Source organism: Triturus cristatus, chromosome 8, assembly GCF_964204655.1.
Source record: "Triturus cristatus chromosome 8, aTriCri1.1, whole genome shotgun sequence".
Classification (NCBI taxonomy): Eukaryota; Metazoa; Chordata; class Amphibia; order Caudata; family Salamandridae; genus Triturus; species Triturus cristatus.
Window position 1 is genome coordinate 51,256,751 of NC_140591.1, and position 72,089 is coordinate 51,328,839.

The 72,089-nt window shown below is 45.9% G+C and overlaps 1 protein-coding gene across 4 annotated transcripts; it reads left to right on the top strand.

Moving 5' to 3' along the window:
• Nucleotides 1–4,035: 4,035 nt before the first annotated feature.
• Nucleotides 4,036–54,757, top strand: LOC146800043 (uncharacterized). 4 transcript variants are annotated; one of them, XM_085620948.1, is made up of 8 exons: nucleotides 4,036–4,329; nucleotides 17,583–17,709; nucleotides 18,258–18,368; nucleotides 19,310–19,606; nucleotides 26,043–26,153; nucleotides 26,828–26,932; nucleotides 33,277–33,387; nucleotides 52,014–54,757. In XM_085620948.1, exons 1-8 carry the CDS (start codon nucleotides 4,306–4,308, stop codon nucleotides 52,646–52,648), a joined length of 1,521 nt encoding a protein of 506 aa, XP_085477074.1. In that variant the 5' UTR covers nucleotides 4,036–4,305; the 3' UTR covers nucleotides 52,649–54,757. The 4 variants fall into 4 exon arrangements, with proteins under 4 accessions (XP_085477074.1, XP_085477075.1, XP_085477076.1 ...); XM_085620947.1 differs by having other exon boundaries at nucleotides 4,050–4,329; nucleotides 52,011–54,757; XM_085620949.1 differs by lacking the exon at nucleotides 26,043–26,153 and having other exon boundaries at nucleotides 52,011–54,757.
• The last annotated feature ends 17,332 nt before the right edge of the window (nucleotides 54,758–72,089 follow it).

Here is a 72,089-nt window from a genome sequence, read left to right on the forward strand (position 1 = left end):
CAGGGCTTATTATAGGTTACCGGACCACTGGTATGGCAATGCTACCTAGGCCTGGTCTTCCCAAAAATATTTCATATAGGAAGGGGAGAGGACGGTTTGCACGAAATAGATAGACAACTAACACGTAGAAGGTGGGAGAGTTGGTCAGATATTATAGGGGATATTTTTGGAGCACTAATACCAGTAGTTGGAATATCTCTGAATGCCCATAAAATTAGAAAATTATCCACAGTTGTAGATCGCTTATCAACAAGCACAGCTGAAGGGTTCCTAATGGTAAATACCGATGGTTGCCATGAGAGCTATGATTATGCAAAATCGACTTGCCCTTGATATTATATTGGCCAAAGAGGGAGGAGTCTGCGAAATGCTAAAGGTACAACATTGCTGTACTTACATTCCTGCCGAAAGTCAAAATCTAAAGAAATATATTAAGAATATAACTGATTTGCATGAAGAAATTGTTCCACTGGAGGTTGAAAGTGTTTGGGAGAAACTTGGTAAAAGTTTTTTTTCCATTAAGAATTTAATAACAAAATTAGGTAGTTCTTTTGTGGGTAAAATACTGATACTAGTGACTTGTGTGATAATATTAGTACTGATATTAAGGCTAGGATGTATGTGTATAAAAAGACGAAAATTACAAAACAAGATAAAAGGAGAAGTTAAGTAAAGAAAAAGAAATAAGAGAAAGAGAAATAGAAGATATAGAACTAGAACAATTGAAAGAAAACATGTGTAAGAAAACAAGAGAAGATCAGATGGGAAATACTAGGATGTAATCTAACAAATGCAAGGGAATGGAGTAACCAATTCTGTAGAATGTTTTTGAACTTTAATGATTAGTGGTGATGTTAAAAATCACCAAAGGGGGGATTGATGGAGCAGGTAAAACAAAATGTTGTATACCTCCTCTATTTTGCATGAAATTAATTATTTAACCATATTAAGTATTAACTCGTACTAACTAGTGTGGAGTGGAACGACTAATCAACTTTTGCACCTTGATAAACACGAGATACATGTGGGACTAAAATGCTAATCGCATGGCAAAATAATTAAAATTATTAACTGTGGTACGCAAATTAACTTTAGAACGTGGTGAAATAGAGAACTGCATGATTCATATTGCTTTTGTGATGATTTGTGCTTCCAGTGCTGCAGAATAGTGAGTATTATTGCTTTGAATGTTGCTACAAGCTAGGAAATACTAATATATACTGGGATTAGTGCGGGATTAAACATTAGAATCTTCATTTTTATATTCTAATTACTGTTATGTCTGTTTTTGCTTAAGTTGGCATTCGGGCCTACTAGGCCACAGTACTGAAAATGGAGCTCTGAGGATGCCGCCCTCATGTGAGCACGATGACTACTGCACAGAATCGGATGGCTCTGGAGATCTCCAGGTGATCTTAACTCCTGTACCAGCATGTCCCTTGTCAAGGATAGGAGCATGTAGGACTGCCAAGGGATGAACGGTGTGAACTACCAGGGGGACAAAGGCATGTTTTACTTCAGAACTTTCGCCTGTGAAAAGAAGAAGACAGGACACATTTTATACTTTGCTATGCCAAGTCTCATGGAAAACCGTGGGACATGTGAAAATTGTGAAAAATTGCAAATTGAACTGACCAATCCGAACAGTTTCTGCCTCAAAAATTGTTGTATATTGATCTGAAGTAAGCGGGAAAAGGGTATAAAGACCCTCGTGCGTGCGAGGGGGTGGTTCACTGGGATGATCGTCGATGGCGTTGGATCTATGTTAAGCTGATGAAGATTTCCATGGTGTGCCTTGGGTTTCTTTAATCAGGAAGGTTATTTCATCCAAATAGTTTGATTATTTGCTGTGAGTCGGACAGCTCATCTCGGAGATTGTGATAGTGACTTTGGATATTGCATGCCTGTGACCGGAGGGTCACCAACATTGAGATTTGGTAAATATAATGAAAGGCAAAATCTATGCTTATGCGCTAAAGATTTGATGTCTCCTTGAAATAAATTGAATTATGTTTTATTCTATATTGCCTGAATGCTAAATTAATATTAGCTAAACAAGATTTGGATTAATAAGAAATGAGTTTGTGGTTCTTCAATTAGGTAGTGAGAATTAATCAAAGGTTTCTTAGGCTTTAATTCTGTTTTAGCAAGTTCTAAATCACCATCAACCAGTCCAACTAATTGGTCTGTCGACCAAGTGGTGGAGTGCCTTGATGTTAAAGTCAGAATTCTATAGGTGCTAATGTATATTATTTAAAGACATTTACTCCTGACAGGTAATAAGGTACCCCCCATGTCCAGCGCTTTTTCTTTTGTGTACAGATTCGAGTGAGACGAATGAGTGTTGGTGTTATGGGCCCCACCAATGAATGAATGTATGGATGAGTTAGAGTGATGACGAGTCTGTGACATAGGGAGAATATGTAAATTTGCCCTTTCCGCTGGATCACATGTTTGGAGGTGCACACGCCAGTTCCTAGGCATACCTGAAGAGGAACCCCACATCCGGAGGCTCCGATTTCATTAATGATTATTCGTGAAACCAGCAATTTAACTTGAATTGAGCCCTTCTATCTGCATCGCAACGAATCTAACCCTGAAAAATAGAAAGTGACATCTGGTTATTCACAGACATCACTGAACTTCCTTTCCTTGCCTGTCCAAGCGACGCATCATTTTCTACTTTTGTCCATCAAACTTACAGTACATCTTTATTGAAATCCCAAGAGGACTTTGCTCTCTATATTCCACTATGTATTACCAGCGTTCCATCGTCATGTGCTTCTGAGATCACTTTTGATATATCGCACTGCCTTTATTGACTGTTCATAATTATAGGTCTCCTATCCATATTAAAAATTCATCAATTGTCCTTATTGTGGCCCTCTTCCTGACGAAGGCACTTTGGGTGTGCCGAAACGCGCGTAGAACTCCACCAGTCATTTGAATTTGTGCCACTCCATTCTCAATTGACAGTGTTCTTTATATATTGTGTTGATTTACCACTCATTGACAATGTGTTACCCTTTCAACAATGTTTTTATTTCATTTGTTGGTATGGTTGTGAGTTCGTTTTGATGGATATGAAAGTGAATGAATGATTTTCAATCTTTTCCATTGTCTAAAAATGTAATAAATGCTAATTTTTGATACATTTATCGTTGTTCTTTGGTTCTTTCTGAGAATTATCATATATGTAAGAGCATTAATTATGGTCTACATTTTGGTTGCCTTAAATCTGTACATTTATTCACGCCAGAGGTTTGTTACATAAGAGGTAGGAATACAGAACATAGTGTGTTGTGGAACAGTGTAAACATAAAGGAAAGACTGGCATAACAGACAACGAAATATATTATGCGTAGAAGAATAACCCTTTACACAGATGCTTTAAATATGTGACAAGAACGGGGACAGATGTCTATTACTTGCAGGGGTTCCAAAATCATCTTAACCTCCTCATGTCTAAAAACATGGGACCACCGGTTCGCGTGTAAATTGCTGTACTGTCCATGCAAAGGCCGTGATATATTTTTATTATAAAACACCAAAAAGACTAGGCTGGGACTTGGTGTTACAACCAGAGCTTCCAGATTAGCCAGCTCGGAGAACCAGTGTAACGTAACCAGTGCTCATGTAAAGCGCTCCAATACCTTCGGGTCGAGTTCGCGCTATAGAAATCTGCAAAAAAAACAGGTTCGAGTCTCGGCTTTTGACCAACATATTTTATTTCAACGTCGACTTAATTTCCTGTAATTAGAGGCAAATCACTCGATCTCCCTGTGCCTAAACAAATGTGTAGCGTAACCAGTCCGATACCTCCGGGTCGAGTTCGCGCTAGATCAAAACTGCAGGAAAAAAACACACAGAAGACGGTGCTGAGGACCAAGTTTCAATTTAGGCATACTTGGAGCTGTCTGTTGTCTGCGCATGCGTTGAAGATAAGAATCTCTTCTCTGCGCGAGCGCTGGGAGATAAGTATCTCCAGTCTCTGCGCATGCGCTTGATATTCGATCTCCTTTTCTGCGCATGTCCAGTTGCAGCCGATCGAACAGTGAGCGTCTGCGCTTCTTACCTGGTCTGTTTCTGGGCGCTGTTTACATGTAGGCGCTTTGTGTGCACGGATTTGTATCCCGTTATCCAGGGAGGAGCCATGTACTGAATTTTGACTTCTCTTCCGTACTGGAGTATTTACCGAGAGGATCGAGGAGGCCCGGACAGCTGTCTATTACACACCATCCTCGGTCCAGCTAGAGTCCAGGCTGCGTTTTGACCTCTGAGTTTACACGGCGGAGCAGGAGCGAAATGTTCAACCAAGGATCGGAAAAAGTGAGTACTGTGTACATGCTCCGCTGTTTTTCCTTGAAGAATATCGAGATATAAAATATTTTGTTTTAAAATCCTACAATATTGCATACAATAACGTGATTGTCCAGTGATGACGGTGCCGTGACAGGACCAGTTCCTCCTGCCAAACCCCCGATTGTGACAGTTCTGTTCTGCTTGTCCGCAGCCCGCTACCCTCTTCTGACTTAGGTTTGCGCCGCTCTGCTCATTTTCTGAATTCTGTTCATTTTTCCTGTTCTGCTCGTTTCTGCCTCTTACTTTTGCATCTTTCTGCTGGTTTCCAAAGCTTAAAGACAGACATGTGCACGGCTCTACCCCTACAAGGCTATGATCCTACGTTACATAATTACGTAACGACAGACGCAAGCAATAGGGGTTTAGGCGCAGTTCTCACCCAGAAGGACTCCAAAGGGGTCGAGTATACAGTTGCTTTTGCCTCACGCTCACTGACCCAAGCAGAGGAAAAATTCTCTGTAATTGAACGGGAAGCACTAGCTTGTGTGTGGGCACTGGAGCACTTCAGGCAATACATTTGGAGCAGAATGGTAAATTTGTGCACTGACCATAAGCCTTTAACTAAAGTACTCACCACAAAGGGTTTATACACTGCTTCGCCAAGATTGGCCAGAATGTCAGTACACCTATTTGATGTTGTGTACAAAGTACAATATGTTCCTGGTGTGAAAAATGATGTGGTGGCGGACTATCTAAGTAGGATGCCCGTTAACACTAAAGAAATCGCACACAACGAAAATGAAGACTTTGTGTATAGCGAATGTCCTAGAACAAAACAGCGGAATTAATAAAGATGAGTGGTTCAATGAACAGTAATCTGTCAAGTCTTGAAAAAAATCAATGAAGGATGGTCAACTAAAAACAAACTACCGAAACACCTCAAGCACTTCTGGGAAGTCAAGGATGAATTGTGCATGGATGCTGATAAGACACAGGTGGCGTTTAGACCGCCTTTGCAACCCATACCCTGTCCCTCAATGCCATGGGAGAGAATAGGTATTGACATCATGGGACCAGTGTCTGAGGACCTTGAGCAATGGTATTTAGTTGTAATCAAAGATCACTTCACCAAATAGCCTGAAGTTAAAATTACTAACAAACCGGATGCACAAAGTATAGTAAAATTTATGGATGAAACTTTTGCGCGGGAAGGCCTTCCAAAACAAATTATAAGCGACAATGGTGCTTAGTTCACGTCTGATTTGTTTAAAAGCTACATTCTCAGACATAACTTCAAACATAAGACAACGTCAGTCTACCATCCCGCAGGAAATGGCGCTGTCGAAAGATTTAACAGGGTTTTAAAGGGCACCATCAAGCTTGCAATCAATAGTAACCTCAACTGGAAGCAAGACATTTTCAGAACGGTGTGGGCGTACAGAATGACACCTTGTGAAACGACGGGACATAGTCCTTTTGAACTAATGCGGGGTAGGACACCGCTTTCTAGAGATAATGTTGGCTGGATTGAAGCAGCAAAAAGGGTACATTGGTCCACAAGACATGTCAAGGAGAAACTTACACAATTCCAACTCAAATCTAAGGAAAACTACGACAACAAACATGGATGTCAATATGTGGAACTCAAGGTAGGAGACATGGTCAAAGTAAGGAGAAGTGGGCATGTTGGCAAGACACAGAACAGGTACACCACTCCCTTGTTAGTGCAAAATGTGTTTTGCAATTCAGCACTCCTGAGTGATGGTAGAGTATGGCACTTCTCCGCTCTTTCAGCGTACAAAAATACTAGGAAGGGAAAGGAAGACTCCGAACAAACAGTTTCCATGGAGAACCCCCCTCCTACTACCAAAAGCAAAAGGGCGTCCATTTACTTTTCAGACTGTGAGTCCGACTACGAGCTCCCTACATCATCGACACCGTCTGTGAACAGCCAATCAAGATCCATCTTTACGCCTGCTACAGGAACTAACGATCAACCAAGCACTACGAGAACCAGGCACATGTTGCCACCTACGCCGTCAAGTGAAACTTCACCGCAAATTAGCAGGAGCCGGGCTGGAAGGTTGTTGGGTCCACCGGTCAAACTAAAAGACTATGTATGTGAGTGATTATCTCAGTGTCTTGGGATGAACTCTTACTAACTTTATTTGGTTACTGTGTTCTTATTCGCAAAGGGGGAAGAAGTGTTACGTTTTACATATGTCCATCTTGGGACACCGTTCATGCTACGCGTTCAAGTGTCCCTGCGTGGACACCATGCCCCCAGTGAGGTCACCAGCTGTTGACTGTCCGATGACAGTTAACAGCTGATCGTCGAACTGACATGACGTTCTTAGCTCCAGCTTCTGTAGGAGCATGTGTTGGCGTATGTGATTAAAAGAACTTATTGAAGCTACTTCGAGTCGGAGTTCTTAACACTTTGTTTTGTCTCTTTCTGCCCGATATTTTTCCATCTTTCTGCCCTTCATTTTTAGGTCTCGCTGAGCCAGCGCATGCGCTGCTCTGCGAGAAATTTAGTATTGGGGTTTTCAAAGTGCTGCCACAGACTTTTGGTGGCCTAGCGCTCGCGTTCATGCGAGCAGCCGCCATCTGCCTCCCTTCCAGAGTGATCACTTTCACTTTTTCGTGCTGCTGCGCGTGCGAGCGCATCACTAGCATGTTATATATTTTTTTTTTACATTACTACAAGCTTCCCGCGTCGCGCGTCCAATGCTTGTTCGTTCTGTGTTCAGCGCTTATGGAGACCCAAGCTTTCACAATCTCCTATCTATCATAGAAGAAAGACACACTGACAGCCTTACATCAGTCTCAATACCAAAACTCTTCAGGAAGCGAAGAAGTGGGCATATATCCCCGGGGGCACCAAAGAGATCATTCTTAAGTATGACGTGGCCTCACAGCTTTTATTTTAGAATGGACCACAAATGCCGCCTTCTTCTCCAGCCTATTACCAAACTCCTCACTTTGATGAGGGCTCTAGTACAGCCTATGAAAGCCCGCCTTTTCTTGCAGCCTATCAATACTTACTTCCGCTGTGGTGAGGTCTTCCTAGCCTCTCAAAGCTCTCCTGTCTGTAGTTCCTGTTATTCCACTCTGGAAGATGTCTGCTCGTCTTGCATTTCCTTTGCTGCTCTGTGTGTCCGCCGTCCTATTGCGGACACACAGAGCAGCCTCCGAGACTCAGCGCCACAAAAAGGACATCCAAGACTACAATGATGCAAACATGGCGCGGTTGCTTGAGGAGTGGGAGGTGAGCGGGGAGAAGAAGAAGAAATTAAAGGTGTTCTGGGTAGATGAGAACACATGTGGATCTAGGGATCCCGGGGATGCACGGCGCCCCAGACTAGAAGTACTTGGAGAGCTTTAATTATTGGATCACAGTCACAGATTGTATAGTAATGACAGAGGCTCCACAATCAACGGACGAAAAGGCTACGCTTTTAAATAGAAGTTAATGTAGCGTTTTGCGGATTTCCCCAACGCCAGGAACTTTTAAGCATAAGTATTTGAGCCCTGCCCTCTCGGTCCTGTGAACAGCAAACCATTTACGGAGTCACATGTATCAAGACTGGCCTTTGCTCAGCTAGAATCCAGGGCGAAACCCAGCTTGTCGCCTCCTCTTCTTCACCACCTTACAATTAAAAATATTTCTCCACTCGCACCCTCTGCATGTTTTGTTTTTGAGGGTGATCCTGTTAAATCAAAATATTTACTGCCCGAGTTGGGAAATTAACACGTTCTGGTACTCCAGAACAGTGTTTAAACACTATTAGTAGTAGCAAATGCTCCATGGCCTGAATGGAGTGTTCTCCATGCGCTCCTCTGCGTGTCAGCAGGTTCGCACATGCTAAACGCAGACCCTAAACTATACAATCCATGAGCCCCAGAAGCGATTCTGCTGAGTCAGTGCTATTCTGATTCACCATGTTACAAATTATTTACCAAGGGCCTTTTGTCCAGTGAATGTATAACTGCTGTACATTGCAAGTTGATCACCTGAGTCAGCTGCATCACAGCATGTCAGAATTCTGTGACTACTAGAGTGAGGTGCAGTTTTCTCAAGATTTAAGACTGTTAGCATAATTATTACCTCTCAAGGGGGAAATAATGTCTTTGACCAAATGATGAAATTGCAAGAAATGATGTCACACCAAGCTCCGAAGTTGCGGCATATAAAGGTTTTCTTTACTGTGGTACTCCTAATTTTATTTTGTTTCCTTAAACAAGAAACTTCTTTACAATTTTCAGAATGCAATGGAAAAAAACTGAACAAGGGGGTGTTTTCATACACGACACGTAACTGTTTTACATCACTGCATGGTGTGAGCCAAATATAAGTAAAACATTGTGGCCATGACAAAAAGTGAATATGCAATAGCTCTTTTTAGGTCGCCCCCCCCCACTGGAAGGCGAAAGCCTCTTGTAGCCCATACCCAAAACTTACAGTTGGCTTGAAGCCCACCAGCTGCTTACCATTGGTAGATTTTATTGTAATTTTAATTTGCATGCTTCTTATTCAATGGCTTATCTTTCTCTTCTTGTGTTTGTATCTCCCCTGTATATCTTGTTTACCATCCTTTTGATTGGCTGACTTGTATCCTTCCTTCTCACGTTAAGGGAACTACTTTTTTTCTTTAAACACTCCACAAGGTGCTGTGTTTTCTGCATGTCTCCATATGCTGAGTTTTCAGCATCTCTCCATATGCAGTTTCCTCCTCACTAATTTGCCAGCACCACTCGTGCACAGTGATGCTTTCTCCTCCCTACACCTCCTGTCTGTTTCTGTCCTTGTCCATTGCACCTGCCTCACCGTAGCCCCTTTTCCAGTGCTTCTTTCCGACCCTCTCCTTTGCTTCCCTGTCCTTCATGTTGCCAGGCCGCATCTCTTTTAAACAAGCATTGGCATAGCCAATAGGTCTTGCCTTTGGGACCTTATAAGTGTTTAGTTATGCAACAGTTGATGTTGTTGCACCAAGGATATTGTGCTGGATAACTAAACACTTATAAGGTCCCAAAGGCAAGACCTATTGGCTATGCCAATGCTTGTTTTCTCCTTCTGTCTGTTATTGTTCCTCTTTCTGTTTGTTTCTTCACTCCTCCTATTGTGACCACCTTTCCCCGGGACCTGCTTAATGGAGGCCGCAGCAGGACCACATTGAGCGGGTCCTCCTGCCAGTTCCCCCTGCGACAGTCCTCCTGTTCAGCTTGCCTGCAGTCCGCTACCCTCTGCTGCCTTGGATTTGCATCTCCTCTGCTCGTTTTCTGCCTTTGCATTTTTCTCTATCTGCTAATTTCTGCCTGTTATTTCGTCCCCTTTCTGCTCGTTTTAGAACTATCTTTTTCATCTTACTGCTCATTTCTGACCTTTTACTTTCCCACTTTCAGCTCCTTTCCTACCTCTTCCCACCGTTTCTCTTCTCCCGCCTCCCAGCGCCCCACCCTCCTCCTAGGACCTACTTAATGGGGGCCACAGCAGGACCACATTGAGAAGGTCCTCGCACCAGCTCCCCCTGCGACAGTTTTGCCTGTCCAGCTTGCCTGCAGCCTGCTACCCTCTGCTGCATTAGGTTTATGCCTCCTCTGCTCGTTTTCTGGAGTCTTTATGCTCACTATCTGCTCGTTTTTCTGCCCACGTCTGCGCTCAATTTTTGCCTCTCACTGCTTGTTCTGATCTTTTATTTTGCCTCTTTTTGCTTGTTTCTGACCTTTACTTTGCCTCTTTCTGCATGTTATTTTTCCTCTTTCTGTCTATTTCTGACCATTATTTTTTCTCCTTCTGCTTTATTATGAGCTGGCTCTTCAACAAAGACGTTGCATCCACAGCTTTCAGATACCCCTATGAGTCAGTGTTGCGCTATACAAATGCTGATTGATTGTTGATGGAAACTTAATGAGCTGTGTGCGGTTGCCTTACATGTGATGTGAATAACTTCCAACCATTGTGCACAGAGGACATTGCAAGATACAGATAGAGTTGTCACCTGGCCAGCATTTTACCTGATTTGCTTGTTAGCTCACCCAACACAAGGACCAGAAATCTCCCAGATGTTTTCATAACTGCACTTATTGTCTGCCGTGACACTTAAGGCTTCTTATTAAACCTCCCAGTGACACTGTGCATGAGATCAAATATCCATTATGCAGGTTAACCACAATTCTAGTTCTTAGAAAGCACTTGGACTCGTGAGAAGAGTTATGCCACACACCTCATCTTTGTCCAGAGAAGGCCCCATATTGTTTTGGGAAAAAGGGGGTGGTGATGGACAGAGTTTCTGAATGATGCAGAATACTCTTACCAAGTCAAGAGATCATGGTTTTGATCCATCACCGTTTTTTAGCTCACTGCACCATCCCAGCTCAGAACCTGGCTACATGCAAATTAGTCTGTACCTGTCCCAGTGCATGATGGGAACAGGGCAAACCAAACTACCAAGCCAATTCTTATACTGGGAAGGAAACAAGCTTCCGGGGACCGGTTTCTGGCATCACAGCCTTCGTCGGCCCGGCTTGCCTGAATCCTGATGGTGCAATGAGCAAGGGACTCACGTCTGAGCATACCCTCCCACACTGAGTGTGGATAAAATCGATTTAGGAAAAAGGGGGTGGTGATGGACAGAGTTTCTGAATGATGCAGAATACTCTTACCAAGTCAAGAGATCATGGTTTTGATCCATCACCGTTTTTTAGCTCACTGCACCATCCCAGCTCAGAACCTGGCTACATGCAAATTAGTCTGTACCTGTCCCAGTGCATGATGGGAACAGGGCAAACCAAACTACCAAGCCAATTCTTATACTGGGAAGGAAACAAGCTTCCGGGGACCGGTTTCTGGCATCACAGCCTTCGTCGGCCCGGCTTGCCTGAATCCTGATGGTGCAATGAGCAAGGGACTCACGTCTGAGCATACCCTCCCACACTGAGTGTGGATAAAATCGATTTAGGAAAAAGGGGGTGGTGATGGACAGAGTTTCTGAATGATGCAGAATACTCTTACCAAGTCAAGAGATCATGGTTTTGATCCATCACCGTTTTTTAGCTCACTGCACCATCCCAGCTCAGAACCTGGCTACATGCAAATTAGTCTGTACCTGTCCCAGTGCATGATGGGAACAGGGCAAACCAAACTACCAAGCCAATTCTTATACTGGGACGGAAACAAGCTTCCGGGGACCGGTTTCTGGCATCACAGCCTTCGTCGGCCCGGCTTGCCTGAATCCTGATGGTGCAATGAGCAAGGGACTCACGTCTGAGCATACCCTCCCACACTGAGTGTGGATAAAATCGATTTAGGAAAAAGGGGGTGGTGATGGACAGAGTTTCTGAATGATGCAGAATACTCTTACCAAGTCAAGAGATCATGGTTTTGATCCATCACCGTTTTTTAGCTCACTGCACCATCCCAGCTCAGAACCTGGCTACATGCAAATTAGTCTGTACCTGTCCCAGTGCATGATGGGAACAGGGCAAACCAAACTACCAAGCCAATTCTTATACTGGGAAGGAAACAAGCTTCCGGGGACCGGTTTCTGGCATCACAGCCTTCGTCGGCCCGGCTTGCCTGAATCCTGATGGTGCAATGAGCAAGGGACTCACGTCTGAGCATACCCTCCCACACTGAGTGTGGATAAAATCGATTTAGGAAAAAGGGGGTGGTGATGGACAGAGTTTCTGAATGATGCAGAATACTCTTACCAAGTCAAGAGATCATGGTTTTGATCCATCACCGTTTTTTAGCTCACTGCACCATCCCAGCTCAGAACCTGGCTACATGCAAATTAGTCTGTACCTGTCCCAGTGCATGATGGGAACAGGGCAAACCAAACTACCAAGCCAATTCTTATACTGGGAAGGAAACAAGCTTCCGGGGACCGGTTTCTGGCATCACAGCCTTCGTCGGCCCGGCTTGCCTGAATCCTGATGGTGCAATGAGCAAGGGACTCACGTCTGAGCATACCCTCCCACACTGAGTGTGGATAAAATCGATTTAGGAAAAAGGGGGTGGTTATGGACAGAGTTTCTGAATGATGCAGAATACTCTTACCAAGTCAAGAGATCATGGTTTTGATCCATCACCGTTTTTTAGCTCACTGCACCATCCCAGCTCAGAACCTGGCTACATGCAAATTAGTCTGTACCTGTCCCAGTGCATGATGGGAACAGGGCAAACCAAACTACCAAGCCAATTCTTATACTGGGAAGGAAACAAGCTTCCGGGGACCGGTTTCTGGCATCACAGCCTTCGTCGGCCCGGCTTGCATATGGCCATGTCTGAACTGGGGTGGCAGAGTGGGCTAAGAACGGTGATGGATCAAACCCAGATCTGTTGACTGGGTGTGAGTGTTTGATTGGTTCTGATGCTCCGTCCATCACCACCCCCTTTTGTACCCCATATTGTTTTGCCCAGGGCCTTTTTAAAATATTGCATAGATTGCTGCCTCAGTATTAGATTGCATACAAGGCTTTAAGTGGGATGAAAAAAGGAGTGTGGCCTAAGAAGTGCAACTAGGAATCCTTTTCTGGAGGCATGGCCTATGTAAATAAGAGCATGGCTAAAAACATGTAAACTAAAATCCTGTGCCTCCCATAGCTTTTACTCAACAATGATTTTGGTGCTTCTGTGTTAAATGTTTGTTAATGCAGCCAGGTGTATAGCAACAATGGACATAAGCCTAAAGCTAGCCAGAACTATTGGCTTTGCCAATGCGTATTAGCTGAATAAGGTTAATGAGTAACAATGACTTTGATCAGAATTAAACATAACTGAGGTCTGTGTAAGGAGTATTGTTCTTCCGAGTCCCACACATGTGCGTTTTTCCCTTCACATCTCTTTCCTCTAGAGTCACTTTTTAAGACACTTACACCCTTTCTCTTCCCACATCTTTCTGGAATCCTCCATCTGCATATGTCACACTCACGTCATTCCTCTTCGGCACCTCCTTTCCACTCTGTCCTTTATACCCTTACTTGCATCTCCTTCACTTCACCATTGTCCTGCACATCCCCACTCACCTGTAAGCACTGCCTTTTCCTTTATTTTCACCCTGTCATTATTTTGACAAATGTGCACCTTTTTCACACACTTTCACATACTATTACTGGAGGTGAGCAAACCAACAAACTAACAGGGAGAGCTGTGTCAAAGGTCTGGCTTGGCTCTAAGGGCCTGTGCATGAGCTGAGCCTTGAACATAGCATCTAAATCCATGCAACAAACATTTTAAAATGAGTCTCTTCAAAAATAAAAAGGTACATCTGTAACATGCAGAATCACTTAACCTTAATACATTACATTGTTTTTGCCCAGTGCACAACCTGCACTTGCATATTGGAAGATGCCACAGCAGCAGGCACTACTTATTCACGTAACACTTTAACTTTATTACTATGAAAGACTCATCACTCAAAGATGGCTGCTTCATTTACTGCAGCTTGATGTCTTTTCTTTCTTTGATCCCATTAGTTTCGATAGGCGGCTGGCTTTTCGAGATAGACTGCACGGGCTACTGTTTGACAGAGAGGGACATCTAATATGTTATGTGTATTTTTAGAGCACACAACTCATCCTGGAGAGCTGCTCACCGTGACTCCACTCGCTATTTGGGGGGGCGTGATGTGGGGCTGGGCCTGCATGCCTGTTACCGGCGCCACATATTTCTTTGGTGCATTGCTTGGACCCAATCTGGACTTTGTGAGGGTGCGAGGGCCCGCGGGACTCTGAGACAACCATCCAGCACATCATTGGGGACCCTGGCCGCTGCAGGAGCAGCACTTCTCCAGGCGGTGAGACCGGAGGCCTTCAGGAGGGTGACCTAAAGGGAGCCACATTTGGTACTAGAGGCCCGCCCCCAGAAGACCTAGACAGGGCAGGAGGTCCCCCTGGTGAAATGAGTTGCGGAGGCCCCGGAGGAAGTAAGATGGGCCCTCAATCCCTCAATTGCTGCTGCGGATAAGACTGCTCGTGCCCAAGGCTATCAGCTCCTACTTTGCGTGGGTGAGGTAGGTCCCGGGATAATCACATGTGGGTGCCCCTTCGTGGTCCTTTTGCTTCATCAAAAATATTCCGTGTCGCCAAGCGTTTTGGTCTCCCATAGACAGATGAGATAGGGGGTGTACCAATCGCAGGCATTGCGTTCCTTATGCCACCTCACTCAACACAGAAGGCACCCACGGTGACTACTGCAAACTCTCTTAGGAGGTTGACTCTCTGCTCCGTAGAGGCTTCCCTCTCTTATTAACTGGGCAAGATATTGGCTGCTACTGTGGAATCCAGGAATGCTTTTGAGGCCAAATTTGACTCATTTACTAACTATATGGCGATCCTTGGGGAGAATAAACAGAAAATGACGGATATACAAAAATACTCAAGCCACTGCTGAACTGAGGCTGTGTACCCAACACATTGGAGAGCAAACACAATCAATTCTGAAATGGCTATGTATTGATGAGAGTAAGCTAGACGATGCGGAAGGCCACTTTCATCGCAATAAGGTGCGAATTGTAGGCCTACCGGAGGGGGGCAACCTGGTCACTTTCCTGGAGCACTGGATTAAATGTGATGTCGCGCTTGATGTTCTCTTCCTGCATTTTGTGCTTGAACAGACGCATATGTTCACAGCTCGGCGCTCGCCCCCCCACCCAGGTGCCCCATCCTGACTAATGATTGCCAGGCTATTGAATTATCGTGACCGCAATATGATCCTCATAGCACCACAACAAAAAGGCACTATCCATCTTGCAAAGGTGATGTTTTTCCCTGATTACACACTCCCTGTCCAAAATCAAAGGGCATTATTTACACAGTTGAAGAAGAAACTATGTGAACTGGGACTTAACTACACCTTAATATTTCCTGCTAACTACACACTTTGGACGGCCTGCGTACCCGTTTCTTCACGTAATCAGAGGTGGCATGGGATTGGGTAGAGGCTTTTGACAAACAAGCTCATGGCCTTACCTGATCTCCGATTTATTGAATGCCGTCCTTGACCCGTCCCAATCCGGATTTCGAAGCAACCACCGCACAGATGCCGCCTTCCTTGCCGCCACAGACGACATCCACACCCTCCTGGACCAAGGCCACTCCGCAGCCCTCATCCTACTCAACCTATCAGCGGCCTTCGACACCGTCTCCCACCGCACACTAGTCGCCAGACTACACGGCGCAGGCATACAAGGAACAACCCTGGACTGGATCTGATCATTCCTCACCGGAAGAGGCCAAAGGATCAGGCTCCCACCCTTCCTCTCCGACCCCATGAAAATCACATGCGGAGTCCCACATGGTTCTTCCCTGAGCCCCACCCTCAACATCTACATGGCCCCCCTCGCAGCCATCGTCCGACAACACGGCCTCAACATCGTATCCTACGCCGACGACACCCAGCTCATCCTCTCCCTCACCAAAGATCCCACCACTGCCAAACTCAACTTCCAGAAAGGAATGCAAGACGTCGCAGTCTGGATGACCAACAGCTGCCTGAAGCTCAACGCCCAGAAGACAGTAGTCCTTGTCCTAGGTACCACCCCTTCTGCATTGGTCAGCATATGGTGGCCGACCACCCTCGGAAGCCCATCTACCCCCTCATACCATGCCAAGAACCTCTGCATCGTACTCGACTCATCACTCACCATGAAACGACAGATAAACGCCGTCACCTCCAGCTGCTTCAACACCCTCCACATCCTCTGCAAGACCTTCAAGTTGATCCCCTCCCTGAGTCAAGGAAGACAGTCACCCAGGCATCCATCACCAGCAGATTGGACTATGGAAACGCACTCTACGCCGGCATCAACAAGTCCCTACTCCGCAAACTCCAGACAATGCAGAACACCGCCGCCAGACTCGTCTCGGCATCCCCCGACTTGAACATATCAGCCAACACCTACGAAGTCTCCACTGACTCCCAGTGGAGAAAAGAGTCACTTTCAAAATCCTCACTCACGCCTACAAATGCCTACAAAGCAACGGACCCAAATACCTCAACGACAGAATCAACTTCCACGTACCCAAGAGAAACCTCCGATCTTCCAACCTCGCACTGGCCGAAACCCCGCGCATACACAGAGCCAGAGCAGGCAGAAGATCCCTCTCTCACATTGCAGCCAAGACCTGGAACGAGCTACCGGCAGACATCAGACTCGCCCCCTCCCTGAACACCTTCAGGAAGACCCTCAAGAACTTGCTCTTGGGCTAAACAGATCTGCAACATACACTGCTTGCCAGAGAGGAGAGGGCGGGCTTACGAAAACACCTTAATGCTCAGGCCTGGGATATGCTCCTAGAGCAATTCAAAGACTTCGCCGAGGAGGGTCCCCTGACATACATAGCTATACACTACATACTAACATCTTGATTCTGTAAACATGATGGGAAGATTGGGACACCATAGGGGGGGGCAACTCAGTTCTGTTATGGTTTCGTAGGGTTGGGACACAGGTGCATCTTCGTCCAAGACTATAACTCGGACAGCCGTTTGACGGAGGGGACGTTGGGTATGTTGTATTTTTTTGTGTCCCTGATCTCTGTTCTACCTAAGGGATCAACCCTCCAAAAAAAACAATGTACATTGCAACTTTGAATTCTCCCTAATCCTATGATGTTCAGGAACTATGAAGCATGTTGCTATTACTCCTAAAGTGTGTATACTCCATATCGTGAATATTACCTCAATAAAAACAGTTAAAAAACACAATAGATAGATAGGTGTAGAGAGTATCTCCACTAAGCCCAGGTAGCGAACTCCACTCTGCCTGCTGAGTTTGCAGAGTTTTGCCAACTCTGTGCTCCTTTGGGAGCGCAGAGTTCAGGCAAAAACTCTGACTCCGCGGCATAGCAGAGTTGGCCCCTGCACCCACGCCCACGCCCAAAAAGTCAACAGGAAATTATAATCACTTACCTGCTCTGGCGCCTCTGGCTGCCCTCCTTGCAGTGGTCTCTCCTCCTCGCCAGTCGCAAACCCCTACTTTGTATGTCTTAGTAGGACTGCTTGCGCGTGCGCAGTCCTCGTAAAACGTACACCGTGGGGTTTGCGACCAGCGAGGAGGAGACCACGGTGAGGAAGAGGGCAGCCCGGAGACGCCAGAGCAGGTAAGTGATTGTTTTCTTTTTTTAAATTAGGGTGGAGCGGAGTTCCACAGAGTTTTTTTCCAACTCCGTGGAAATCTGTGTAGTGGCACTCCGCCCAGGGTTAATATCCACTTTGTCGATTGCGCAGTTTCTGAATCCGATATAAATGTTTGTCATTCCATTTCTTCTTCCAGGCGCTGCTTACTTTCCAGGATGTTGTGTCCTGTTTCTCACAGGTGGAGCGGGAACTTTTACACAAATGGCAGAAGGATCTTTATGCAAATGTGATGAAAGAAATCCACCAAATCTTCCTGTTGCTCGGTAATGTACAATGACATTTGTGCAGTACATAACTAACTAGACTGGAGGCTGGTTTAGGGTTGTAATAATAGGTGGTACATATTTTTATATTTAGTACACATTTTCTTTCCAGTAATTGCGTTTCTTACGTTGCATTTCTTTTTTTATGTACAAGAGCATACAACCTGTGAACTGAATGACTTTCTCCATCTCAGGGTAGCACAAGAAAGCAAAATGCCACCAACCTTGTATATGACATGACTTCAGACTTCGCTTTGTGTAGCAACTTCTGAATTCTCGTGCCAGCTGATGGTTGCAGCTAATTGTCTTTCTCTTGTTAATATGGTATAATATTCTAGCAATAAAGATGTGTTTGCCAATGACTTCTTTTTCAGTTCGCGCTCAGCGTACACAATTGTGGTGATGACTACTATTGCACAGGAAGTCCAGTTGCTCTTCATTACACTAACCCTGCGCTCTGTAAACCCCTATGTGTACACTCCTTTTCTCTTTGCTAAGGACCCAAGGAGCTTTCGATAACTTATACATTCCCTTTTGTTTTTAATTAGGCCCTGTGATTGCAAACTCTGTCTTTTCATTAAAATCCAAAGAAAAGGAAGGTCTGTGCCCTCCGGACGATGAAGACCCTGATAGAAGCAACAATGACAGCCTTTCCCAAAGTGAGTGAGAATGGTTCAAGTGTTGCATGAGTTAATTGACAAGAACTTGTGAATTGATCCTTGTTCAAGGACCCAAGAACGCATGTGCACAAGGACAGACATGCACCGTCCTTGGAAATACAAAATGCATTCGGAATTTTCACCCTCTGTTTTTACTTCATAATCTGATATTTTCGGATTTTTCGAACCCAGACTAAGTTGGATGTGATTAGAGATGGATTGTGGAGATGTAAGACATCCAACCAGGAGATGTGCTGATTAAGACTTCTGGATCATTGGCGGGTGGCGTTACATTTGTACTGGATTCTTCAAAGCTTTATGGTACTGAGGAGTGAGTGACGGAGGCTGCATGAGTCACTAGTGAGGAATTAATCAGGTTTGACTATTTTAGGAAGATTTGCTTGTTTGTAAATGACTTGCAGAGCATGGAGGTATTCTTCAGATTTTCTCTCCTCCGTGCACTTGAGCAGTTTTATGTACCTCACGGAACACAAGGCAGAGGACATTCCTTCATTTCCAGAGGGTCCACCGCCCGGCACTGCACATAACAGAATGATCGTTGCGACCCCTTGTGTTCTAGTAATGTGCATCCTCTGCAGTGGAAACTGGTGTGTGTGTCTGACTAAGTGTGTGTGTCTGAGTGTGTGTGTGCATGTGTGTGTATATACACGGATTTATTATCTTCTTAAGAAGAGTAACATTATACATACTAAACAATGAATCACATAGAATTGCGCCTCTGCATTTTATAAAATGTCTGGAAATCTGTACTTTGCCCAAATGTATAATTATAAGCAAGTTGAACATTCAGTTTTGCATAAAACCAAGAATTTCCTTCAATTCCATAGTTTGGATGGGACCTATACGCTCACCATGCAAATAAAATCTTAGTGAGATTGCATAATGTGATATTCAAATTAAGAAGCTTCTGCTTTTTATAGGTGCTACAATTCCCATATTGGACGTGTGTACCGCAAGCACAGAGGTTGTCCCGCGAATGAAGGATCCTCTGAAGACAGGCCGAATGGAGAGTCCTAAATTGCTCTGCACAGAGAGGTGGGGGAATCCTGATCTGCTCAGCAGAGGCAGAATTGAGAGCCCTGATCGTCTTGACGCAGACAGAAGACCGAGGCATGATCCACTTGGTACAGACAGAAAGGAGTGCCCTTATCCACTCGAAACCGTCAGAAGGAAAAGTCATGATATGCTCAGCACAAGTCAAATGAACTGGTGTAAAGGTGACGTTTTTTATATTCACTGTAACAAATGATTCCCAAGATGCTAAGAGTAAAAAATAGATATTTGCTTTTATAGTTGAGGATGAACGGTCTGAACTCGGCCAAATAAACAGCAAGAGCAGTGAAGCTTCATGTTACGTTTACAAGCCTTTCCAGCATCCTCTGGGCGAACTGAAGCACTAAAATACAGCTGACATGCGTTTCCCTGAGCAACCTTTGTACATTGCCTTAGACTAAGGGCCTGATTTAGATCTTGACGGACGGGTTACTCCATCGCAACTGTGACGGATATCCAGTCCGCCGAAATAGAAATCCCATCATATCCGACGGGATTTGTATGTCGGCGGACGGGATATCCGTCACTGGTGTGACCGAGTAACCCGTCCGCCATGATCTAAATCTGGCCCTAAGACAAGTTCCTGTTGTTGCAGTCTCAGTCAGTGCAGATCTTCGGGAGAGCACACTCACAATGTTCTTGAAGTTCAGTGATGTAAGACTTCCACTCACAAACTCCTCAAGAGGCTGTCCAGTTTCAGGCCGCATGAAGAAAACGGCTGCTAAGCACACTCCATCGCTCTTGGCAAATAACAGGCTCCTTCATCCCCACAGCCTCGGGCATTGCACTCGGACAGAAAGCGAGTCTTCGGTTCCCGCACTATCAGCATGATTACCATGCCATAGTTTCAATAAATCATTTATAAGTTGAGGATGCTGTGTTGAATATTTTGGACACAGGAGGTTCTGGAGATCTGTTGCTTCTTGCATTAGAATTAAACACAAAACTTTATGATATGAAGCTTTTAAAGTGGCTGGTATAATGTGTGCAATTTAGAACCCCATTCCTGTTTCCAATACTGATGGAAAGCATCCATGGCTGCCAACTCCGGGTCCGGTCGCCAACTGAAGTACCTATAGATTTAATGGTCCGTGTACGATGCAAAGGGGTCCACCATGAATGGGCCCCATCTGTCGCGGATCGCCTGAAACACCAATGGGTGCAGACGCCAGAGGCTCGCATCTTGCAGGGGACGTGCACGCCAATCGGCTACTTGATTGGCGGCCCCAGGGAGATGTTCCGCCCACCGAGACCTGATTCTTGAGGCAGAAATCACAGAAGTTTCTAACCAGATCTGAGAGGTTCTTGGGTCAGGTATCCCCTAGATGATTTATGTTGCTCACTGCCGCTACATTGTCCATCTTGAGAAGGACACAGCATTGTGCTCGGTCCTTGGTCCAACACCAGAACTGAGAACAATCCTGCCAGGAGTTCAAGGCAATTGATATGCATGGATTTTTCTTGAGAGAACCATCTTCCTCCTGTGGAGAAATCCCCACATCTCCCCTCCCATCCCGTGCCACTGGCATCGGACTCTACGACCAGATCCAGAAGGGAGCCGAATATCGCTTGACCATTCCATGCCTCCATATGAGCCAGCCAATAATGAATCTCCTCCCGAGTTTCCTCTGATAAAGGGACCATTTGGGAATATGTGAGTCCACTCCTGAGTTGAAAGGCTTTTAGTCGTTGGCAGGCGAAGATGGCCTGGATGGAGGACGGTAGAAGCCCCTCCACTCTAGCTACCCGGCATAGGGCGGTGGGTGGTTTGGCTGCTAAACAGTGCAGCTTGTGCTTCATCGTGGTCATTTTCCTCAAGGGAGGCTAAGGGTGTCTCAGACTGAATCCACCTAGAAGCCCAGGAACACTAGAGACAGAGAGGGCGTCCTAATAGACTTCTGTTGGTTTATGATGAAACCCGAGATACTCCAATAGAGAGACTGCCATCTGTAGGTGCACCAAGAGATTCTGAGGGCAGTGGTCTATCAGGAGAATGTCGTTCATGTAGATGATGAGGCAGATGCCCCACGGTCTTGAGGAATTCTACCACCGGGCGCATTACTTTGGTAAAGCACCATGGGAGGTACGCAGACCAAAGGGGAGCATGGTCAACTCAAACGTATCCTCCCGCCATTGGAACTGGAGTAATCGACAGCAGGGAGAAAAAATCGGGATGGTTAGGTAGACGTCCTTGAGGTCGAGATGCGCCATCCAGTTGAAGGAGGTCCCTTAAAAGATAGATACCCTCCATCTTTAACCACTCATTGAATTGTTTTAGATAGATTACTGGCCTTTGCCCTCCATCTCTCTTGTCCACTACAAAGAGCTTGCTTAAAAAGGCCCTTGGATGAGCGGATGTCCGCACTATCGAGCCCTTGTGGAGTAACTCGGCTACCTCTAGATTCACTAGCTCGGGGTGGGCAGAGAAGACCAATGGGACAAGGGGTTTCTCTTGGGTAGGGAAACCCTAGAATTTTATGTGGAAGCCCTGTACAGTTAGAAGGACACAAGCATGGGAGGAAAGGGCCTCCTAATTGTGAATGAAATCCTGGAGTCTGCCCCCCAAGTGTTGCTGAGGAAAAGAATGTTCGCTCACCTTGAGTGGATCCTTGGTTGCCATCGCCTTGGTGTCCGCCTCTCGAACCCAGGTAGCTTCTGGTGGGGTAAAAGTTTCCAAAATTGGAAGCATCTTGGTATTGTCCCCTCCTATTTCTGTATCCTCTGTTGGATGCTCGGTGTTAAACGTGGCCGCCCGAACGCCCCCTGCTTCGGCCAGCCCCAGTGAAAACAGGGGGGAAAAATGCATTTTTATAGATGCCTGGGTTTTGTCCAGTGAAGCAAAAGTTTGTACAAATGGATCTAACTCCTGGATAAATGGGTCACCAAACGTCCCCACTTGAGTAATGGGACCAGCCTCTGATATGGCAAGGTCCCCAATGTTGGGGTCAGCCTCTCCATGGAGATAGTTCAGTTTGCATTCCCCAGGAAGATAATGGCTTGCTGGCCCCAACCGGGCAGAACCTCTGGGGAAGTCAGAGTCCCAGACGCTCTGACGTCCTCTGCAATATCCAGAATACTGTTGAAGGGGCCTGAGATAACCAAGAGCTTGTCATGGCAAGCTCACCAGGACCGATGGATCCCCTTCTTAGGAATGTGCATGTATTTCCCCAGGAAGGTAGCCATACGCTCGCCAATCTCAGGGGTCGGTGCTAGTTTGTCACCCAGACACTGGCGGAGGCTCTGTTTGTCTAGCGACTTACAAAGCTGCCCGTGACATAGGTTGCGACTTTGTCCACAGGGGTCCACTGAGAGGAGCAGGGGGTGCATGAGATGCTCTGGGTCTAACATGTCAGAGGTCCCCTGGGGGTGTCATCAAATGGCGTGTCTGGATGGAGGTGACGGGGTGAGGGATAACATGACGATGCCCCCTCTCTTGCTCCGCATCGGAGCCGTAGTGTGATTCTGACCCTGGTGGGGAAGTGGGAGGACGGGAAGGGGGGAAAATCCCAGCGGGTTGGGTGCCCGAAGGCCAGAGTTCTGGGGGGTCCAGATGCAATGGTCCAGAGTGGTTCATAAAGGCCTGCATCAGACTAGCAAAAGCATCTAGCTCAACGCCTACCTCAGGTTCCCTCTTGCATTTGGAGAGCGGTGCAGGCGAATCAGTCGTTCCCAGAAGTTAGATCGATATAAGCCCCAGATTGTCTTCCCCTCCTTCCCTCCCTGGGATAGATTTAAAGCAGCGCTCTGTGTTCTGCAGAAGTGTCCTCACCAGGGGATGGGGGAGCACCGCCTGTGTAACCGCTTTCATAATAGAGGCGTCCATGACCTCGGCAAAGTGGTCTATGGGGAGGTAGATCGCGCTTTCCTCCACTAGGTATGTCTCTTCGACATCTCTCATGGTGAAATGGGAAGGTACTGAGGGTATCTCAAATGTCATTGATCTTCTTGATTCTGGTGAATAATTACACAGTCGTGATTAGAATTAAGAAAAGAGGAAGTACCTGCAGTGCTTGGAAAGTTTTTAACATCCCCTGGGGTCAGTTTAGCCTTGGGAAAGGGCTCTTTCTCCTCTTTGATGCTGTCTGCCATCATCACTATGGTGAGCTCTTGTTCTGTATTCATCGAAATATCAAATAGTGATTTCACTTCACTATTTGATATCATATATATACATACATACATACATACATACATACTAGGGTAACCAGCCAGGTATAAAGGAGGTGGGGGTCTCCTAGCTCAACAATGAAAGCCCAGGGGGCTAAAGACAGGGTACTAGGCCCTGAAGGACAACACACACCCACTGTACTTCACAGGGACTTGCCTGAGCTGGTATCCACTTGTCTGCTTAAAGTAACACGCTAAGCGCTGTCAAAAAACGAGTACACTGTACTTCACAGGGACTTACCTGAGCTGGTACTCACTTGTCTGCTTAAAGTAACACGCTAAGCGCTGTCAAAAAACGAGTACACTGTACTTCACAGGGACTTACCTGAGCTGGTACTCACTTGTCTGCTTAAAGTAACACGCTAAGCGCTGTCAAAAAACGAGTACAGACCCCGCTGGGAGTCGTCTTGCTTATGGGGCCGAAAGGCAGAGAAAATGAATACCTGGCCGGCCCGCTGCGTTCAGATTCCAGTGATGGAAATTAGTGCACCGGCACAGGGCAATGAAACGCACTGAGCAGGCTGAAATGCTGTTCCCTCTAGTGGTTGGCGAACCAGACCGCATGGGTCCCAGGCCTCGTAGTGCCTTTGGCACAAACATCAGCTGTGGAGGAGCAACAAGTGTTCCTGTGGCTGCGCTGCAAAGAAAGCAGCAGTAACGGTATAAAAAAAAAACAGCACAAATAATGCAATATAATAGCACAAACGGCGAATGACTGAGCCAAGAGGCTAGAGGCACTTAACTCAGCTGCTGGAGCAGTGAAAAAAGAGGAAGTGGTGACATTGAGGAAGGACTGTTGAGGGGTCCTGGCTTAACTAACTGGACATTGTCTGTGGTTGAACTGTTGACTTTTTTACTAAGGGTTATGGGAAATCTAGTCTTTTGTTGTTTGTCTAATTGAATGCTGTAAATAAAGTGAAGAAAGTGCAATGTTATCCTTGCCTCTGGTCATGACCTAGAATTACCATTCCCATGTACTTATTCTAACGTAGTTTAAAAACAAGGTAAAAATAAAACATCGTGACACTATGTTAACAAAAACTGAAAGTGTTGATTTAACCACCACCATCTAAAGTTGAAAGACACATTTCTTCGACACTGATAAGAATTTCAATGCTCGTTATAAAATTAATCTGTAAATAATTTCCTGCATGAATTCCATTATTTTAATAATATACTGCATTTCACTACAGCCAAAGTCTTAATAGTTCTAGTTTGACATTGCCATTTTCTGTTGCGTTAAATCATAACTAAAGATTTAAGTGTCAACCGGTATCACAGAAGACAAAATAGCATTGTGTCAAAACGAGTCTCCACTAGAGGTAATAAGTAACCCTCCCTGTCAGCGGATATGCCCTGACGGCTATAGAAATAATCTCTATTCCTTTCCAGAACTCCTTGACATCCTACATCCAGCCCATCCATCTCCATATAAAGTCCAGTACAACATTTGCATTGCCCAATCTGTGCAGTTGGTCAGCTTCATATATTAGGGATAAATATTACATTCGAGTTCCGACGTCTTTTCTTAATAACTGGCAACTGGGTGTGTCACAAGTTGCTGATTCTAAAGACAGGCATTTAAACAGGGATTGCAGAATCCCATGTATTATAACTGGTTTGTGGAAACCTTTTTCAGGAACCCTTGTCTTGTTGGGTTGTTTTCTGCCCAGTAACCTCCCTCTTAGATTTGCTGATACAGAGGGCTTTGGTGACTCCAGACCAGTAGAAATACTTACAGTTAGAGGATTTTTTGAAATAACATGCTATTATCTGTATTTCTGCACTGATTTCCATGTTTCATCTAGTATTTCTCCCTGAGACTTTCCTACTTGTCGCCAAAGTTTGTAGGTCAAATATTTGTGAGAAGCTGAGTTAACAAGGTTCTTATAATCTTGATGGGGTTGGCAGCTCTTCCGACAATCATCTCTAATATTTTTGTGAGACAGGGGGTTGAGATGATGGAGGCTAGCACTCCTGGGCTAATACAATTCAGCGTATTCACCATGTAGGTTCTTACAAGAGGTCATGTGATACGGCTACCATCTTTGAGATTGCAATCTGAAAGCATCAGAGTTCAAAATTCAATTTTACAAGGAACTAACTCACACTTTCACCCTGTACCTCTCTGCGCTACCCGTCCTTCGTTGGAAACAAGAAAAATATACTTGGAGTGGTTGGATTTTTCTCTTTTAGTATTATAGACGAGGAGAGGTGAAAGCACACAGATAATTAGTTGGAGAAAACAGTGCACTGTACAACTGCAGCAGAAACCTAGTTTGCGGACGCATACTGTGGATTCACCCAAAGAGAGGCAGGGTCTAGGACAGAGGCTTAGAGGATAGTAACCATTGCTTGCTCTGCTGGATGTTAAAGAGCTTGGTGATGCTGTGATTGATGTGAAATCACTATTTGATGTTTCCATGAATACAGAACAAGATCTCACCATAGTGATGATCTCGGACAGCATCAAAGAGGAGGAAAAGCCCTTTCCCATGGCTGATCTGAACCCAGGGGATGTTAAAAAATGTCCAGGCACTGCAGGTACGTCCTCTTTTCTTACTTCTAATCACAACTGTGGAATTATTCACCAGAATCAAGAAGCTCAAGGACATTTGGCCTCCGTTTGTACTGGTCCTGTCACAAGGACTACAAACAAGTCACTGATGTGGCTTCACTGACCAAGAAAGACTGTAAATATATAGGGGCACATTACGCCCTAGATAATGTACCAGATCCTACCTTTGTGTTTGGCTTAGACATTTTTGTATCTGCAGTCTTCTTTTAATGTCAATGCTAATTCTGAACTTCTGTTCACTGTGCCCAAAAAGAAGTTGTCCCAAGGGGGGTGGCAGAGGGTGCAGAGCCGTCTTGTGTTGTAATGATCTTCCGTTAGATTTAAAGAAAGAAACAAATATTTTGGTATTCCGGCGCCCTCTCAGTACCTCACAGTTTAATAAGTACAATATTTGGTTAGTATTGCGGGATACATTGTAATGGTTTATTAAGTAGACGGATAGCTGGATAGATGCATAGATAAAGGAAACACGACAGACGGGACCAAAATATTATGACCAAGTTCACTTGTAGAAGTCCAGTTGCTCTTCATTTCACTAATCCTGCTCTTTGTAAACCGCCTATGTGTACACTCATTTTGTCTTTGCTCAGCACCAAAGGAGCTTTTGATCACTTACACATTCCCTTTTATGTTTAACTAGGCCCTGTGATTGCAAACTCTGTCTTAAGATCCAAAGAAAAGGAAGATATGTGCCCTCTGGACGATGAAGACTCTGACAGGAGACACAATGACAGCCTTTCCCAAAGTGAGTGATAAAGGTTCAAGTGTTGCATGAGTTAACTATTGGGGTGCAAAAAAACTTGATGCTTGCTTAAGGACACAAGAACACACGCACAAGGACGGACCTGCACCGTCCTTGCTTGTTACAAAAAATGTCGCTGGAATTATCACCCTCTGTTTTTACTTCATGGTCGGATATTTTCAGATTTTTCAAACCCAGACTAAGTTGGATGTAATTAGGATATGGATTCTGGGGATGTGAAGACATCGAACTAGGGGAAGTGCTAATCAAGGTTTCTGAATCCGTGCCAGGTGGCATTAAATTTATATTCTTTAAAGCTTCTTGGCACGGACTAGTGAGTAGCAGAGGTTGCGTAAGTCACTAGAGTGGATTTAGTCAGGTTTGACTACTTTACGACATCTAGGAAGATTTGCTGGTTTGTGAATGACTCTGGCAGAGCCTGGAGGTATTCTTTAGATTTTCTCTCCTCCATGCACGTGAACATGACCAGTTTTATTACATCCCTCACTGAACACAAGACAGAAGAAGTTTCTTCATCTCCAAAGGGTCCACCGCCCGGCACTGCATATAACAGAAGGATCTTTGTGACCCCTTGTGTGCTAGCAATGTGCACTCTCAACAGTGCAAACTAAAGTGTGCCAAGGGGATGGGAGACTATGTGTGGGGGGAGGGTGTGTGTGCGTGTGTGCGTGTATATACACTGTACTTTATTATCCCCTTACGTGAAGAATAACATTACACATACTAAACAATTAATCATTTAGAATTGCGCCTCTGCATTTTATAAAATGTCTGGAAACCTGTTCTTTGTTCAAACATATAATTGTAAGCACATTGAACATTCAGTTTTGCATAAAACAAAGAATTTCCTTCAATTCAATGGATTGGATGGGGCAGATAATCTCCACCTACAAAAACAATCTCAGTGAAATTGGATAATGCTTGTAGGAATCTGGCTCTTTAAATGGTATATCAATAATCCGATATATTGTGCAAAGATCCCAGGGGTTCCCTCATGTGTGGGCAGAGGCTTGCTCTAGCAATTCCAAGTTGTTCTGTTAGGGGGTAGTGTGGTGAAGCAGCCTCAGGCTTAACCGAGAGGAGTGTGTGACATCTGCAAATACACACAGTAGTCAATAAATTATACACACGACTCAAGAAGAAGATACACACCAATTTATAAAAATAGCAAGTATCCTTATATGTTTAGGCACCAGAGTCATTTTGTTCAGGTAAGTACGCTTTTAAAGAGAAGTATTTTAGAGTTTAAAAAGACGACAATTAGTGCAATTTTTTGAAGCTTCAATGTTATCCCATGAAAGGAAGAACAAGTACGCCATTCAGGTACATTACAGCAACTTACAGAACCAATCTCCAGTATTTAAGGTGTGTGGTGGGCAAGGTCCAGAGCAGCACCAGCAGAACACCACCAGCGGCATGGGGGCGTCCGAGTGCAGGGTGCAATCGGCATCAGGAGCCCAGTGTCACTCTATAGGGACCGGTCTCTGCGAAAAGAGTCTCCATGCTCTGGCTGAGGGGGTCAGTCGGTTTGAGCCAACAGGGGGGCTCAGGCCTCATGCTGCTCGTGTAGGAGGGGACACCTTTGGTCCTCTTCTCTATGGACCCAAGGTGATGGGTGCAGAGGTATCTTTAGGCGTTATGTTTTTCTTACCGGAACAGTTGCGGTAGAGGGGGCCTGCGTTCAGAGCCTGCTGGCGGCGTCAGAGGGTCCACGAAGGGTGAAACCACAATGGACTCTTGAGGGCTGGGGGAACACAATGACACCATTGGTCCACTTCAACTCTGTCTTGGAGCAACGGGTGCAGTGGTGTCTTAAGCCGTTGGGTTTCTGCAGTTACGAACGCCTATCAGGTGTCTTAGGGTGTCTGTAGGATGCAGGTAAGCAGGTCCGCTACTTCTCTGGGGGAGCACAATGACACCATTGGTCCACTTCAACTCGGTCTTGGAGCAACGGGTGCAGTGGTGTCTTAAGCCGTTGGGTTTCTGCAGTTACGAACGCCTATCCGGTGTCTTAGGGTGTCTGTAGGACGCAGGTAAGCAGGTCCGCTACTTCTCGGGAGGTCATGGTTCCTGGGTAAAGTGCTGGCAGGCCTCTTGGGCTTTGGGGACTCGGCAGCTGCAGAACGAGTCGATTTCTCACGCAATTGGCAAATTCAGCAGGCAGGGTTGGCGTCAGGTCAGTTGCTGTGTCTTCTGTTCTTGCAGATGCGACTCTTCACGTCCTTTTTAGGTCTCGGCCTGACGTAGGCAGCGCATGCGCTCCTGCGCTGCCTCGTCATACGAGGCTTTTTGGAATCGATACGATTCCAAAAGCCTCGTCCCAGCTCCGCCTTACGTTTTCATTTGTGCGCGTCGATGTGAGTCACGAATTATGCCAAAGCCAGTGCAATGATTGCACTGTAGGCATGCCACTCGCTGCTTGTTGCCACCCTGTCTCCTTTTATCCACGCCCTGCGGGATTGGATCTCTTACCGGCGGCAGTACACACAGTCCTTCATTAGGCGGTGTGCACTTTCTTCTTCACTTCACGGAGCACTGAAGCAGCTTTGTCCCCAAGCATCGTGCCTTACTTTTTCCAAGTTTCTTTACCGAGCGCTTCAGGAACCACCGACCTACAGACCCCCACCAACCCTTCCCCTTAGCTTTGCCGGCGGCCAGCGCTCCCAGATAAGGCGGCGGAGGAAACTGCGGGGAAACACAGGCTCCTCACCGTCTTCTGTTCCAGAGAAATTCCGGCAGCATTTCATGCGTGTGTGCAGGCGCTAGTTGAAATATGGTGTCCTGTTGAGGATGTAGGGTACGCTTGTTCTTTCTCAGTTGGCATTGCTAGCTGGCGTCCCCTCTCTGCTCTTTAACACTTACTCCTTTGTAGCGGCAGATTATGTTTTGGTGTCTTACAGTGCCAGTGCTGCTGTTAAACAGTTTCTGTGTTGCTGACTTTTTCTCAGGACCTCTTTAAAGTTGCAAGATTGCATATCTGTTGCATGCTTACCTAGCTGAGAATGATTTGTTGAAGGGGAAATTAAGTGTAAACACTTTGGGAACAAATACTGTGGAGTTTGCTCTGCCGATGTCTAACGTAAAACATAAATGTTCTTTTAAATGCTTGTCCTGGGCTCGGTCGCCGTTGTCACGGTGTTGGGGTTACTGACGAGGCTGTGGGTGGTATGTGACTAGACTGATGTAGGAGACGTTTAATTTCACTCCTCCGGGTATAGGTGGCGATTTAAATAAGTGTGCACCTACCTGTCTGCCTTCACTATTAAATGCACCACTGTGCATTCGTACGTTGTGTTTTTTTCGTACACCATTGTAAATGTCAGGAATTGCTGGGATGTTAAGCACAACTTTCACACAGAAAAGGTAAGCAAAGCGTTAACACAGTTTGAGGATTCAAATCCTTCACTCGTTGGTAGTTAAAAATATTAGACAACCTGACATTGAGACACCCAGATGTTGCACTGCATGTGTTTTCGTAATTGAACTCCTCCTGATTTGGGGGGGGGGTGCTATGCTAAAGGGGTTACGAAGCCGCCTCTGGCACTGTTTTTCACACAGGAGAAAACTCATACATCTTTTCAAACTCGGCTGCCAAGTCTGAGAATCTGAGGTATGAAAGGGTTTTGACCTGGCTGGACTTCGGGTCTTATCTCACCGTCGTAACTGTCTCAAAGGAGTATGTAGGTTGGTCGGATGGTAATGGAAGATCACCTTTGTGGTCTATGGCATTAATTATTTTTGTACCGTGGGCCTTGGAGTGCTTCTGAGGCGGTGTTCATATGTGGAGGGTAGGGGCAGTGCCATTGCAAGGGTACCGTGGTCCTTGGTGGAAGCAGAGAACATTGGTGTCCCGTCCTCTGGTTGCGAGTAAAATACAGACGTAACTGTGGTGAGTTCGCCTCTAGCACCAGTGATTTTGAGGGCACTGCATGTCCTCCTGTGTTATTGATGTCTGCATCACATGCGGGTCGTAGTGGGAGGTCGCCCATGTACCAAAGTTGTGTCTTAGGACTGTTGACTTTCATAGATGCGTGCCTTGATGAAATAGATGTTTTGTGGCCATTAAATCTTGCAGGAGGTAGGGTCTCACCAAAGTTGTTGTGGTTGCAGCAGACGTCCTTCAAGAAAGCAGGGTCTGACCTTGCACTATGTGGTTATTGCAATGGTACAGGGCTGGTTGTTTAGTGTCATGGATCACACATCGCTGTTAAGGCATTTCTTTTTTTTGTTTTTTGGTTGCACACCAAACCCTGTGCCGCTACACTCTGTCATTGTGGTAGCTCCTAGGATGGTTTCAAAGAGATGTCCACCAGCTCAGAACTGCCTCAGGCTCTTCATTTTCAAAAAACAAAACCTTTGTAATTCCAAGCATTGAGTTTCTCAGGATGGAGTAGGTGTTGGCTGATGGATGCTTGTGTGTCTACAGGCAAGTGGCACAGGTCATTCTGTGTCCAAATCCGCTACCTGTAGTTCGAGAGGCCTCGTCGTTAGTACTGGCCCTATATGGAAGGCATTGGCCTGCAAACTTCTGACTTGGCAGTGCAAAGAGGCAGCAGTAGGTAATGTAGGTGCTGTAACAAAGGCATTGACAATGCAATAGGTCTCGCCTTTGATTAAGTTAAAGCCATTTGCTTTGCTAATGGTATTTTATAGCAAAGCAAATGGCTTTAACTTAATCAAAGGCGAGACCTATTACATATTTAATGCTTGTTCTTTCTTCATGTCACCAGAATCTATTTCTCTGGTGCCAGGGGCTCCCCTAAATACTGCATTTAGGGGAGTATAGGGTAGTAGCCAATGGGCTACTGACACTTGGGGTCACTACGCCCCTTATATGACCACTTCCTGTTGGAAGTTGGCATAACCCTGTCCCAAAATTCCTAAGCATGCCATCACAAAGATGGCACGACTTCTGAAAAGTCGTGCCTACCTCAATTTAGTCCACATTTGAGGTGGTATTAGCTTAGGGTGGCACACCTACTTGACTAGCTAAGTTTTCCACCTAGCCAGGTGCCAAAGGGGGCTCAGGACAAGGGGGTCAGCTTCCTCTCCTGAGAGGGGGAGCCAGATTTTCATTTTAAGGGCGGCAGCTCTTTGAAGCTCGACAGCCTAGGAAGGCTAATCAGCAGGTCATCCTGTGGGAAGGGGTGTGACACCCTCTTCCCGGACAGGCTTTTGTTCTGCATCTCCTGAGAGCAAAAGGCTCTACCCCCCTAGGAGGTCAGAACAGTGTTTCGGGTGGCAGGATCGCAGAAACCAATCTGAGAGTACACCAGCGACTAGTAGGTTTTCAAGGAGCACCTCCAAGATGCCCTCTTGGTGCATGTATTGATAAATCCCCCACTGGAATCAGTGTGGGTTTATCAATACGAGATGTTTGAAGCCATCATGTAGCTGGGGAACTCATTTTCACCAGTGTCCAGTACATGGTTTATAATGGTTTCCCTGATCAGTTGCACTGGCAATAATAGAACTGACCAGCACAGGGGCATATCTGCTCATGCAGGTGTGCCCTCCCATGTAATATTAAGCACCATGCCCTAGGGCTGTAAGGGTGACTTCCAAATACTACTTGCAGTATTAGGGGACAAGGCACATAGGAATGTGTGACATGCCGTGTTTTCACTTTTGTCTGCACCAAAACACGCATCCTGCAATGGCAGCCTTGCATGTGTTTGGTGAGGGGTTCTTTAGGGTCGAACAATTTGTGCTGCAGCCCTTGGGGACACCCCCTCAAGAGTACCCCAAGTCTTAAGGCACCAGGAGCACTATTTACTATGGACTTACAGAGGGTGCTAAAGGTATTGCTAATTGGAAGAAACAGCTGTACAGTTTTGGGAAAAAGATCTGGCACTGGGAACCAGGTTAGAAGGGACCCAGTTCACTTCCATTCGAAATTACATCATTTTCCAGACAAAACGTGGGTGTGACCATGTCACTTTCCTACAATGCATTATTCAAATTAAAAAGCTTCCGCTTTGTATAGGTGCTACAATTTCCATATTGGAAGTATATACCGTAAGCAGAGAGGCTGCCCCGTATCTGAAGGATCCATTGAAGACAGACCAAATGGAGAGTCCTAAGTTACTCTGAACAGAGAGGTGGGGGAACCCTGATGTGAAAGTAAGCAGATGAATACCCGGAGCAAACAGTGCATTGTACAATTACAACAGAAACCTAGTTTGCGGAAGCGCACGGAGTATTCACCCAAAGAGAGGCAGGGTCTAGGACAGTAGCTAACCTTCGCTTTCTTTGCTGGTTGTTAAAGAGCTTGGTGATGCTGGGACTAAATTTGAAATCGCTATTTGATGTTTCCATGAATACAGAACAAGAACTCACCATAGTGATGACCTCAGACAGCATCAAAGAGGAGGAGAAGCCCTTTCCCATGGCTGAACTGAACCCAGGGGAATTTAAAAACAGTCGCAGCCCTGCAGGTACGTGACCTTTTTCTTTCTTTCTTCTCATCACATGAATGTGGAATTATTCACCAGAATCAAGGAGAGCAATCACATTTGGCCTCCGTTTGTACTGGTCCTGTCACGAGGACTAAAAACAAGCTACTGATGTGGCTTCACTGACCAAGAAAGACTGTAATATATATAGTGGCACATTACGCCCTAGCTAATGTATCAACTCCTACCTTTGAGTTTGGCTTGGACATTTCTGTTTCTGCACTCTTCTTTCAATGTGCGTGCTAATTCTAAACTTCGGTTTACTTTGCCCAAATATAAGCTGTTCCTATGGGCAAGGGAGAGGGGTGAAGAGCATTCTCATTTCTGAATTTTGTGTTGTAATGATCTTCCTTTACATTTAAAGAAAGAATCAAATATTTTGGTATTCCGATGGTTTTTCAGTACCAGACTGTTTAATAGGTAAAATATTTGGTTAGCATTGTTTCATTAAACATTACAGATAGCTTTATAGATGCATAGCTAAACAAACAAGCATTGGCATAGCCAATAGATCTCGCCTTTGGGACCTTATAAGTGTTTAGCCATGCAACAGTTGCATAACTAAATACTAAAGTGAAAGTGATCGCGATCAAACATCAAAGCGGCCGTGCGGCCGCGAAAGTAAAGCACGGTAAAGCGCGTGCACATGCACTGTAGCCCTAGGCTGGTCTGGTAGCACTTTTTGGAGCCCTCTCAATAAGTCTCACCAGACCAGCGCATGCGCTGGGTCAGGCAAGACCTAAAAATGACACAGCCAGGACTAAAATATTTTCACCAAGTTCACTGTTGTAAAAACCTAGGGCTTAGAGGATAACAAAGCTTTAGAAATCCACAAACACTAAATGATAAGGTTAATGAAGAAAAATGTTCTTATATATTCCGAAATACATAGACTCATAAGAGGGCACACCATGCAGCTGATACAGAGAAGGTTTGAAAGGAAGCGATAAGGGAAGATGGGAGTCAAAAGAAATGGACTAAGATTTTGAAGAATCCCTGAATCATTGAGCCAACCACCCTGAGATAATCCATGCTCTTTATTCTGCACGGTGCATTGTGACCAAGCTGTTCAAAGAAGGACACTGTACTCTCCCTTTCGTACTCTCCCGTCTTGTTGAACTCTAACCCACGAGTGCTGATTTTTAGTTTGGAAGAACCCAGAAGGCATTTCCAGACTCCATGACGTCCTTCAGCCTAAGGTTCTCATTCTGAGGTCACTTAAAGCAAGCCTATAATCACGGACCTCTTTGACCTAATGATCGGAAAATCACTCAAATCTATCAATGCACAGGAGAGGATTTGACCTATTGCATGGATAGCAGTGAAATTGGTGTTCGATCCTTGAACAATCAAACTTTCATCTTCCCACCCATTCAAGCCCCTGCCTACCGCCCACTGCACTCCTCCCCTCCCCGGACCTACGTAATGGCTGGCGCTGAATGACTGTGCAGCGGATGCACCACAGGTGCACCAAAGGCAGGCCTGTCTCTTTTTGTGCCGCTTCTCTTCTCTCTTGCCCCGCTTGCCCATTCAGTCCACCACAGCCCCCTCCACCCCCTCCTGTGCTTTTCACCCTCCCACCTCCCTCTGCTCCTCATCTGTTCTCTCTCATCTTCTTGCTTCTTCCCATGTTGTCTTCCTGCCCATTGTAGCCATCGCCCCTTGCACTCCTTATCTCCCAGGACCTAAACAATAGCAGGCACTGAGTGTCTGTGCAGTGGGCGCATCGCTAGTGCACCAAAGCGAAGTCTGTCTGTGCCATCTGCACCTGGACCGTGGCCAGCACCACGCCCTCTGGTCCGTTCAGCCCCAATGCTACACAAGTGCTACCCTCAACCCAGAACAGCCCACAGCTGCTGTATGACTCCACACTTCATGGTAGGACCTTTTTCCTGCTTCACTTGCAGTGTGCCGCCTACACACTGTAAGAAACCGGCTCTATATATACTGCACCAAAGTGAGGTACAGTGTGTAAAGAGTCCAAGGGTCTCCAGAGGTTTGGCAGAGGTTAAAGTTAACTAGAACCTTACTCTCTAAAGTTGTAGCTTGGTCGAGCAGTAAGGCAGTATCAGAGGACAGTGTTAAGCATTTGCTGTACACTCTGTCAGCAAATGAATTCACACACTCAAGAACTGAACTCTAGGCCAATTGTTTTTGTAAAAAAAATATACTGTTTTGTTTCTAGAACCAAGCAAGCCTGGTACAGGTAAGCATATAAATACTTTGCAGTAGTAAATTACTTGTATGAACACAGTTCAAAATTGCAGTATAACTTGTACTGATTTTGGTAACAGTTTAAGTAAGTAGTTTGCAACACTTAGCAGGTATAGTACATTCAAATGAATGGTCTTTTTAAGAAAAATGCAATTAATTACTTTTCAGATTACGTTTGCTAACACAGGGCTGGATCCTAGATTCAGCACTGGGACATTTCCTGAAAACAGTTGAGTAAATTCATTTTAGTTAGAGGTACGATTTTTAAATAATATTATTGTATTTCAAAAGTTGAAACTTTTTCACATAGAATCACCAATGTTATCTTATGGGAGGAAATTCAATTTGCAGGTAAGTTACTTTAACGTTACTTTTCTTAGTGCTGGATACCTAGATTCAGCATTGGGACATTTCCTGAAAACAGTTGAGAAAATGCGTTTTGGTTATTTGTCTGTTTTTTAAGGAATATTCTTAGTTTTCAAAAGTCGACATTTAGAAACATTTTCACATAGAATCACCAATGTTATCCTATGGAAGGAAATTCAATTCACAGGTAAGTTACTTTAACGTTACTTTTCTTACTCCGTGCTGGATACCTAGATTCAGCACTGGAACATTTCCTGAAAACAGTTGAGAAAATGCGTTTTGGTTATTTGTGTGATTTTTAAGGAATATTCTTAGTTTTCAAAAGTCGACACTTAGAAACTTTTTGGGAGAAAAAGTGTCAACGTTATTCTATGAGGAAAAACAGGTTATCGGTTTCGAGGTAAGTAATCAGTCTTTTGAGTTAGGGTTCTGGGGTTAAACTATGGAGGATAGGGGTGCTCAGGTTGGTGGCTGCTGGCAAGCAGGCCACTGGGTTGAGGGAGCCAAGTTCCTAGGGTTTAGCTCAGAACAAGTTGGGGACCAAGTTAGCACAGAAGGAGCACCCTCAGCGGCATTAGGGCGGCCGGGTGCAGGGTGCTGTTTTGAGGGCGGATGCCCTGTTGATTTTGGCCTTTGAAGTCTCTCTTTCGTGAACTCTGCCCATCCTGGGGGAGGTGGCTTGGCACCTCGCCCGAGGATGTGCATCGTTTCAGGCCCCCGAGAGCAGCGAGCTCTCGACCCAGGCGTCCAGAAACCTGTCTGGTGGTGGCAGCCTAAGCAGCCACTCAGTCAGGTCACTAGTAGTTGGTCAAATTTCAGGGGGCATCCCTAAGATGCCCTTTGTTGTGCATTTTACATTCAATTCCACACTGGCATCAGTGTGGGTTTAATGTGCTGAGAAGTTTGATACCAAACTTCCCAGTCTTCAGTGTAGCAATTATGGTGCTGTGGAGTTAGTAATGACAAACTCCCAGTCCTATATACGTTTAATGGCAGCACTGCACTTGCAGTGTCAAGGAATGGACTTGGGCACTGTAGGGGTACAGGGCTCATGCACCTGTACACTTACCACTGGCATAGGGCACCCAGCTAGAGGGGTGACTGATGTGTGCCAGGGCAGTGGTTTGTGGGCATGGCACACTGGGATGTGTGCCATGTCGACTCTTCACTTTGTTCTTCACCAAGGCACTCTGTCTGCAAAGGCAGTGTGTGTCAGGGTACTGGGCCTCTGAGGGTGGCGCAATAAGTGCTGCAGCCCTTATAGGCCTTCTCTGGTCACAGTGCCCTGGGTACCTGTGGTTCCATTTACCATGGGCTGACATGTGGCCAGAGATGCCAATTGGGTTTGTTTTTGGGGAAAGAACACAAGCCCTGGTAACCTGATTGTCAGGGTCCCAGGGCACACCAAGAAAAAGTGCATCAGTAGTCTGGCAAAAAGTGTGGGGGGGGTTACTGCCACAGAAAACCTTTTTCCTACACACATGGCCCCTGAACTCCTACACCACACCACCCACCCAGACCAGCACCCCACAGAACGCCACAGTTGACTCTCAGCAGATACTCATGTGCATGCTCCTCCACACTCGTGCTCTCAGCAAACATTTCACCGAAATCTGGGACCTCCTAAGCAACAGCACGCCAGACCTCCTCTTCCTAATTGAAACCTGGCTGAACCCATCGTCATCTCCTGACATTGCCGTGGCCATCCTGGCCATATACACTATCGCATGCCAAACTGTTTACAAACAGAGAGGTGGAGTAGCAGTTATCCACAAAGACAACCATTGACTTCAACACCCCCTTCATGGAACACATGCACTTCAGCCTCCAGACAAACAACAGCATCACCCTGAAAGGTACCCTACCGTACAGACCACCAGGACCACGTACAAACTTCCACAACCTCATTGCCTCCAGCAAAAACATGAAATACCACCCTGCCACACAACTCACTTGGACCGACCACCCCATCATACACTTCCAAATCTGCACACTGCAAGCCAAAGCACCCACCGCCATCAACCTTCCCAGCCGAAACTGGAACAATATAACAGAAGGTGACTGGTGCAACGCCCTTTAAACGTACCAACCCAACACCACCGACCACCTTGACCAGGATATCACCAACTTCAACCAGTGGATATAGACTTGTGCCAGCTCACCAGCACCCATCAAAATTAGTAAACATTGCGGAACCTGTATTGCTGACTTACTAATGATGAGAGCGAGGCGCGTGAGGAAGAAAAACGTGTCCAATGTGTACTGCAATTTATTAGCTGTTTATCCATTCAAGATGATGATGAGATGTGGTGTATTAACCTGTTTTCTTGCTTAAATAAAAAGATCTTTTAAAAAAACCATTGCAGAACCAACAGACGGGTCATCTGGTACACACAGGAGCTCTGGCCTCCAAATGATACTGCAAGCAGCTGGAAAGAAAATGGAGATCCAACCATGAAGCCGATGCCAGATCTACCTACAAGACCGCACTCGGGCACTACCACCATATCTTGAGAGATACCAAGAGAAGAGCCCGTACTGAATGGATGGAGGCTAGCTCCAACAATTGCAAAGAGATCTTCTCTATCATCAAGGAGTTCACCACCCCAGAGGCTACAGCCAACTCCATTGGCCCTTCCCAGGAACTCTTCGACAACCTTTCCAACTTCTTTCACAGCAAAATCGAAAAGATGTACAGTAACTTTGAGCATCAACCCAACCCAAGGACATCACCTCCAACCTGTCCACCGCCAACCAAGACATTCTCCTAACCAACTAGAGAACACTCACCAAGAAAGACACCACAAAAAACATGAAAACGGTCTACTCTGTGTCCACAACAGAACCTTGCCCCCATCTCATCTACAACTTTCGAGGACCACTGATCAGAAGAATTCTCCCCCACATCATCAACTCCTCCATCATATCCGCCACCTTCCCCAAAGACTAGCAACACGCAGCAGTCACAGCCCTCCTCAAAAAACCCTTCAGCCAACCCCAGAGAGATGAGCAACTATCATCCTGTCTCCCTGCTCCCACTCCCAGTCGAAAGGATAGAGAAGACAATCAACCAACAACTCACCAACTACCTTGAACTGCACAACCTATACAACCACACCCAATCCAGCTTCCGAAGGAACCATAACAAGGAGACCGCACTCATCATTGCCACAGATGAGATCCGCACCATACTGGACTCTCAGCTGCGTTCAATACCGTATCAGACTCGAGCCTTCTCAGAAGAGTCAGACTCCCACCCTACACATCAGAACCCGAGAACCTGATCTGCAGAGTCCCCCAGGGTTTATCACCTAGCCCAACCCTGTTCACTATTTGCATGTCGCCTCTCACTAACCTCATCAGAGCACACAGCATCTCCATCATTTTCCACGCAGATAACATCCAACTCATCTTATCAATGTCTGCCAAGTCCATCAGTACCTGAACTAGAGTCAATGGGATCCTTTTAGGTTGCTCCTGGTTTGGCAAAGCACAAGGAGGAGAGGACTGCTCCTGCAGATGGATGAACTGTATTGCCTACATTTTTGCGACTATATGAAGGACACACAGGTGCTGAAGTGAGGACGGAGACAGGGCTATCTTTAGAAATTCTATGAGGTCTTTTGTTAATAAGTGGCTGCAAATTCTTCTTCCTAAGCAATACTTTTTGGATGATGGTAGGCCCGAGGGGTAGGAGTTCTAGGTCAAGTCGTACTTCGGATATCCCTGACTACTTCAGCTGGACTGATGCCAGCCTGGTGCAAAATCCTTTCACCTTCTTGTGCTTGTTTTGTGAGTGTTTCTGTTTTGAGACAGCCCCAGTACTTTCTGCTGTGAGAAGCATCACTGTACCCGAAGACTGTGTCTGGAGAACAGCCTGAGTAGGAAACGTCTAAGAAAAAATACCCAAAATGTTTTTTTCATCAATTTGACAAAGTTGTTCCACATCCCTGTTTAGAAAGGTGTACACACGTGGACCCAAATCACCCCACTTTGGTCCGGTTCCTGGTCCTTAATGGCCATGGGAGTGCCCCACAGAGTACTTGAAGGACTGCTGTACCTACCTACTGAGAGAGAGAAGGAATCTGCTATGCCCTCTATGAGAATTGACTGTCTAGGAGGAGAGGGGCCAAGTGTGCCCATGGGGACAGAGCCAGCCCTGTAGAGGGTCTCACTGGTATCTCACTACTGGTTCCTAGCAGGGACCACTTCCAGAAGTTGTACCATTGGTCTGGTCAGGGCTGCGTTATGTTATATGTTATGGTATGTTATAGTATATGTTATGTTATAGGTTATGATATATATGTTATGTTATTTTTATATGTAGGACTCTCATATTACATGGGAGGGGTATTATTTGCACATATGAAGGGAGGTGGGGGGGGTTGGGTAACTGGCCTGTCTGGGGGCCCATTGGAATAGCCAGGATTTTAGTTTCTTCTGGAATTCAACAATGCAGCTGGCTGCTCTGATGTAGGAGAGTTCATTCCAGGCTTTGCGGCAAGATAGGAGATTGTTCGACCTCTGTTCTGGTAGATGTATGAGACATGGGTGAGGAGGCTGGCCCTAGCAGTGGTGTCTGGACATTGTGTTGAAAAAGAGGCAGTTGTTGAGGAATGCTACGCCTTTGTTGTGTAGTACTATGTAGGTATGTGTGAGGCCTTTTAAAAGAGCACTCTTCTGGATTGGAAGCAAGCGGTCTTTGAGCTGTTTAGATATGTGTGCAGTGTGGTAGTTTGAGCGTGAGTCTTGCAATTGCGCTCCGTATAACATGGACTCTTTTGGTGAGTTGGTCAGTAATGCCAACACAGAGGGCATTGCCTTAGTTGGCCTGCTGGTGACCAGGTCTTGCATGACGATCTTTGGGTGTTCAAAGGAAGTAATTTGAAGGTTTGGAGATGTGGAGGCAATTGGGTTGATTTGATGTGTCATGGAGATTCTGTGTTCGATCACAAGAGCCAGGTTCCTGGGTGTGATGAATGGGCAGGTAGTCCAACCTAGCTTGGTGGACCACCACCTAGAAAACCGTGAGGTGTCTTTGCCAGATAGGACCACTTCTGTTTTGTTGCTGTTGAGTTTAAGGCAATTACTTTTCATGTAAGTTTACGAATTTGGCCTGGGTGATGGAGGTTTCTTCTGATAGGGAGAGAATGAACTGAATGTTGTCAGCGTAGGAGATGATGCTGAATCCTTGGAAGCAAATGATGCTGGTGAAAGGGGACATGTAGGTGTTGAAAAAGTTAAGGCTCAAGGAGGAACCTTATAGGACGCCCCAGGTCAGGTTGGAAGCTTCAGACGATTGGGGGTCCAAGGTTGACCGCTTGGGTGCGTCCTGAGAGGAGGAGCTGATCCATCATAATGCCCTGAATTCCCTCCTCCTGGAGACATAGGATGAGGGTGATATAGTAGACAGAGTTGAGTGCTGATGAGAGATGTAGTAAAATAAGTGCTTCTGTTTCTCCTTTATCCATGAATATGTGGAAATCATCTGTAGCAGCGATGAGGGCTGTGGATGTGCGTTTATTCAGACTAGGAAGTATCTAGGTGGTGGCTTGCACTGAGGATGTTAGCCAACTGGACATTGATGAGTTTCTCCAGTACTTTGGCTGTAAAGGGGAGGAGGGAGATGGGCCTGTAGGTAGCTAGGGTCAGAGGGGTCTGCTGAAGCTTTCGTGAGGAGCAGTAGGATGGTGATGTGTTTCCAGGAGTCAGGGAAAGTAGCGGTGGAGAGAGAAGAGTTGAGAATTGGTGTAAGGGCTGTACAGGTGGTGTTGAGTTCTTTGGCGACGATATAGTATGGACACTGAACCAATTGGGCTCCTGAATGGTGTTAAGTTAATTATGTTTATAGGGCGCAGCGGTTACCCGAGGGTGTCCTGGCACTGGTAGCTCACTCCACTGAGATCAAGATTGCAGGGAAGGTGTAGCTGGAAGATTTTATAAGTTAAATAGGCAAGTTTTAAGTTATTTCCTGAATGCGAGGCCAGTGGAGTCCCTCAGATTCCAGGGGAGGGCATTTCAAGCTTTGGCTGTGCCTGTAATGAAACCTCCCCCCCCCTCCGTAGCTTTCTTCATGGGTGGTACACTCACTAGTTTGGCTCCTAGTGAGCGCAGAGTTCTTTTGGGAGTGTACCATTGAAACTGGCTAATCAAGAATTCAGGACCCTGGACATGTAGCGACATGAAGACAATATATAGAGACTTGAAGTGCACTCGTTTCCTGATAGGCAGCCAGTGTAGTCTCTTAATTACCTTATTGACAGATACAAATTTGGGGGTACCTGTAACATGTCTTGCTGCCGCAATTTGCAGGATCTACAATTTATTTAGGTGCCGCACTTGGATATTCAAGTAGAGCCCATTGCGGTAATCCAGCCGTGATAAAATAAGGGATGAGACAACTGTTCGTAAACTGTCTTCTTGCAAGAAAGATTTGACCTTTTTAATCAGTTTAAGGGAATGAAAGGTGGCCGAGGTCGTGGCGTTTATCTGGTCGTCAAAGCTCAGTCTATCATCCACCATAACACCCAGATTTTTTGCCTTCCTCATAGGTTTAGGGAGGATGCCCACCAGTCCTGGGTCCAGAAGTTGGCCTTATTTCCGAACATGAGGATGTCAGTTTTGCCTGAGTTTAATTTCACACAATTCTGTGTCATCCAACTTTTGACGGCTTCCATGCAGTCATGAAACTTCTTGCTCATCCCTACTTCTTGTCCCGGCAGCAGTGACACTACAATTTGTGTGTCATCTGCATATGAAGTAAGACTGAATCCATAGGATCTGATCAGGGGGGCCAAAGGCGCCACATAAACATTAAAGAGGGTAGGGCTAAGGGACGATCCTTGCGGCACTCCACATGGCAAAGAAAAAGGTTTAGAATAGAATTTCCCTAGAACACAAATAGTGTCCCTATCAGTTAAAAAAGCTTTTAATAGCATCCATGCCTTCCCCTTGACTCCACACTATGACAAACGGTCCATCAGGAGATCATGATGGACCGTGCCGAAGACCGCGGATAGGTCCAGCATAATAAGGGCAGCCTCACCACTTTCCTAATTTCTTTCCGTTGATTTTATCAGGGCAGACTCAGTACTGTGCCCTTCTCTAAATCCATACTGAGTGGGGTCCAATAGCTTATTCTTGTAAAGAAAGGTTTCCGCTGTGATGATGGCTGGCCAGAGGAGCATTGCGGTTTGCAGATTGTTTCTTTCGTCGGAGTGGAGGACTTTGAAGGTAGAGCAGTGTGGGGGGGGGGGGGCGTGGGGGGAGAGGGGCAGAGATGTTGGAAATGGTGTTGATTTTCTTTTTTAGAGCAGTGGGCGAGTTTTGTGCAGAGTTCCCAGGATGGGGTGATGGTTGTGGGGCTGGTGGGTTGGGACGTGATTTCCGTCATAATGGTGAAGATTTCTTTAGAGGTGTTGAAACTGCTTTTTTGTTTTTTAAACAAATTTTATTCATCAAATGACACATATAGAGCAGGGCTCTGTAACCAAGAGACATCTGCACAATAAGCATAGAACATCATGACTTTTTCTTTTCGGCAATGAGATCTAGGAGAAATTAAGAGCCATACAAATGAAAGAAACTGTGTGAAAACCCCCTCCCAACCACCCCTGTCGCACTAACAGCTATCCAGAAACAGCCTAACTATGACTTTAGCACCACAACCACTCGCTACAGTACGCAATAATACAAGAAACTGCAGCTTGCACCAGCAGGGTAGAATTAAACTGGGTTGAGGGGCCCTGTTGCAGGGACCGGCTCCAGCAGCAATCCTCGGTAGTCCGCCCATCACTTCCAAACCTTAAAATGTTTCTGCGGGCACCCTCTTGCAGTGAAAATGGGGAGTTTGAGACCCATACAGAAGTCCAATCTCCTCTTCCATGCCGACACTGAGGGTGGTGCCGGCGCCTTCCATGCTCTAGCGATGTCTCTCTTCGCCAGAGTAAATCCTAGCAACATAAGATGGCGTTTATAAATATTGCCCCCAATCCCATCCATGATATGTAGGAGCACCAATTTCAGCGATTGGGGCAAGTCCCAGCCCAACACCTCAGAGAGACAAGTTACAACTCCTCTCCAGAACGTGACCAGAAGAGACCGTGCCAAATCGTATGTATCAGGGTCCCCTCCTCTCATTCACATCTTAGATACATGGGGAGGCCACCAGTCCCGCCCTCCACAAACGAACCTGTGTGAAGTAGACCCGGTGGAGATATTTAATCTGGACATGGCGCAGACGCACCGCTATGGCAGCCCCCCGCGGGGAGGCCAGGGCCTCCGTCCATTCCTCCTCATCAAGTGGACCAATGTCCCCCTCCCAGGCCCCTCTAAGCTTCTGCAGTGTGGGGACGCAGTGAGTCACCAGGGATTGGTAGATCTTAGATATCCTATGATCCTGAAGGTCACCATAAATACCTTCGCCTCTATCGGACTGAACTCCGCCAGCGACTTCAAGCCCTCCAGACTAGTGGAGAAGGCGTTACGAAATTGGAAGTATTTGTAAAATTGGGTTTTCGGCATCTGAAAATCTTTTTGTAGGTCCTGAAAGGACTTCAGAATCGGCCCCGCATAACATCCCCCAGGGTAGAGCTACCAATGCTGTCCCATCCACGAAACCCTGACAGAGTAGCTACTTGTGGCAAATGGCCATTATTCCATAAAGGGGTTTTCTGTGTCAGCGTGTTCCACCACCCCATTCTCTGCAAGGCCTGTAGCCAAATCTGGAAAACTACCTGGGTTGCTGACGGTAGGGGTTGAAACTGCTTTTCATTCTTTCCGTGACTGCTACGTGCTTGGTGGTTTTAAGGCACTGGTGGTAGATCCCATGGGCTGATTTGTAGTATTCGGTGTTGTCGTGGGAATGGTGCCATTGTCGTCGTAGCACACTTTGTGGGCTGGAGTTCATCAATGTACCAGCTTGCTTGTGGCTTGGACTGGGGCGTGGGGTGGTTTTCAGAGGAGTGTTGGAATGGGGATTTGCACAGGAGCTGATTCACTTGTTGCAGTTGTGATGGAGCATGCTAGGTTATCGTGGTGGGAGAGAGTGTTGAGACCAAAGATCAGAGACCCTGATGTCCTTAGGGATTATGTTCCACTAGCGTTGGGCTGTGTGAGTGGTTCTGAGCTGGTTGGGCAAGTGGAGGCAGAAACTAATGAGGAAGTGTTCTGTCAAGGTGGGTGGCATAAGCTTGTCTACCATGGTGTCTTGAAAGTTGGTGGAATGGGGTTGAGGAGGTGTCCGGCTATATGGGTGGGGTTATTCACTCTCATGCTGAGGTCTTACAGCAGAGTGGTAGTGTTGGGATCAGTGTGGTCCTCTAAGTGGAAGTTGGGGTACCTGAGTAGAATGAAGGAGTTGGATGCGAGGGCCAGAGGAGCAAGAAGATCAGTAAGAGTGTAGCTAAAATTGATCTGGGTCGGGAGTGGGGTGGGGGTGTTAATGTATTGCTAGTCCCAGCGTTGTGATGCCTGAGGTGCTGATTTTGGAGGCCATGTGATCTAGCCGGTCGCTGGTGGGAGCCAAGGTGGCAGAGCAATTTAGGTCCTCTTAGTAGATGATAGTGATTCCTCCTTAAGGTTTGTTGGATGTCTTCTCCAGCGATCTTGTGCCAGTGGAGGGGATAAGCAGCGTGGGGGGTATATCTACAGTTATGTCCGGAGCAGATGCTGGGTGTTGGTGAGAAATAGTAGATCCAGAGAGAGATCATGCAGGAGGTCCTTGACTTCCATGGCATGTTTGTTGAGGAGTAGGTAGGTGATGGTGTGTGTGTGTGTTTTTGTGAGGTAGTGGAGAGCTTGGTGCAGTTCTATGTAGGGTGTGGTGGGTGGGGGTCTGGGTTGGGGCAGCAGGATCCACATTCTGTCATGGGATGCCAGGGTGCAGTGTGGGGACAGGCATCTGGGGTTAAGGGCACAAAGTGTATCAGCCAAGTAGCGTCTCAGGCTGCGATGGGTGGTCGGTGGAGTGGGGGGGGTGGTCCTAGTACTGGGCACCAATGGGTACAGATGGGCTTGCCTTTGCCATGCCTGTGATTTTATCTGTTCTGCAGCCACCATTAAAAAGAGTTCTGGGATCGTAGAGGAGAGGGTGGTGGGCAGCACAATCAGCACTGCAGCAGAGAAGGCAGGATGGAGAGTGGAAAGGGGGAACGAGATGCATACAGGGAGAAGGAGCTGAAAACAAGTAGAATGGAGGAGAGAGAAGAAAGATGAGAGAGAAGAAAGAGCAAGAAAAGGAATGTCTCAAATGGAAAGACTGCAGGAGGCAGAAGAAGAGGGGCAGGAGGCAAACGTAGGTGCAAAGAGTGAGCGTAAAAAATGCAGCAGACAACAAAGGGCAGTAGAGGAGAGGCATAAGGGTTACAAGAAAGAGTCAGTAAGAGGTGAGAAAAAAGAGAAGAGCTAGGCACAATGTAAAGTACAAGAGAGGCAGTAAGAGGAGAAAACAAGGCACAAAGAGAGGGACAGTAAATGAAAAAGAGGCACAAACCAAGAGACCGCAGGAATCAAAGCGAGGCACAGAAGGGAGGCAGTAGGTGTTGGAGGAGAAACATCACAGGTCCAACAGGGTCCGGAGTCTTGGATGGAGGACCGAGACACGGGAGTGGTGAGGCTCCAGAGCACAACTCGAGGAGAAGGGTCAAGCAGGATCAGGCAACCTCCTTCTGTTCTGTGTCAGTTGTGATAATCGTTTTGGCCCTATTGGACCTGCAGTTGCCTTTTAGCCAGTCGAGGCTACAACTTCTGCAACCATCACATCGGTCCAAACTGGGCAGCAGTTGCCTTTGGCCCATTCGTGTCTGCACCAGCTATAATTATCGCTATTTAATAGAACAACGTCTCCTTAGAATGGGGCTAAGATAAATGACAATTTAGGACAATAAAAGTCACAACATAAATAACAGTTCAAAAAGAGAAAATAAACTACTTTGATAATAAAAGTGATTTAATTCAAACTGGCCAATGTGAAAAAGCATGCTTAGTCCTCAAGTACTGAAAACAAGGAAGGCTTGGGTCCTGAACTCCCCAGACTGGGCCACCCAAATATTGAAATCACAGAAAGGTGTCATGGGAGGTTTATTTTAAATAGTCGCTATAAACCTGAGACGACTAATTCTGAGGTTTTTGAGCATTTATTCTGCTTAGTTTTGATAATTCAAAAAGACATTCATAAATCAATTGGACATGTCTTTTAAAAGGAAACACCACATTAGTAAATCACACAATTGCAACACATTTGTATGCGTGATTTAGAACCATTTCTTTTGTGAGACAATATATACAACACATACATAATACCAAACGTTATTTGTGACAAAAATACATACAACAAACCAATGATCACAAGACAAACATCGATAAATTATGTGTGCCAGCCTGAAATTAAACCAGTCCTGCATTTGCACTGAAAACACAAGGCGGACAATTGCTCATTCAAAGACACATGTCTGCTGTCCTGCCTGTGGGAGGGTGGGGATGCATATCCTACTTGAGGGTGTTGACAACGTAGAACAAGGGGGAAATCATTTCTATTCAGTCCCCTCATGGCACACCCTGTTCTACCGTCCCCCACACTCAACAGCCAACGCGTTTCGAATCCCCAACAATTCCGGGATTCTCTTCAGGACTTGGACTTGGTTTGGGCTCTAAAAAAATGAAAAGAAAAAATGTTGCTATAAATCTGACGACTCCTTGTATGACCAGAACTTGATGGCCAGCACATGTATGATGGGTACCTCAATTGTGCTGCAGACAGATGTCCATTATCTGTTCTTCATTTCATAGTGTTAATTGAGGCTACAAAAAGATAGACATCAGGGCATTAAATGTACGATGTTCTACATGAGAAACACATCGTATTTCAAAGGATCCTGGAATGGGGTTCCTACCGTCTATTCTGGCCGTGTGGAAAATGTTGATGCCGATTTAAAAACGGTCCAGGATCTACGGTAAGTGAAATTATTATCAGTACTGACTCCGCCTGCATTCTGTGTGCACATTAGAGTTCAACAGTGAAAAGCTGACTCGCGCTACAATGTCACCTTGAGACTCGTGAAATGTAGTTAGAGCTCCTCGGCGCATCGCCGTGAATTTCTTCTGCAATAATCCTGACTGTTTCCTGTGTGAATGGAAAACTACATGAAAAGAGGCTCCTGGATTTTGTGAAACCCCAACTATCCCAGCAGCAGAATGTGACTTGCCTTTCATTTCAGCCATGCAAAGGCAGTTAGAAAATCTTCTGGCGCCTCTCATTCAAACCGGCAGCACTTGGTAACTGCCACTGATTCTTCCTTAAACAACCTGGAAGTCGAACTGTTAGGTCAAAGGCCCCGGGGATTGTGGGCCATGTAGTCCATGTTCAAAGCAGGTGACATTTCAGAGTTTAGTAATTTCAGATAACTCATTCAGGCCGTGCAAGGCCGTGTTAAATTTCATAATGAGAAATGCCTCTCTTCGTGCCAATACGGTCTCGGGGTCACCACCTCTCAGGTTGTTCTTTGTTATCAGTGACAATACAGTCCATGTAAAGTCATCAAATCTGTGGTTCAAAGTTATAAAATGTTCGAATTTTATCCTTCAAACGTGAGCGGTGCTGCACAATCCGATTCTGTACTTCTTGCGAAGTTTTTCCAATATAAATCTTTTTGCACGGGCATGTAACTGCGTACACCACGTTTTTGGATTTGCAATTCGTAAATTCATTGTGATGCCAGTGTCTCTGGCCGTCAGTGAAAGTGCAGCCCTCAGTGGTGGAATTGCATACCGAACATGTTCCACATTTATGATGCCCCTGCACAGGTGGAAAATTTAGCATGGTGCAAAGTGTAGACGTTTTTTTACTTTGGTCTGCTGTGTTGGCAATTTTCTGCCCAATACTTCTGTTTTTTTCTCAAAGCGAAGAGGGGTGGTTCGATGTTAGGAATTGTACCTTCAATCAGGTGCCAGGTGTTGCGTATAATTTTCTTCACGGGTTGTGTGTAGGGACCAAACGTGGAAACACACACAATATGATCAGTAGGTGAATTGATCTTTCTTGGTTAGCAAATGTTCCCTGGGTATGAACCATGCCCTTTTGAGAGAGTGTTTTAACAATTTCTTAGGATACCCCTTTCCCGAAGTTTGTTAACAAGTGCTTCTGCATGGAACTCGTGGTCTTCCCTTCTTGAGGAATTGCGCCTTATGCGCAAAAATTGGCCAAATGGCAAATTGTCTTTGAGGTGTCTGGGATGGTAACTTCTGTAGTGGAGGGCATTATTTTTATCCGTGGGTTTTGTGTTAAGTGTGGTAATTAACCCACTGGGTGACGTTTTCACACTCACGTCCAAGAATGCAAGACTCTGATTGCTGTATTCAAGGCTAAATTTGATGTCTGGGCTGCGATCATTCAACCATGTGTGGAATTCTTGTACGATGTTGGCCGGCCCCTCCCACTGGCACCAAACGTCATCAATATACCTGTACCACTGTTTCAGGTATGGACTGAATGATTGTTCTGATACAGGAATTGCTCCTCGTACTTAGCCATATAGAGGACTGCCATCTCAGGCGCAAATGGACAGCCCATGGCTACGCCTTTGACTTGGATAAAAAAAATCATTGTCACATTTGAAGAGGTTCTTCTTCAGTGAGATTGATGCTAATTTCAGAATGAATTCCGTTGGAACCTGATGAGGTCTAGGTCTAGATTCCAAAAATACTTCCATGGCATCAGGGTCATCTTTTTGGGGAATCTGAGTGTATAGTGATGACACGTCCATTGTGACTAGTAGATTGGTTTCTGGATCAAAGGGGACACACTCTATTTTATTAATGAAGTCCATGACCAAGAAAATTATACGCAACAACTGGCACTTGATTGAAGGTACAGTTCCTAACATCGGACCACCCCTCTTCGCTTTGAGAAAAAAACAGAAGTATTGGGTACCAAATTGCCAACACAGCAGGCCAAAGTAAAAAAAGTCTACACTTTGCACCATGCTAAATCTTCCACCTGTGCAGGGGCATCATAAATGTGGAACATGTTCGGTATGCAATTCCACCACTGAGGGCTGCACTTTCACTGACGGCCAGAGACACTGGCATCACAATGAATTTACGAATTGCAAATCCAAAAACGTGGTGTACGCAGTTACATGCCCGTGCAAAAAGATATATATTGGAAAAACCTTGCAAGAAGTACGGAATCGGATTGTGCCGCACTGCTCATGTTTGAAGAATAAAATTCGAACATTTTATAACTTTGAACCACAGATTTGATGACTTTACATGGACTGTATTGTCACTGATAACAAAGAACAACCTGAGAGGTGGTGACCCCGAGACCGTATTGGCACGAAGAGAGGCATTTCTCATTATGAAATTTAACACGGCCTTGCACGGCCTGAATGAGTTATCTGAAATTACTAAACTCTGAAATGTCACCTGCTTTGAACATGGACTACATGGCCCACAATCCCCGGGGCCTTTGACCTAACAGTTCGACTTCCAGGTTGTTTAAGGAAGAATCAGTGGCAGTTACCAAGTGCTGCCGGTTTGAATGAGAGGAGCCAGATGATTTTCTAGCTGCCTGCACATGGCTGAAATGAAAGGCAAGTCACAACCTGCTGCTGGGAGAGTTGGGGTTTCACAAAATCCAGGAGCCTCTTTTCATGTAGTTTTCCATTCACACAGGAAACAGTCAGGATTATTGCAGAAGAAATTCACGGCGATGCGCCCAGGAGCTCTAACTACATTTCACGAGTCTCAAGGTGACATTGTAGCGCGAGTCAGCTTTTCACTGTTGAACTCTAATGCGCACACAGAATGCAGGCAGAGTCAGTACTGATAATAATTTCACTTCCCATCCCTAGATCCTGGACCGTTTTTAAATCCGCATCAAGAGTTTCCACACGGCCAGAAAATTTAAGGTAGGAACCCCGTTCCATGAGCCTTTGAAATACGATGTGTTTCTCATGTAGTACATCGTACATTTAATGCCCTGATGTCTATCTTTTTGTAGCCTCGAATAACACTATGAATTGAAGAACAGATAATGGACATCTGTCTGCAGCACAATTGAGGCACCTATCATACATGTGCTGGCCATCAAGTTCTGGTCATACAAGGAGTCGTCAGATTTATAGCAACATTTTTTCTTTTCATTTTTCTAGAGCCCAAACCAAGTCCAAGTCCTGAAGAGAATCCCGGAATTGTTGGGGATTCGAAACGCGTTGGCTGTTGAGTGTGGGAGACGGTAGAACAGGGTGTGCCACAAGGGGACTGAATAGAAATTATTTCCCCCTTGTTCTAGGTTGTCAACACCCTCAAGTAGGATATGCATCCCCACCCTCCCACAGGCAGGACAGTAGACATGTGTCTTTGAATGAGCAATTGTCTGCCTTGTGTTTTCAATGCAAATGCAGGACAGGTTTAATTTCAGGCTGGCACACATAATCTATCGATGTTTGTCTTGTGATCATTGGTTTGTTGTATATATTTTTGTCACAAATAATGTTTGATATTATGTATGTGTTGTATATATTGTCTCACAAAAGAAATGGTTCTAAATCACGCATACAAATGTGTTGCAATTGTGTGATTTACTAATTTGGTGTTTCCTTTTAAAAGACATGTCCAATTGATTTATGAATGTCTTTTTGAATTATCAAAACTAAGCAGAATAAATGCTCAAAAACCTCAGAATTAGTCGTCTCAGGTTTATCGCGACTATTTAAAATAAACTTCCCATGACACCTTTCTGTGATTTCAATAGTACTCAAGTACGTCATGCAATTCTAAAGCAATATACAAAGTGAGAAAAGAAAAGAGATAAAAAGACATATGGCTCAAGTTCAATCAACATTCGTAAAGCGCAGCACTGTCACCCCTAGAGGTATCTGGGTGCTGTGGATGTGACGTCTCCGTCGAAGAGCCACTCTGTTTATAGATTACCTAGCACTTCAGTAGTGGGACATTGTCCACATCATGCTGTGTTTATGATTTTAAAAAAAACATGTTATAATTTGTTTTCTTTTCATTTTCAGTAGAGCAGTCAAAAGAAGACAGTACAAGTAAGAAAGCGCCACATGCATCTGCTGAATATAAGAAAGTCTCACCTCTGAAATCCACAACTGAGCTGCATCAAACAATTCAAACAGACCAGCAGCTTTTTACCTGTACAGTGTGTGAACAGAGCTTTACTGAAAAGGAGTCTCTTCAAGTTCATATGGGGATTCACAGAGGGATAAAGCTCTTTCCCTGCAACAAGTGTGAAAAAAGCTTTACTCAGAAGGCAAATCTTCAGCGTCACATGAGAATCCACATGGGATTAAAGCCCTTTCCCTGCACCGAGTGTGAAAAAAGCTTTAGGCAATATTGTGATATGCAACGTCACATGAGAATCCACACAGGAGTGAAGCCTTTTCATTGCACAGAGTGTGGGAAACGTTTTACTCAGAAAGCACATCTACAAGGTCACCTGCGAATTCACACAGTGGTGAAGCCGTTTCCTTGCCCTGAGTGTGAGAAGAGTTTTACTCAGCATTGTGACCATCAGTGTCACAGGCGAATTCAGGCAGGAGTGAAGCCTTTTCACTGCACAGTGTGTGGGAGGAGCTTTTCTCTAAAGACAACTCTCCACTGCCATATGAAAACCCACACAAGAGCGAAGCCGTTCTCCTGAAGTCAGTGTAAGAAGAGATTTAATTGTAATCTTCAACAGCACCTGAGAATTGATACAGGAATCAAACCATTTTGCTGCACTAAGTGTTCAAAAGATTTACTCAAAAGTCACAACTTCTGCTGGAGCTTAAAGACGTACAGGGACATATGAATCAAGAGTTCATGCAAATGTAACATCAGATCTATACTGAGACCGTGTACAATGGGAGTCTATTTACACACATGAGAAGGCTGAAATCCAAAATTGTAATACTTATGAGTAATAGTAATGAGTATGGTTGTCCATTCAGCTTCAAAACCTGGCACAGAATGTACAAATGCTGCCTATTTGTTGCAGAACAACAGTAACCCTTTCACACGATTAGACCGTTATCACCTTGTTGAAAGTCTCGCTAAGAAAGGTCCTCAAAAAGAACATTCATGAAAAAGCTCAGTGTTCTGTATGCAGTGTGAAGGACCTTTAGAGTCCAGCATTTGTTGGTAGTTGGCAATTATCATTCCAAAACTCGTAATAAGGTTGGCAATTTAAACAAATTACTTTAAACTGCCGTTTCTTAAACACTGATGGCACCTCATCCAGATCTGGCTTTCAGCATTTGGCCTGAAGCTGAACCCCACCAAAATGAAATTGCTGCTATTCACCAAAAGCTACTAACAGTAACTAGTCCAACCCTGTCTCAGTGGCATGAGTCTGGACTGTTTGAGCCCCAACTTTACTTTTTTTTCCCCAAAGAGGCAGAATAGAACAAGATAAAGGGAGGAAAAGGGCTGGACAGAGCCTGTGGTAGTGGATTTTACCAACAGGAGACCTACGGGAAAAGAAAACCCAATGCCGGTATTACATGTGTTGAACACTAGTATTGAAGAACGCCCAAGGAGTCCTCTAGATATGGCGTCCATATTCAGTTTGTCAAAGTCTGCTCTTATCTCTTCAGAAATCTCTCTTTTAAGAGACGGTATATCTTTTGTACCCACTGAAAGACCTAGTTTGTCAATTTTTTGTAAGGTTAGCTTATACATTATTTTCATCATACATTTTAACAAGTATGTACACATGCCACAGGTTTACATCCTCGTTCAACATTCACTCTCCCTGTTCACACAGTACTTATAGAGGTTTTAACACTTGAGCAAGTTGTTTTCAGAAGCACTGATTTATTGAGCCGGAAGTGAGAGAATATTAAAAACATCATCTCTAAAAAAATAAATAGGATTAGTCTCCATAGACGTTAATCACAACATTATCAAACCTGCTGATAAGGGGGTTGGTACTGTTTTACAAACTCTGCTGAAATTCTCTATCATTTATATGTTATAGAGTATTACACCAAGCTCAGAAGTGATACCACAGAGTAAAGTGATGAGAAGTGTCACAAATGAGGCATATTGTGTGGAGTTTCCTAGTGAAAATGAGCTTGATTTCCTAAACAAAAAAATCAAAGAATTCCCACAATCTATACCTTACCAGAGATTCACAAACCACTACAAAACCTTCCAATGAGAAATGTAGTTTATAGAAGGAGTTCTATTTTGGAGTCATTCTGTAAGTGTATCGACTGATTCATACAAACTGTTGTGTCATCCACAAGTGCTTATGTTACGTAAAGTATGGATTTGAATACCAGCTTAAAGGATTTTCTTTTTGACTGTGTGATACAAATCTTGGTCATACTAAAAATACAATTTCTGTATATAGTAATATATACCAAACACACAACTTTATATGATAACAGAACTGTTTTGAACAAAATAGAAGGTTGGTAATGATCCCCACAGATTTTATTGTCTCTGTCACAGGTAACTATAGGAGCTGGGTTTGCTCTGGACTGGCAAACCTAGCTTGGATAGTTTTGAATATCTTCATCATATATATACTGATACTCACCCCTTTTTGACAAATACCACACATTGAAGACAATATATTGATGATGGTTTCCTAAATTGGACTTGTGATTTGGTCACTCTTGAAGTATTATAAATCTGGTTAAACTCTAGTTCAGGGAACATTGAATTCATCATGTACTCGAATAGTAAGGTCTAGAAGGTACTCCACGATGAATTTTGAGACAAGATAACAAAAACTGACCAAATAAAGAAGCTTCTGAATAAACACTGGCACCTTGCTATGGATGTTTTAGATGTAAACGAGGATGAAGCATTTGTGATACGGTGGTTAATTGTATGTTGCCAGTTGACTGGGCTCTTACCATTTTGTCTTGATGGGGCTCTTCCATCTATCTCTGGTCATTTAAAGTCCCTGTGCCTTTTGGATTGAAACACTATTTTGAGCATGATAACATAAAGCATTTTTTTTGTGTTAAACAAAAATGGATAGGGGATCATATAGAGCAATAAGTAATCCAGATTTGAGCCACGGTACAGTTAAACATTTTGTAGAAGTACATGATGTTGAATATAAGAATCTATGATACTTTGGTATTGACGGTATCCACAAAAATCCCAGAGGAGGTAACAGACTGTTTGATGGCATGAGTGGCTGTGGATATACATGCTGAGCATACGTCTGCCATGTAGTGTTTGACTTGGATGTGTGCAAGTTGTTTTTCTTGGAACAAATCATTTGAGTCATGAGGTTTAGTGACTCCACTTGTTTGCAATGCGCATGGTCCTCGACGCCATTGTTAGATTGTGTTTTTTCTACCATTGGGTTTGTTTGCGTACTCCTCTGTTCCATCTCAACAACGTTGGTAAAAGTAGCATTTAAGCCTCTAATGTCAGTATTGTTATAGATTGCGGTTACTTATAATATACATCGGTCTCCTATCGATGCGATGCATTCCAGCCGACCAAGACCCAGAGGGCCTACGCCCTTCAGGGTGGATTCTTCTTTTTCAAGTTCCATTCACGCTATGCCCACCTGGTGATGGAACAGACACCTTTTTAATTTTTGCCCACGCTGCCACACCAAATTTCCACACACCGACCAACGCCTGGTCTGTAACTTGTGCTTGTCACCAGATCATCAAGACTCTTATCTGTGAGGCATGTAAGTGCTTCTGACCGAAAAAGACGCTGCGCGGTTGGTGGCCAAGATGACTCGAAATATCCAGACGAACAGAAGACCACACCCCAGACATTTATGGATCTGAAGAATACTACCACAAGGCACAAACTCAGGCCTTTGCAGCAGATGAGACCCTCCTCTCATGGCGACAACTCAGGATCCAAACTCAAAATTGAGGACATTCTACCGGATCAAACAGTGAGTAGTAAGCCCTATCCATCCCAACCGTAATCTAGCTCAAAAGATTATCCCTAAGAGTCGGCAGTCTGTCTTAGACCGACCACAGTGTTCGCACTGGCCAACTTGACCTTCAGGCCATGGTCTGCAACGAACAGCTGTACCGGAAAGGCCTAGCCCTGGCTCAGCAGCCAAGCAACAGAATAAGGCCCATGCCCACCAGTCATCGGCCTTGAGTCTAGACTCTGAATAGAAAACCCCGGCACCCAAACCGAGGGGCACCTCGGCACTGAAATCAAGTACTTCGGCACCGGGAACATTGGCATTGAAAACTGCTTTGGAACCCAAGTCACATACTTCGGGCAAACAAAAGACCAGCTCGAAACACTGTCGAACTGGTACTTGAAATGTTACTAGAATATGGCAAAAACAACTGCTGGTCTACCAAGAACCTGGTAGAATTATGGCTAGGCCTCTACAAACCAAAGATAAGTCAGCAATGAGACAGTTTACTTTTGAGGAAGCATTGGACAGCCCTTACCACCCAAAGCACAAGAAAAGGGTGGATAAGGCCACCTGTTTACCACCCATTAGCCCACCACCAGTGACACCAAAGCATACTCTCTAGTACATTCACCTCCTGCAGACTCACACTACTCCCCAGAGGGTTCTATTCATTTCTTCCAGGAACGTGGGGATGATACGGACCAATACTCTATTCCCCGTCAAGACTATCAGTGTGACACATACTACACAGACCCACCTGCAGACATGGACCCAGATTTGTATCCATCTAAACCTTCCCCTCCAGACGATGGTACAACATACCATGACATCGTAGATAGAGCAGCTGGTTTTCATAAGGTTCAGCTCCACACAGAATCATTAGAGGATGATTTTTTTAATTTGAAACACTTTCATCCACTCAGCGGTCAGCACAATATCTGCCCATGCTTACCACATACATTTTTAAAGACCCAGTACAAGCAAGGGTCATTACACTGTGAGTGGATAAAAGTATAAGCCGTCCCCTACAGCTCCAACATATATAAAGGGTCATCTACTACTAAATTCCCTAGTGGTTGCTACAGCAACAAAGAAGGTGAACTCAAACCTCTGCAAGGCACCCCCACTAGACAAAGAAAAATAGATGCTACCGGTAAATGAGTGTCAGCACAATCAACCATCCAATGGAGGATAGCCAACTTCTTTGGTCTCCTTTCCCATTATGACAGAGCACATTGGGATGAACTGGAGGGGCTCCTCCAACATCTCCCAGAGCAATATAAAAAAGGGGACTCAAAATTGCTTCAGAAGGTAAACTAATAGCTAACACATTCATGCGCTGTGCACTGGATGAGGTTCTAACGCCTCTCCTCATATGAACATGCCTGGCTCAAGGTTTCAGGATTCAAACAAAAGTGCAACAAAATATTCTGGCACTTTCTTTTGAGTGTGAGAATCTATTTGGCCCTCAAGTAGACACCTTACTTGAGAAAACCCCTCCAAAAAAATGATACGACTAAAGCCAGCGTTGCGTTACAAACATCATCACAAAGAGGGAATTTTCATTGCTCCTCCCATCGTGGAGCAGCAAAAACTACACCTCCTCTACATATCAGCGTCCCCAGTCGCAAAATTCATCCCCCAGGGGATATTATAGAGGATCCTAGATGAAACAATTCCAGAAGCAGAGGTAGAGGCGGTTACAATAAACCAGTCGCTACCACCACAAAACCTTGACTTACCTGCCATTGCCCGTGATCATATCACACCTGTTGGGGAAAGACTTCAACAGTTCTTTCCCACATGGCAACTATCACTTCCGACAAATGGGTGTTTGATATTATCCAACATGGTTATTGCCTGGATCTCATTTCAATACCTCCAAACATTCCACCCACGCACACAGGTTGTCAACAGACCATGAATGACTGCTCAAGAGGGGGCGTGGCCAACTGCTGCCGGGAATGGCTGCACAGTAGCCGAGCTCCGTGGCACCACTCACGAAGAATCCGTGTTTTAACATCTGCCCCGGCCGGGTTCCCTCTTCGAGGGGGCGAGTGCTCCTTACTGGTGATCGGTGCGCAGTGGACGATGTTTGGGAGAGATCTGCGTCGCCAGGGTGAGGCACGAGCCGCTGAAAGATCCTCCCACAGTGATCGCGCTGAGACGGAGTATCGTTCCTCGGCAGACCGTCATCACGCAATGCCGCGGCTCTGGCCTAGCTCTCGGCTGGAGCGGCGTTTGACTGGTATCTGCATTTCCCCCACAGTGGAATTGAGAAGGGAAAGACAAACACAAACATTGATGGCGCAATTGGAAGATGCTATCTGAGCCTCCTTGATGGACGATTAGGAATGATGTAGTAATTTGCTTAGGGCTGTCGATTGTTCCATTGTATATTTGATTATGTTTCAATGAAGTATTCTAGGGAAAGAGGAGCACTTTCCGGGGGTAGCTGGACTAAGAGTAACTGACTCAGTATAAGAAATGTGACAATGTTGAGATTTTGTTTCGCTCTGTTGAGATGAGTGTATACTGATGTGCACCGATGCAACCTTGTTATTAATATAAACAGTTATTGAAAGAAAAAAAAATAGCTGCTCAAGCAGGAAGTAAAAGGTCTTCAAAAGGGAGCAATAGAACCTGTACCGCAACACCAACAGGGCACAGACATTTACTCAATTTACTGCCTCATTCCTAAAAAGGACGGGGCCTCAGGCCAATCCTAGACCTCAGACCTCTAAACAGATACATTCTCTCACAGCACTTCCATATGGTCACTCTACAATATGTCATTCAACTACTGCAACAAGGCGACTTCATGTCCACATTGGACCTAAAGTACACTTACTTTCACATTCAATCAGTTGACTTATAATGCGCGACCACTCACCAGTTAGGTTCTCAATGCGCTGAGTGGGGGTGGAACTGCAGTTCAATCGAAGAGCCAGGTCTTGAGGTCCTTCCTGAATTGTGGCAGTGATGGTGATTGCCTGAGGTGCAGAGGCTGGCAGTTCCAGGTTTTGCAGTAGTTGAGTCTGCTGCTGACGAGGGCATGGATGACTTTTTTCCTAAACTCTGTGAGGATCCACTTGAAGATCTTACGAAGCAAGAGGAGGAAACTGCATCGATTTGGCGGTTCATTGAGAGCAAGGAGTCCAGGATGATGCTGAGGTTTTGTGCGTGGTCCATGGGTGTAGGGGTATTCCAAGTGCTACGAGCCACTGAGACTCGTCCCAGGGGGAGGGGGAGGAGCCAAGGATGAGGATTTTGGTCTTGTCTGAGTTAAGCTTGAGGCAGCTGTCGTTCACCCAGGTGACGACTGCCTTCATCCCGTTGTGGATGTTGCTCTTGGCGGCTGTGGGTTCGTCTTTGAGGGAGAGAATCAGCTTGGTTTAATCGGCGTAGGAGACTATGTTGAGCACGTGGCTTCTGCAGATGGCTGCAAGTGGGACCGTGCAGATGTTGAAGAGGGTAGGGCTCAGGGAGGATCCCTGAGGCACTCCACAGCTGATCTCTATGGGTTCTGAGTTGACTGGTGGAAGTCTGACACTGCGTTCGGCCAGTGCGGAAGGACTGGGTCCATTCTTTGCCGTGGATGGTGGCCACCAGAAGTCTTCCCGAGCAGAGGTTATGGGCCCCAGAATGAGTACTACGGCCTTGTCCCAGTTGAGCTTGAGGCTGCTGTCTTTCATCCAGGCAGTGATGGCCTTCATCCAGTCGTGAAAGATGTTTCTGGCGATTGTGGTCTCATTGGTGAGGGAGAGGATCAGTTGGGTGTCGTCAGCATAGGAGACGATGTTGGTTCCTGACTGTGGCTGCAAGTGGGGCCATGTAGATGTTGAAGAGGGTGAGGCTCTGGGAGGATCCCTGAAGCACTCACCAGCTGATCTCTGTGGGCTCTGAATTGAACGTTGGAAGTCTGAAACCCCCCCGCAGACTACCTATGAAACTTCTGCATCATTCTAGACTCCTCAATCACAGTGAACTGCCAGATCCTCATCATGCTTCCGCACTGGTCACCTGCTTCGAAAGGCCTTTAGGTGGATCCCCACTGAGGCCAGAAAGACGATCACCCACGCAGTCCTCAGCAGCATACTCCACTATGGCAGTGGACTTTACGCAGGCGTCAACCAGAAACTCCTCAGGAAGCTACAGAACATTTAGAACGCAGCAACCAGACTGGTCCTTAACATCCCCTGCTGGAGCCACATCTCCGAGCACCTGTGAGAACTCCACTGGCTCCAGTAAACAAAAGAGTCACGTTCAAGCTCCTCTCGTACGCCTACAGGATCCTCCACGTCGCCGGACCAGCATACCTCAACCACCGCCTCTCATTCCACGTACCCACCAGACTCCTCCGCTCCACCAAACTGGCTCTTGCCACCGTCCCAAAAATCCACAAGACCAGGACCAGTGGACAATCTTTCTCCTACCCCGCTGCCAAAGCATGGAACACCCTGCCACTCCACCTCATGGTCATCCCCGTCGCTGACTCAATTCAGGAAGGACCTCACGACCTGGCTCTTCGGTTGAAACTCAGCGCCCACAAGAACCTGCTGCATCCCCCTCCCCACCCTCCCAGTGCCTTGAGACCCTCACAGGTGAGTAGTTTTGCTTAATAAGCACTGATTGATTGTTTGAGGTTTCTGTGAAGAAGGTTGAGAAGGGAGATGAAGATGAGCAGGTCCCAGAACCTTCCAGTTCACCCAGCACATCGGCAGTACCTCAGATTTGTAGGGAAGCACTTTCAATTCAAGGTACTTCCATTCAGCATCTAGGGTGTTCACCAAATATCTAGCAGTAGTAGCAGCTCATCTACGCAGACAAAACATACATGTTTTCAAATACCTGGACGATTGGCTCATCAAAAGTTTAAACAATCAAAACTGTTTTCAACACAGTCGAACTACTATAAACCTACTTCATCGTTTAGGTTTCACAGTCAATGCAGTTCATCTGCAACCACTTCCAATACAACCATATCTCGAGCCATCCTCAGTTCTCAAACAGTGATCGCTTACCCAAATTTAGGAAGAATTCAGTCCTTTCAAAACCTTATCCCGCAGTTTCAGCCTCATCAACTAATACCAATAAAAACAGTAATGCATCTCCTAGCCACCATGACAATATGCGCAGCCATAGTATCATATGCTAGGCTGAATATGCACCTGTTGCAGGAATGCTTAGCACATGAGTGGTCACAAGGGAATGGTCAGATGGAAGATCTAGTGTTGATCAACCGTCAAGCTTGCAACACTCTGCAGTGGTGAAATTCCAACAATCTTCTGAAAGGACAGCCTTTCCTAGACCCGGTTTCACAGAGGGCCATAACAATGGATGCATCTCTCACAGGTTGGGTAGCGCATTTACAGGAGTTAACTGTTCAGGGTCACTGCACACCCAGTCAAACTCATCTCCATATCAATCACCCAGAGCTGCTAGCTGTTCATCTAATGCTGAAAGCATTCTTCCGAACCTCATAGGCAAGTTAATTCTCATCCAAACAGACAACGTGACTACCATTATCTGCATAAACAGGGGGGCATCAGGTAATCTTAATTATCTCACTTAGCACAGACCATCGTGAGGTATGCTCTCTGATTCAACTTTTTTTTTTTTTATCCAACCAGTTAAGACACGAATCGTACAATATTTGTCAATCATAATTTTTAAGTAGTACGTAACACGTGGGGACACAATCCACACCATATATATATATATCAATTATTGCATTTTCTTTTTGTGCATCAATAGATGTTATATCACCTTACATGTGTCTCTGCCCTCCCCCAAACACTCGCCTATTCCCTGCGTTTCGTATCATCTGCTCCCTGCTTGACGTCCCATGTATAACATCCCAATGACCAGTTGCATCTAGGGTCAGATCATGTTTTGTGTTCCGGTTCTGCCTGCAAGTATTGAACCAGTGGCTCCCAGAAATCTCTGGGCCGCGAGGCCTGCGGGATGTCCTCCGCCTACGTCTCCAGAGTCGCCCTACAATAGGTCATGTCTGTGATCCAGTCCTTAAATCAGGGGGGTCTTATACTTCCCCACTTAATCGCAATCCGCCTTTTTGCAAGCAACAATGCCACCTCCAAGAATTTCCTGCGTCTAGCATGTTTAAGTTTCCTAGCGCCCAGTATGCATACCAGGGGGTATTAGGGATCTGCTCTGTCAGCATTGCGGATAGTGCGACGGTGACTTCCTCCCAATAGGTCTGCAGTTGTGGGCATGATCATGAGGTATGTAAAAAGTTGGCGCCTGGCGCGCAACACCTCAGGCAGTTATCATTCTCTCGTAGGCCCAGCCTGTGTAGTTTGGCCAGTGTATAATATAGTTGATGGAGGAATTTAAAATGAATGATCCACAAGTTGCAATTTGACGTGAGAAGTGTAAGTTGTGTACATCAATTGTATCTCCTAGTGTCGTTTCCCCATCTACCCAACGCTGCGGTAGGTTTCTCTGCCTGTTCCTCTTAGGCTGCGTTATATAAGCGTGTCACCAGGTTTTTCCGGTTGAGAGCGGTTAATAGTATTTGTAATGTGTTCAATTGTGTAGGTTCTTCCGGAAATGTAGTGTATAAAGATCTAACTGCCGTACGTAGTCGTAAGTATGCAAATTGCTTCAGGGGGATTTGATGAACACACAATGAGGGGTCTGTCCATTTAATGAATGTGTTATGAGGGTATAATTGTCCCATAGATGTCAGCCCCATCTCTGTCAGTAGTGTATTCATTTTCTTTTCTTGCGTCACCGTAAGTCTAGGGTGTCTTTCCATGGGCAACGCTCTTGCATACACCGGTAACTTGCCTGTCCTGTGTGCCATTGCATACCACACCCTGGAGGTGCATAGAGCTGTGTGAATTTTGTCCCTTGGTATGTGCCTTATCGGGTCAGCTATGAGCGCCGTCAGTGGCAGAGGATCTACGCTATCCTTTTCCACCGCAATGTGTGGTATATATGCATGGGGTCTCGTCCAGTAGTGTGCATGTTGTGCTTGTGCACAGAGGTAATATAGATAGAAATCCGGTGCCTCAAAACCTCCCAAATGGTATGGTTGGGTTAGGACCGTCCAGCTCGTTCGGGCCTGCTTGCCTGCCCATGTAAGCCTCTGCATAATGAATCACAATCTCACAAAAAAGGCCGAATTCAACCAGACTGGTACATTCCAGAACAGATACAGTAACCTTGGTAGTACGATCATCTTCTGTAAGGCTATCCTATCCGCTAGTGAGAGCGGCATTTTTATCCATTTCTCTACCTGATCTTCTAGACTCACCAGTGCTTTCCCAAAATTTTCTCTAATAACCAGTTCTGGGTCACGATGAATCCAGACCCCTAAGTATTTAACTGGATCTGTCCGCCAATGTAAAGGGTACTCCAGGTGGGGTTCCCTTGTTTCTGCCGTTAAGGGTATCACAACTGATTTGTCCCAGTTTATGCGGAGGCCCGCATATCTCTCATATCGAACATATTCCCTAATAAGCAGGTTTAGGTGTCTATCTGGGTGTGTGGTGTAGAGGACCATGTCGTCCGCATATAGCGCAATACCAATGGGGCGGAGTCCAAATTGCAGGGCCGATTCCGAGTGTTTCTGTCTAACCTTGCAGGCCAGGGGTTCTAAGATTAATGCAAAGAGCATTGGAGATAGCGGGCAGCCTTGTCTGGTGCCCCGCTTTATCTCTATGGGGTTGTATATGAATCCATTTATTCTGACCCGCGCCTTAGGAACCGCATACAGTAGCGATATCCATTTTAGGAATGGCTCTGGAAACCCCATCTTGCGGAGAGTGGCGAACATAAAATCCCATTCTATTGAGTCAAATGCCTTGGCGGCATCCAGCAAGGCCGCAGCCGCTGGCGTATTCGGGTCTAAGTGATGGTATAATGCGAAAATGGTACAAATGTTGTGTGTGGTTGATCGTGTTGGCATAAAGCCTGCCTGGTCAGGCAACACCAGATTACAGAGGAGAGGTTGTATTCTGTTTGCTATTATTTTTGCTAATATCTTAGCATCTATGTTTATCAAGGAGAAGGGTCTATAGGATTCACACTCATAGGAGTCTTTACCCGGCTTCGGGAGTGCTATCAGGAGCGCTTCATTTAAGGAGGGAGGGAGTGTGCCCTCCTCATAAGCCTCTTCAAGCATTTCAGCAAAATGGGGGATCAATAGGTCACAATATTCTTTATAAAATTCGCCCGAAGGCCATCCAGACCCGGCGCTTTATTGTTAGGCAATGAGTTGATGGCGTCTATTATTTCGTCATGGGTAATATGATGACAAAAGTATTCTCTGTGGGTGTCTGACAACCAAGCCAGCGCCACATTATCCAGGTAATCCCTAATTTCTGACATGGAAGACTTGCTCTGGGCAGTGTACAGATTGGTATAAAACTTAGTGAAGCAATCTAATGTAGTTAGGGTATCCTAGACTGTTTGATGCTGTGCGTCCCGAATCTGTGGAATGTACGCAGAGGTATTGGCGGGCCTGATTTTGTATGACAGCGCTCTGCCAGGTCTCCCATAGCTTCTAGCGGTGTACTTGCGCGATATGTATTTTATCTCGTCTTCTGCAAATCAGTTATATGTATCAATCTGTGTTCTAATATTGGCCAATATTGTTGTATCTTGTGTGTGTTCAAATTCTCGTTCCAATCTGGCAATTTCAGCTTCTGTCCTTTCTAATTATCCCTGTATATCTTTCAAGATTCCTGCGTGTTTCCCAATGCAGTGGCCCCTTATGGTAACTTTAAAGGCTTCCCAAAGTGTTTTAGTGCTCTGTACTGAACCTGAGTTATGGTCGAAAAAATCTATTATTGCGTGACGTAGCTCTTCCCTGAATACCTGGTCTTGTAGTGCTGTTGGCCGCAATCTCCACGTGAATTGTCTTGGTGTATGTGTTGGGATTTGCAGCGTGAGGAGGACCGGGGCATGGTCCGAGAGCGTTTTAGGTGCATGTTGAATGTCCGTTGTCCACGTACATGCATCTCAGGATATCAGCCAATAGTCAAGTCTGGACCATGTGAGATATGTTGAGGAGAAGCACGTCCCTTCTTTACAGACTGGATTTCTAAGTCTCCATACATCCATCATGTCCCAATCTCCCATCCCGTCCCTTAAGACTTTCGCCGATTGTTTTCCATCTCTATCTATCCCAGTGGAACTATCCAATGTGGGGTCTAGGCAGGTATTAAAGTCTCCACCCCAGAGGATAGCACCGGGTTGGAATTCGCGTAATTGCATCCAGATTTGTACGTAGAAGGAGGGGTCATCAGTATTCGGTCCATAAACATTTACAATTGTTAACACCGTGCCCCCAAAGCAGCCTTGTACTATAACATACCGCCCTTGGTCATCTTTTTTAGATTTAATGAGTGTGAAGGGTGTATTGCGTTTGACCCATATAAGTACCCCCCCCGCGTAAGAGGAGTAGGACGACGCTATTTTATATGTAGCCCATCTAGCCCCTATTTGTGTCTCTCTTAATTCCGTCAAGTGTGTCTCCTGTAGGCAGGCAACATCTATTTTGCACCTGTCCAGGTATGCTACTACCTTACGAATTTTCCGTGGGTTGTGCAGTCCCCTAACATTCCATGTGAGGAGCGTCAGTGGTCTGTGCTGCTGCAAAGTGTCAGCCATCCTCCGAGTCACCGCCAGAAGCCTGATATGAGTGTCTATGGTAGATGAAGGTGACTCCCACGTGTCCGTCCGCTACAGTGTCACCGGCTGGATTTTTTTGCGTACCCCTCTTCCCCACCCCCACCCACTCCACCTCCCCTTTCCTAGTGGAGCCATACCTAATAGTAACAGTTAACATCTCCTCAAGGAGGAAGCAAAAAAGGAAAAACAACATAACAATTAGTGTGGTGCACACGTAGGGGTCCGAGTTGCCCACCCGTTTCTTGTGGCTAAGCCACATGTGTATCCGCCCTGACATACATACTATAAATTCCAATACTGTGCAGTAGTTCTAAGCAAATCTACGAGATAGCCCCCTCCAGCGAATCTCAATGGGTTCTGCCCACCTCAACACAGTGATAGTCATGACTACTTTAAAAAAAAAAAAAAAAAAAGTGTAACTGTTCATCATCAACTTATCTGAAACCAGTAGTCCGTAGGCCATCTATTTGCGAACAATGTTCAGACTTTGCCCCCGACATCCTGTCAACTCTGTATGTCAAGGAGTCAATCTTCCCATCTATATTCAACAGTGCCGTTTGAATTGTGGTGAACATAGTTTGGATGTTGTCGTTTGTCACCCCGCCTGTTGCCCCCATTGTCGATTGAGACGCTGTCTGTGCATCAGTACTTTGATCTTGATGTTTCTTCGTGTGGTCAAAGGTGATTTTTGGCTGGGTGCGGTCCATTTTACCCATTTTGCAATTGGTAGTTTACCTTACCCTCAGGTATATTGGCGGCTGCGACCCCAGATTGGAGGCAACGTAATTCAGGACTTTCAGTCCGATCCTTGATGTGGCGTTTTGCTCGGTTCCCCGACGGTCTGGTCTAAATCATGTGTATAGGTCCCAGTACGATAGTGTTACGACTCCACAGGTTCCAGCAGCAATGCTGGAAGTTCAACCCACCCGGAGGGGTTTTACATGGTTGCACTGAGCCTTTATTTTGCTGATCCTTATTCCAAGGAGTCGGAGGCTGTGTCCCATTGGTGTAGGGCTGCGCCGCTGAAGGTTTATCATCTCACCCCTCTCTAACCTTAGTTTGCCCCCAATTGTTGTTGCACGATCCCAGCCTCTCGCGTATGCCACCCTTGTGTTCCGGTGAACAACTATCGGGTGCAGGAAGTAGGGGTGTTGTCCACTTGTGTGTCCGCGCAGCTGTGTGGAGCGGGGAAAGTCCAGGGCGCCCTCCCCATGAATCCAGCTGCCCGTGGACCGCTTCGTTTTATGTCCCCGCTTCAGACCTCACCCAAAGGGCACACGTACTTGCAGTTGTTTATGGTACTTTCAAGCAGCCAGTGCCCCCGCAGACGCTGCCCCCCGGCCGCCGCAGCAAGATACCACAGCATGCAGCCGACTCAGGCCTGCGCCCTTCTCTTCAGGTCTCTGTATGCCACTTCAGTGAGGACATTCATCTGGTGTCCGCCCCGCCGCGAGTTCAGCACTGACAGCCTCTGATTCACCACCCGGTGTCGTCCTGTTTTCAATACCTTGCAGCGGTGGTGTAGATCATGCCCCCGACCTCTGCCTGATTGAGGGCCCCACACCGCGCTTCTCTGCAGATCGCCAGCATTCAGCGGGGGCGCCGCATATGTTCTGACGCTCTCTTGGGGTTGAGCTCACCGCCAGTCCCGACACGCAGGTCTGCCCCCGTTTCAGTCGGTCGCAGCCCAGAGTCCCGGCCGCAGCGGGTCTTCCTGTCTCCCGGGTCCACGTTACGTGCTGTACGTCCTGGTGCGTCTCTCCACCGCGGCCCGCGGCTCCACTTTCGTTATCAGTTTGAGGGCCTCATCTATTAGTTCGCCATTCCAGGTTGTTGCCGCATCTTTCGGTGCCGGACACCGCTCCTCCACGATCTCCGTAGCTTCAGCTTGATTTCGCCTCGGGTGCAGTCTTATGTAGACAGTATGGAAAGGATCAGTTGAAGGATATTCGGGCGTGCGCGAAGAGCTCGCTTAACAAGCGGCCATCGCGCTCCAAGGCTAGCTCCGCCCCCCCCTCTGATTCAACATTTACCTACATGCAAGTACATACCAGGTGTGGACAACGACTTTGCAGATCTCCTCAGCAGGAGATGAAAACAAGTTCACAACTGGGAGTTCAACCCACAAGTGTAGGAAGGTGGAAACTGACTACATGGTTGCCCCTACCTATTTCCTGGTGTTTTGATGGTTTTTGACTTAGTTTGGCTGGGAACCTGCTATTCAGGTCCCCAGCCTATCTGCTTTCTCTTATAAGTTGATTCCATGTACTTTAGGTACACTCCAGATTGGATTCTGGGGTACCCTTGCGAGTCCCTAGTATATGGTATACTATGTACCCAGGGTATAGGTACCCCAGAGGCCTACCAGGGGCTGAAGCATGTATTGTGCCACCCCTGGGAAGCCCTCCAAAATGACACCATGGGTCTGCTACTGCAGCCTGAATAAGGTGGTGCATGCACCCCTTACTGAAGTATAGGTTCACTATACCTCCCCTAACACTGCACATAGAAACCTATCAGTCACCCCTATGGCAGGCCTTATCAATCCTGAAGGCAGGGTGCTTGGTTATATGTGAGAGGGTGCCCAAGCATGAGCCGAGCCCCTCTGCAGCCTTCGGAATCTCTTCTCCGGGGTTGTCAGTAGTGCAGCCGGACCATATACACTTAAGTTCATTATGTCTTAAACGGTTAATGCTAACTTTGGACTGGCTGCACGGAAACATGTCGTGTTTGGTGTCAAACACCTTGGAATCATACCCCCACATCAATTCCTGATGTGAAAATTTGATCCCACCCTTCTAGAGGGAGAGACATAGCAGTACTGGTATACCCAGTAGAAACTTAACAGAGCCCTGGCATCACAAAATGGATGCTGCAGCCACAGACATGGGTCTGGCCTCTAGCTGCGGACCCAAACTCTGGCAGGGGAGACCTGGACAATAGGTTTCCTGTCACAGGGAGTTGTAACCACCTCTCAGACAGAATGATGTGTATTGGGGCTGGGTGGGAGCACTCTGAGTGCTTTGAAGTCCTGCACTGAGGGCACATTTGGTGTCCCTGTGCATAGTCCAGCTCAAACCGGTTCAGGGGCTTCCAACCCCTGCTCTGGCGCGCAACTGGACCAAGGAAATGGGTGTAGCCACCCCTCTTTCCAAACCCTCCCATAAGTGGGTCCCCAGAGCTAGTCCAACCCCTTCCTTAGGTATAATTAAGGAACCTCTGTTACCAGAACTTTAGATAGCCCTGGACGAAACTCTGAAGCTGAATCCTGGAACTTCGACGCTCTACTAAAGACTAGAGGACTGAAGAAATCTCCCTTGGGGTCAAGGAGTGACTCCCCTACTTGGCAGGCACCAACAAAGCATTTTGCCAGTCTGCATCTCCGAAGCTCCCGCTGGACTTCGAAGTAATTGCAGTCCAGGAAGAGGATTTCCAGACATCTCAGAGGCCGACCCGAGTCCCCAGCAAAGCTGAGACCTGCAGCCCTCGTAAGTAGCGTAGAACCGGAACTCCTGGTCACCGTGCACTTTTGCAAGTGCATTGACTTCTCAACGTCTCTTGAAGTCGTGCTTGGGGTTACGTGTAGCCCCCACCTCGTGCAGAAGATCCACCGAAGATTGTCGGTCTAGTCACCCCGAGTGACCCATGGGCCGCCATTTTGTGTTTCCTCTCTAGGTCCCTTCGCGATCCCTGGTCCGTCGACTGGTGGGTCCCTGTGAAGGTAACTTTGATTTTCCTTGGGCTTCCCTGGTTGCTCCAGACATGCCCTGGCTCCCTACCAAGTGGCGAGTCCCCCAGACCTTGCTGGTCTGCACCGAAGCATCTTTCTCCTTTCTGCGTGGGTTGCTGTTGCAAGGCTTTTTGTGTCCAATCCGGGCACCGACGCTGCAGCACTCGACATCCTTTGTGGGACAGCTCAAATCCAGCTCCTGGTTGTCCCCGACGCCTCCTGGTCCTCGTGGCTGAAGAGTCAAGCTTCACCTCCTTCACCGGAAATCATCCGACATCGGTGGGTATCCGCCTATCGTCCTCCTGTTCACTGGCAAGTGACCCAGACTCTGTCCCCTCTGCTTTCAGGTTCCTCCCGACTTCGATCCAGGGTTGGATCTCTTCGGACACTTCGCATCTTCCCAGCAGCAGCACTTCTTTGCCAGCTCTCATTGATATCGATGACGCGACCCAACACCATTTGACACCTATGCACCCGGCTTCCCTGGGTGAGGTAACACGAGTACTCCGGTGCTCCTGTGGGTTTTGACCCTAGAACTTCCTAAGTCCCAAAGGGTTAGGTCCCGACTCGTGTGTTCTCACACTGCACACGGTTCCCATGGGTCCCCTGTGTCACTACCTTGGGTGGTTCCTTGGGGTCCCAGCGATTCTACAGGCTCTAGGCCTTGTGTCTAGTTAAGGCATGGTTCTTATACCACTATTTTAATATATGGTTTGGCTCGCCCCTAGGGCCTGACGTGTATGTGCGCTATTTTACTGTCATACTTGAAGTGTAACTTATGTGTTTTGACCTCTACCCTCATAAAGAGACTAGGAGAGTGTGTGTTTAGAAATAAATACATATATTTTATATATATACCTGGTGTGGTTGTCTTTCATTTAGCCATTCAAGAGATTATAGACTGGTAAAACAAGCTGCTTTACATTCCTTTAAGACTTAGCCTGAAGGCTGCTCTCCATAGCTACCACTAGGATAGCTTTCAATAAAGGTTGTCTTTAACCTATCATCAATAAGGGGTTGTTTGGACTGGTACAGGGTGCCCACTATAATTAGTGGACAGCATATACCAGGCCAACTTCTCACAACAAGTTTTCCACCCATTCTTCCAACAATGGGGTTACCCAGACATAAACCTATTTGCATCGGCAGAAAGCGCCAAATGCCCAAACTTCCCCTCCAGGTTACAACACCCACAGTCCAAAGACAATGCACAATAGAGGAATTGGTCAGGGATATTTGCTCACACTTTTCCACGTCTCTCACTGCTTCCATTAGTGATTCGCAAACTCTGACAAAACATCTCTGACTAACATCCTAGTGACTCCCACATGGGTCATACAACCATGGTACCCCGCACTACTAGAACTCTCCGTAGTCCACACCAGGTACTTCCCAATTGGCAGGAGCTACAACCCCAAAACCAGGTAGCGATAAGACACCCAAACCCCAGATCTCTGAATCTTCTAATCTGGCTCATGAGGTCTTAGAGTTCGGATACTTGAACTTATCTCAACAATGTATGGATATTCTTAAAGTGGTAAGAAGACCCACTACTAGAGCATGCAATGCGCAAAGTGGAAACAATTTGTTCACTATTGCCATTCAAAGGATATTAACCCATTAACAGCAAAACCTCAAGACATTGTCTGTTACCTTCTGTAATTACAAACCTCAGGGATAGCCTTCACTTCCATGAGACTACACATAGCAGCAGTAGCTGCAAATCTACAAAACAGGGAACAAGCTTTTATATTCTAAATTCCTATCAAAGCTTTTCTAGAGGGTCTCAATAGAGTTATCCCACCCAGCGTTCCTCCAACACCAGCGTGGAACCTCAATGTAATGTTGACAAGGTTATTTGCTTCACCATTTTTTTCCATAACATATTTTATTAATTTTTTCTTTCGACATTACATGGTGGCCAACATGGCCTACCCAAACTTGCAGTGCAATAACAACCTGTCGCCCACCCCCAATGCTATCAGCATATGTTACTGAAATCAAATCTACCATTTCTATCATGAACTACGTTCTTAAAGTCCCTGTATAGGGGATACGTGCATGTGATAGGGTACCAGGAGCCTAATGGGCCCCCGTCAAATTGCAGTATCTCTGTGTCAAGAAGGGAGTTCACCGAAGGGACCGGTTCCAAAACTATGTCTCTGTGGTGTGCCCACCGCTGCCATATCTTTGCGTGTTTCTGCAGGCACCCTCTAGCACGATATACCACTATTTCCATGACCATACAATGACCCATTCCTTGCTTCCATGTACCCACTGTGGGTAGTGACACATCCTTCCATAGCCATGTAATGTCATGTTTAACTCGAGTTAAGCCCGGGAAGATTAAATATCTTTCATATCTATTACCTCCAACTCCTTCTGTGCTATGAAGTAATATCGGCTTTGGGTGAAAAGGAATCTCCCATGACAGGGGATTCTCAGGCATGTAACCCCTGTGCCAAAAACTCCAGAGTGTTGTGCATTCCCATACTTGGTGTAGGAAGGTGCCCTCGGTCATCCCACATCTTAGGCAGACCGGCGAGGTAATGGCACCCATGCACCACAGGCGGTATCTAGTGAAGTAAGCTCTATGAAGGAATTTCAATTGGAGAAGGCGTAGTCTGGACGGTATCACCACTTTATGTGGCTCCATTGTCGAGTGTGGATATGTCCCCCTGCCAGGTCATTCTCAACGTTGGAAGTATGAATGTACTATGTGTCACTATCACTAGGTTCTGGTAAATCAGTCTTATTTTATGGCTACCCAGATCCCCAGCAGTAGTTTGCCCTCCAGTGGGTTGAATTCTGTTAAGTCATGAAGATCACATAGACATGTAA

Bases quoted from the DNA above. Each gene is read 5' to 3' on its own strand.
- LOC146800043 (XM_085620947.1), top strand. From the start codon at position 4,306: ATGTTCAACCAAGGATCGGAAAAA. The intron at 18,369-19,309 runs GTGAGTGAGAAT...TGCTTTTTATAG, and splicing joins CAATGACAGCCTTTCCCAAA to GTGCTACAATTCCCATATTG. The intron at 33,388-52,010 runs GTACGTGACCTT...TTTCATTTTCAG, and splicing joins AAACAGTCGCAGCCCTGCAG to TAGAGCAGTCAAAAGAAGAC.